Raw genomic sequence first — 69090 nt, 5'->3', positions numbered from 1 at the left:
AACTTTTTATTGACAGAACCCATGCCAGGGTAATTTTTTACAACATTATCCCTTGTACTCACTTCTGTTCCGATTTCTCCCCTTCCTCCCTCCACCCCCTCCCCCAGATGGCAAGCAGTCCTATACATGTTAAATAGGTTACAGTATATCCTAGATACAATATATGTGTGCAGAACTGAACAGTTTTCTTGTTGCACAGGGAGAATTGGATTCAGAAGGTATAAATAACCCAGGAAGAAAAACAAAAATGCAAGCAGTTTATATTCATTTCCCAGTGTTCTTTTTTTGGGTGTAGCTGCTTCTGTCCATCCTTGATCAATTGAAACTAAATTAGATCTCTTTATCGAAGAGATCCACTTCCATCAGAATACATCCTCATATAGTATCGTTATTGAGGTATATAATGATCTCCTGGTTCTGCTCATTTCACTCAGCATCAGTTCATGTAAGTCTCGCCAGTCCTCTCTGTATTCATCCTGCTAGTCATTTCTTACAGAACAATAACATTCCATAACATTCATATACCACAATTTACTCAGCCATTCTCCAATTGATGGACATCCATTCATTTTCCAGCTTCTAGCCACTACAAACAGGGCTGCCACAAACATTTTGGCACATACAGGTCCCTTTCCCTTCTTTAGTGTCTCTTTGGGGTTTTTTTTTAAGTTGCAGGCCCAATTCCTTGATCTTCTCTTTCTCTATTTTATTCAAGTAAGCCTCTAAGGATATAAAATTTCCCCTTATTACCGCTTTGGCTGCATCCCATAAATTTTGGTATGATATCTCACCATTGTCATTATCTTGAATGAAATTATTAATTGTGTCTATAATTTGCTGTTTCACCCAATCATTCTTTAAAATGAGATTATTTAGTTTCCAATTACTTTTTGGTCTATTTACACCTAACTTTTTGTTGAATGTAGTTTTTATTGCATTGTGATCTGAAAAGAAAGCATTTACTATTTCTGCCTTCCTGCATTTAATTCTGTGGTCTTTATGTCCTAATATATGGTCAATTTTTGTGTAGGTTCCCTGAATTGCTGAGAAGAAAGTATACTCCTTTCTGTCACCATTCAGTTTTCTCCAGAGATCTATCATACCTAATTTTTCTAATATTCTATTTATCTCTTTAATTTCTTTCATATTTGTTTTGTGATTTGATTTATCTAAATCTGAGAGTGCAAGATTGAGATCTGCCACTATTATAGTTTTGCTGTCTATTTCTTCTTGCAACTCTCTTAACTTCTCCTTTAGGATGTTAGATGCTATACCACTTGGTGCGTATATGTTTAATACTGATATTGCTTCATTGTCTATAGTACCCTTTAGCAAGATATAGTTTCCTTCCTTATCTCTTTTAATTAGATCAATTTTTGCTTTTGCTTGATCTGAGATAAGGATGGCTACCCCTGCTTTTTTGACTTCACCGAGAAGGATCTCTTAAAAATATGTGGCTCTGTTTCCTTTTCACTCATTCTTTTCTGTACTTTCTATAGTAGGGATATCAAACATGCTACAGACTATCCCAGTACTCTGTAGTGTTGCCCTAATAAAAAATATAATTATGAAACATTTAACAAATAAAAATACAATAAAACAAATATGTTAACACATGGTTTAATATGTATCTGCCTGGATCCTTATTTTGATCCTATTTGTGTTTAACACCACTACTATGTAGCATGATTTCTGATTTCATCATTCAAGTGAAATTGGTTTCGCCAGAGTTACAAATAGTCTCTTAATTGCCAAATCCAATGGCCTTTCCTCAATCCTCATCCACCAGCAAGTCCTTCTCATTAGCATTATGGAAGTCCAGAAGCTTGAAAATCATAAGAGCTTGAAAAGGAAGACAGTAAATGAGAACAAGACAAGAAAAGTAGTGTTTTTTCTCTCATGTGTCTTTTGATCATAACACTGGATATAGTTGGGGAGGAAGCAACCAATTTTCTATGCCACAATTATCAGAAATTCTTCTTAAAATTAAAAAAACATATACTTGTGGATCATTCTACTTTTACTACTACTACCTATAAAGATGAATGTTTCCATGTCCAAGGAACAGAAAAAGGGTTCTACGTGAAATTGCGAATCTTCATTACAAATAGCTTGTCCTTTGTGAGAAATATGTAATAAATTTAACATGTTGGCTTTAAGACTTCTTGACTATGTCTCCCTCTGAACCGATTTCTGTTTTCTCCTGAGTTTTTTCAAAGGCTTTCTTTTTTTTGATTTTTTTTTTTTTTTTTTTTTTTTGGAATGGTGGATGGTGGTGGTAATTATCACTGGTCCCCTTTCTTCACTCCCCCAACAAATCTCCCAAGCAGTTAAAAAAAAAAAAGATCCTCCCTTGTGACAAATAAGCATAGTCCAGCAAAACAAACCCATACATGGGCCATCTCTGCAAATATATGTTTCACCCTGCTAATTCTCTCTGAGTGTAACAGGAAACTGAGGATGTCTCAAAATAGTCACTTGATAATTCCAGCCCCAATTTCAAAGGTCTGTTAATCATTAAGGCTTTGAGAAGGAGAACAAAAGGCTTGCTCTTCTAGTAGAAATATCTGATCTCTTGGACCTTTATTTCATTGCTTAGAGAAGAATCTAACTATTTAATGACCTGGAGATATTCTAAGAGGTCTATAAAGCGGGTAATCTCTAATTTTTTAAAATAACTTTTTATTGATAGAATCCATGCCAGGGTAATTTTTTACATCATTATCCCTTGCATTCACTTCTGTTCCGATTTTTCCCCTCCCTCCACTCCCTCCCTCCACCTCCTCCCCCAGGTGGCAAGCAGTCCTTTACATGTTGAATAGGTTACAGTATATCCTAGATACAACATATGTGTGCAGAACTGAACAGTTTTCTTGTTGCACAGGGAGAATTGAATTCAGAAGGTATAAATAACCCGGGAAGAAAAACAAGAATGCAAGCAGTTTATATTCATTTCCCAGTGTTCTTTTTTTGGGTGTAGCTGCTTCTGTCCATCTTTGATCAAGGTAATCTCTATTTGTTGAGGAAGGCTGAGATAACAAGTCTCCTTGGTTATTCTAGCTAAATGGATTATTTTCTTCTAAACAAATCTCCTCTTTGTGGGGAATTATATGGTTTCTTATAAAATTATTAACTAAGTTAGATTGGATTTATAACTTAGATTCAGTTTATCTGGGGAATTTGGGAAATAGGGTGCTCATATTGACTAAAGTAAACAATTGTAAACAGCTGCAAAACTGACCACCATAAAACATATCTGCAAACAGTTGTAAAACTTGTGAAACTGACCATCATAAAATTCAGGTCAAAATTTAACAAGTTCATATTACTTCCATTAAGTGACATGAGAATTGACCAGATAAGGGGAAGGGAAGAGGAGGGTTGTCATGATTTCTTGTGATTTGTGACTATATAATTTCCTCTGACTTCTGAAGATATGACCTCTTCTTTACTGGGGAACCCCAGTTTATTAGATGCCAGTTTCTCATGAGATCCTAAATAAAGCTTCTATCCTTCACTTTGAGAGACCTCTGAGAAGTCATTTTGAGTTAGGATTTGCTGTGCCACACATCTCTCTGTTAAAAGAGGGTTAACATACTTCATCATTCCTTATGGTGATCTAAAATTCGTTTTTCTCTCTATAAATCATCTTCCTAAGCCCAGGATGAAAACAAGTTAAGGAGATAAGCAAGACAAGCAAAGGAACAGGTTATAGCCCTTGATTATTTTATATATTTTAGACTAATTTCAACAACTAGATTAAAAGTTTCCTAAGAGCAAGGAAAATGAATTCTGTATCTTCTCATCTCCATTATTCCTAGAGCTGCTTTAGGGTGAATAAAAGGAATTTTATCCAATCTAATTCAACTCAACAATTATTTATTTAAGCACTTGCTATATGTCAGGCATTGTTGGGATCTTGCTATTTTCCAGACATTTTTAGGATTTATTAACATATATGAGGCATTGTTACTGCCTGGGATTCAAAGACAAAAAAAAATAGGTATTTAATGCTTGGATGATTTGTTTCTACAGTATAAAATCTGTGTAATCTGTAGCTCTGACATTTAACATATCCTTTCCTCTGCTATGTGTTGTACAATTCTTGAAAGAATCTTATCCATCCTGTAGATCTTCTCCTAGGTAAGGATAGAAAATCTACTTTTTGGAGAATTTAGGGAAAGATGATCTGGAAGCAAGAGGATTGAAGTTTCTAGGACGAGGTAACATGTGGTAAGATTTAGGAGTAGGTCATAGCCTTGTATGGGGTTCCTGTGAGGCAAAGTCCTTCTTTGCTGTACCTCAGAACGACAGAAAAGCCACATCCTGTAGAGGTCCTGATTAAAGATGAGGAAAGAGAAGTAGGTAACTTTTTGAAAATGAGATGAAACAATACTGACAATAGAAAGGTAGGGGTAAGAACAAAATAGCTAGATGTTTAATCCTGTTTATTCCTTTGCCTCTGTCCCCATCCCATTTAAAAAATGCATTTGTTTCCTCATCAATCAGCCAATTAGCTAACTTTCATGTTTGTTGTTGTTCAGTTGTTTTCCCATTGTGTCTAACTCTTTGTGACCCTATTGGATTCTTTTTAAAATAATATTTTCCTTTCAATTACATATAAAAACAATTTTTAACATTTGTGTTGTTTTTTTTAAATTTTGAGTTCCAAATTTTCTCAATGCCTCCTCTACTCCTTCCCATTGGCCATAAGTAATCTGATATAGATTATGCATATTCAATAATATAAAACATTTCCATATTAGTAATTTTGTGGGAAAAAACAGAAGAGAGAGAGAGAGAGAGAGAGAGAGAGAGAGAGAGAGAGAGAGAGAGAGAGAATCCGACGGAAAGAGAGAAGGAAGGAAGGAAAGAAAACCATATTCTTTTGTCTGTATTATGATACCATCAGATCTTTAGAGGCAGATGACATTTTTCATTAGGAGTCCTTTGGGATTGTCTTGGATCATTGTATTGTCAAGTCATTCAAAGTTTTTCATTGTGCAATCTTTCTGTCACTGTGTACAATTTTTTTTTTTTTTTTACTGGTTCTGCCTACTTTACTCTGCATCAGTTTGCATCTTTCCAAGATTTTTTGTTTGTTTTTTTTCCTGAAATCATCTTGCTCATCATTTCTTATGGCACAATAACATTCTTCACAATCATATATCACAACTTGTTCACCCATTCCCCATATGATGGTTATTCCCTCAATTTCAATTCTTAGCTACCATAAAAAATTTGCTATAAATATTTTTTATACAAATAGGTCCTTTTGTCCAAATCATATAGTTCCAAATTACACTCCAGAATGGTTGAATAAGTTACAACTTCACTTATAATGCATTAATGTCCCTATTAATGTTCCTATATTATCTCCAATATTAATCATTTTCCTTTTCTGTAATATTAATCTGAAATGATAATTTAGAGTTATTTTCATTTTTATTTCCCTAATCAATAATGATTTAGAACATTTTTTTCATATATGACTATAGATGACTTTGTTTGAAAAGTTCCTGTTCAAGGGAAAGATAATGTGGAATGTTGGAGGGGATATGGAAAAATTGGGACACTGATACATTGTTGGTGGAATTGTGAATACATCCAGCCATTTTGGAAAGTGATTTGGAACTGTGCTCAAAAAGTTATCAAACTGTGCATACCCTTTGATCCAGCAGTGTTACTACTGGGCTTATATCCCAAAGAGATCTTAAAGAAGGGAAAGAGACTTGTATGTACAAGAAAGTTTGTGACAGCCCTCTTTGTAGTGGCCAGAAACTGGAAATAGCGTGGATACCCATCAATTGTAGAATGGCTGAATAAATTGTGGTATATGAATATTATGGAATATTATTGTTCTGTAAGAAATGACCAGCAGGATGATTTCAGAAAGGCCTGGAGAGACTTACATGAATTGATGCTGAGTGAAATGAGCAGGATCATTGTATACTTCAACAACAGTACTATATGATGATCAATTCTGACTGATGTGGCCCTCTTTGGCAATGAGATGAACCAAATCAGTTCCAATAGAGCAGTAATGAATTGAGCCAGTTACACCCAGTGAAAAAACTCTGGGAAATGAGTATGAACCATTACATAGAATTCCCAATCCCTCCATTTTTGTTTGCCTGCATTTTTTATTTCCTTCATAGGTTAATTGTACACTATTTCAAAGTCCAATTCTTTTTGTACAGCAAAATAACTGTATGGACATGTATACATATATTGTATTTAAGTTATGCTTTAACATGTTTAACATGTATTGCTCAATCTGCCATCTCGGGGAGAAAGTAGGGGGAAGGAAGGGAAAAATTGGAACAAAGAGTTTTACATTTGTCAATGCTGAAAAATTATCTATGCATATATCTTGTAAATAAAAAGCTATAATAAAAAAAAAAAAGAAAAGTTCCTGTTCATATCGTTTGAGCACTTATCAATTGGATTTGTGTTCTTATAAATTTGACTCAGTTCTCTATATATTTGGAAATGAGGCATTTGTCAGAAATATTTGCTGTAAAAAATTTCCTCCAGTTTTCTGCTTTTCTTCTAATTTTGGTTGCATTAGAACCTTTTAAATTTACTATAATCAAAATAATCCATTGTGTAATTTATAGTGTCCTCTATCTCTTGCTTGGCCCTAAATTCTTCCCTTTTCAATAAATCTCCCAGGTAAATTATCACTTGCTCTCCTAATTTGCTTATAATATCACCTTCATGTACCCATTTTGAATTTATATTGTTATATATCGTTAAATGTTGGTATATATTCATTCTCTGCCATACTGTTTTCCAGTTTTCCCAGCAGTTTTTGTCAAATAGTGCGTTTTTGTGTCCAAAACTTAGATCTTTGAGTTTATCAAATATTAAATTACTGTAGTCATTTACTACAATGTTGTGTACATAATTTAGTCCGCTGATCCATCGCTCTAAATTTATATTTTTGTCACAAATACTGGAGCAGTTTATTATTTCCTTCTCCAGTTCATTTTACAAATAAGGAAACTGAGGCAAAGTGGGTTTAAAAATGAGTCAATCACACAACTAATAAGTGTCTGAGGTCAGATTTGAAATCAGGAAGATGAGTCTTCCTGATTTCAGGAGTGGTACTCTTCACTGTGCCACTTAGCTGCCCCTAATGAACAGTCATTAAATGACTAATATTTATCAAGCATTGTGTTTGTGCTAGGGATCCAAATGCAAACTATGAAATAATGTCTTCTCTCAAAGAGTTTAATTTCTAATGTGGGGGAGAAGAGAAAAAAACCATTGGATAATTATCTACAGATTATTTAGAGACAATGAATACAAAGTAATTAAATACAAAGTGCTTTGATAGAGAGAGTAATACTAGGTGGGAGAATCAGGTATACTTAAATTTTTGTCTTGGAGAGAAAAGAAATTCTATGAGATGAAGGTAAGAAAGGAATGCATTCCAGACATAGGGGATAGCCAATGCCAAGGCCCAGAGATGAAAGGTCATATATGAGAAGGCCAGTGTAACTACATTGCCCAGTTATGGAGGGTGAATAATGTCTAATGAAGCTGGAAGGAAAGTCTGAGGCTAGGTTTTTTTTTTTTTTTTTTAGGGATTTAAAAACTAAACATAGTTTATATTTTATCCTAAAGATAATAGGAGTTTATTGCATGGGGCACTAACATGGTTAGAAGCTCTTCTTTTCCAGCCTGGAAAGACTTACATGAGCTGAATAAAGTGAGCAGAACATTGTACACAGTAACAGCAAGATTATGTAATAATGATCATCTGATGGTAGACTTAGCTCTTCTCAGCAATGCAGTGATCCAAGACAAATCCAATAGTTTTAGGATGGAAAATGCCATCTGTATTCAGAGAGAAAACTATGGAGATTGAATGAGGATGAAATTATATTATTTTCACTTTTTTTTGTTTGTTTTTTCATTCTTATGGTTTTTCCCTTTTGTTCTGATTTCTCTTTCACAACACGACAAATATGGAAACATGTTTTAAAAGGATCGTATGTGTGTAACTTATATCACATTGCTTGCTATCCAAGGGAGGTGGAAGGTAAAGAAGAGAGGGAGGAAAAATTTGGAACTCAAAATCTTACAAAAATGAATGTTGAGAACTGTATATGTAATTGAAAAAATAAAATACTATTGGGTGGAAAAAAAATCTGTGCTTTCTCTTCATAACCCATACACTCCCAAATCATAGGAGTCCACTACTTTCTAGGCAGCTTGTTTATCTTTTGAGCAGGTCTAATTATGAGTGTATCTGGGATGGACTGAAAATTTTCCTTGGTGCTGGAAATGCCCTTTGGATCCCTTGTGTGGATTATGTGGTCTGGTCCCTTGCTAAAGGACATGTGAAAATGGGAGATACTCTATTCTACCCCTTGCCATATTGGGAATTTTCTCTTATATACAATCTAATGTTCCTCTCTGTGCTTTCTATCTCCAATCTAATCACTGCAAACTTTCCTTTTAAGAAAATGAAGTGTTTAGTATCCCTAGCTCTATGAGGCTCAGCCTTACATTGCCTGAATATATCTCTAAAATTTAATACCCTAAAGTGTTTGTGTTCCTTGGCATGTAGCATGTGTCCCATGCTGCAGCAGAAAGCTTAACTACCCTGCCATCTGGTGAAGAGCAGGGTTGGTCACTGAGAAATAGGTTATCCTTTTCCCATACACACATATGTCCTGAAACTCCTCTTCTTCTCAAATCTCCCAACATGGCATGGAAGTTGCTTTTCATTTTTCTCTCTGCATGCCCGGGTAATGGGGACAATTCTCTAAAGGTAGCGGGAGATCTTATGAGAGGGTGGAAGATACTAAGTCTCCCAAGGCAAATAGGAATCAAGGAAAGGAAGGTCAAGGACCCCAAGAAGTCATAGATTGGCAAGAGCTGATACCTGGGCTCAGAAGGAAATGGGAGACACCAGATGATGTAAGGAATAGCAATGGGGGCTACCCTCCATGGAATAAGACATGGAAATAGGAACACCCTCCATGGTGTTCCTTTCCTTCACCTTCTCTCTTCTGAGTCTCCCAGACCTGGACCTTTTTTTTTTTTTTTTTTTTTTTTTTTTGCTATTTGCTGTTGCTATTCCCTTCCCCTTTTCCTTACCTTCTTTACCTTGTTATGAATTTCTTCACTTCCTGACTGGGTTTCTTGGGCATCTCCTGTTATTTCATGATACTTCTTTAAAGATGAGACACCAAAACATGGCCCATTTAAGTCTTATTCATAACTAGGAACTGTTTCCCCTTAAACAGAAGGAGGAGATTGGAAAATAATGGATATTAAAAACCCAATAAATTAAGTGGATACTCTTGTCGTTTAAAGAAAGAAATAGGTTATGGTGATTAGAATAGTAGCTTTCTTAATGAAGTTAATTTTAAATAAACGCATTGCTTTAGTAAGAAGCAGGATTCTGAAATGAATTGATATAATTAGTAATGTTCATTAATATTTAAATCACTTGTTTTAGTTATTAATATTTAATCACCAGAGTTAATGAATTAGTGCTATTCCTCAATCATATAAATTAAAATAGGTATTGTTCATTAAATTAAAAAATTAATGAGATTTGTTTACTATCAAGTATTGGGCCTTTGCTGAAAATATTAACCAAAATCAATTAATTAGGCTTGTTCACAAGAAGACTGAATGAATTGATTAGCTTGAATTTCGCTAAAAAATAACTACCCAGATAGTTTAACTGAAGGGGGAGGAAAACTGTTTGCTTTACTGAAGCTGTGTTCACTTTAAGATTATCATTCTGAAACTGCGTTCCCTTTTGACCTGTGATCCCTTTTGAAGTCTCATCCCCTCCTGGGGAAGGTATATCCCCCCCCAGAGAAGTTATCTTTTGGGGATGCCAGAGCCTTTGATTCAATTAGAAATCCTGGTCAAAAAAGCACCCCTTGGAAGTATTGTTAATTCCAATAGGAGATCTGGGCCAGATACTGATAAGCATCTAGGCTGGGAACCTTGACTTCCTGAAGCCTCAAAACTCCTTTTAAAGGCAGTTTCTAAATTTATTCTTTGTGAGGCCCAAGTAGCTTGCTAGGGCCCTGCCAGCTGAGAAGGCATTCTTTTCTCAGTGCCAGACTCCATTTCCCTAATAGGACTTTGTCACTATAGCAGTCAGTCTCTTAGCAAAGCTGACTTCTCATCTAAAAATAAACTTTCATTTTTGCCATTAATATTTTAGTATAAGTGAATTCTTTCACTTTGAACCTGCCCTCTCTCCCCTCCCCCCCACCAAAAGGGGATTTTAACAACTCTCTTATTGCTACTAATCTCATCACTACCAGGAATCAAGGGGATACAAACCCCATCATAACCAATGAAGAAAGCTAAAGAATAATGTGGTAAAGAGAAAGAATTAATTTTCTTATTCAAATAAACAGAACTAAGAAACTTTGGAAAAGAAAGGTGGGGCTCATCCAGGTGTAAATCATTAGCACGCAGCTGATGGAATAGTAACTGTGTCCCCCTGATCTTTTGGAGGGAGGGGGTTGAACCTGGGTTGGAAAAACTTAAATTCCAACCCTTCCTGACCTCTGGGAGTAACCCCACTCTCCTATTCCTAAGGGAAACTTTCATCATAATTTCCAATTGAAGATCTTGGCCTGGGGCATAATTACTACCCATTATTGATTAGTCCCTCAAATTCATTTGGAGATTGCTCCCTAGCTCCAGGTCATAGAAACCTTAATATAATCAAAGGCTGTACCCCAAACCTTTGCTAATTTCCTTTAGGATTTGGTCCACTGGGAGGTTGTCTCTCAGTGTAAATTCATCTTTGCCAAAAACCTACCTTTGCTAATTCCTTTCTGGAACTGGCCCTCTGGGAAGTTGTTTCTTAGTGTAATAAACCCCCCCCCCCTTTTTTTTAAACCAAAAACCTTGCTTGCAGATGGGGACTGGGAATTCTTTAGCAAAAACCTGTGACACCAACCTGGGGACTCCATTGCTATTAGGGTATTTCTCACCCCTTATTTCTCACACCTCAACACAGCTACTCATTATTGAGGAGAAAGATACCCCAACAAGATTAGGGTCCCCTGGTGGATTTGGTGAAAGAACCCCCACACTCAGTCTCCAAGTTAAAAGGCAAAGATTAATTATGCAGCTTGACAGCGGGCTAATTCCAGGAGAATCTAGTAAAGAGGCAGAATCAAGGAGGTAATTTTGTAGGAAAGAGAAACTAAGATTAAGTTGTTATGCTAATATTATGATTTAGAAATATAATTTTAGGGGCAGCTAGGTGGCGCAGTGGATAAAGCACCAGCCCTGAAGTCAGGAGTTCAAATGTGGTCTCAAGACATAGGCCTACAATCCAAGCATCATAATGTTTAAATGCCTCAGCTACAGCTTGGTTATTTGAGAAGTGAAGACTAGGCCAATGTCACTTTGTAAAGAGCTGGGCAGCCAAAGCAAGGCATGATCTCCTTTAGCAAAAAAAACTCTGAGCCTTTTCAGTCTTGCTAAAGGCTTTTACTCAATTAATAAAGATATCAACAAAAATCAAAAGTAGTTTGAAGCCTCTATAAGGGAATATAAGTGTAAAATCTAGTTGCCAGCCCTCTCCTGGGTATGTACCCTTTCTCTGCATAAGCTTCAGGATGGGGGAAGGTTAATAGCCCATTCAGGATTTTCACAAGGGATTGGAGGGCCTTTCCCCAATTCTAAAGCTCTGTTGAGAGCAATAAGTTTGGCTCTCTGAGCAGAGATTGGAGGGGGGAGTAGCGTAGCCTCTATTGAGGCACTATTGAGAATTATAGAATACCCTGTCTTCCTTTCCCCATTTTCAAGAAAACTGGACCCATCTGTAAACCATTTACCATCTGTGTTGTGAGAAGGAATGTCTCTCAAGTCAGGTTGACTGGTATAGACAGAATCTAAAGCTTCCTCACCGTTGTGAATGATGTACCTGACTGAGTATTGTTAGGGAACAGGGTGGCCGGGTTAAGAGTGTGGCACATTTTCACACTGAGCATATCTAACAGGAGAGCCTGATACCTGGGAAACTTCCCATTAGCAAGGCAAAATACTTGTTTCCAAAATGTTCTGAATGGGGAGATGTTCTAGTGGGGAGTTAAAACCTTCAGTGGATGGCTTCCTCAATTAGAAGGGCTGTGGCAGCCACTGCTTTAAGGCAGAAGGATCACCCCCAAAACACCAGGTTTATTTGAGAAGTGCACAAAATCCAGCCATGCCCAGGAAAGTTTGAGGTTGTTTCTTTGAGGCAGGTTCAGGAAGTAAGAAGATTGAATGCTTCTTTTCCATTGTGATGGAAAGGGAGATGGGAGTTAATTCATGGTCCAAATACTTAACAGATTGACTGGCTATGTTGGCCTTAGACAAAGGCAGGCCTGGGAGGCCAAGAAGTTAAGGATTTTTATGGTTGCAGCCAGAGAAACCTCTCGAGTTGGGCTGCAGATCAAGATATCATCTATCAACTTGTGTTGTGTTCGTGGTTTCTACTGACCACTTGCTCTGTTATAGAGATTTGCTATAAGAGGAAAAAGCAGGAATATGATATAATAACCTCAAAACAGGTCCTTCAGGCTTCAGCCTGAGGGCACACCCATGACAGAAGAAAAGTTATCTTTGACTCTGTCTGACAACCAATCATGCAGTAACAATTCCATCTCATATCCAGACCCATGAATAATCAGATGGGAAACAAAGAAACAGAAATGAAAACTGAATCAGATGGATCTGGCCTTGAGCAGAGGCTAAGTTTGTCCTCCCAACTCTTGCCCAGATAAGATATTCATCTGTGATAGTTAGGAAGGTATCCCTCTGAGTAATTTAAGGCATTTCTCTCAAATGGCAGATTACTAACTTAATGATCCATCAGGAAATCACCCAATTCAAAACTTAAAGAATATTAATTATAGTTCCAAGAGATTTTATCTTTAAAAGTAAATTATACTAATCACAGCTTAGGGTTAGATAAAAAAAAGTTTATCAGGATTCACACATATAGATTTTGTTTAACATGTTTTTCTTTTTTTTCCTGGAGTTTAAACTCATCCTGGTGCAAGGACCAATCATTAAGAAAGCTTATATCTCCACCACTGAGATACAAATAGGACTCTAGGGAGTGGAGCATGCTGAGTTGTCAGAGTTGTGGAGAGGGTCTCTTTCCCAAAGGAATAGAAGGGGATTCCAGACAAGCGTTAAAGAAGGGTTAGCAAAAATTAGTTTTTACTCAGTGGTTTTGATGTGGGAAAGATTAGTTTCTAGATTCCCATCCCCTCCTAGTGAATGTAATTACCCTTTGACTCACAAATTCTGGTCTCTTTGAATTCCAATAGATCTGACCTGTCCCAGCCCCACCCGGATCTGAGCCAACTTTGGGGCTACACCCAAAAGCCCCTTGAGCTAAATCTCCTATTATAAAAAGGCCATGCTGGGAACCCCTCTTTGCAGAGATTCCAAACATGCTAGCCATGTGAGGACCCTCTGTCCACTGGACCCTCCGTCCAGTGCCCTCCTTATCTCTATCTTCATCTATCTCCTTACTTCCAAACCCAATAATAAACCTCTTTTATCAATCTATCTCTCGGACCAATAAATGCTTTTATTGGGAAGTCACGCTGTTACTAGACTCCATTTACTGCCGTATCCTTGCGCCGAATCCAAAGGGGTTGCAGGGAAGCTTTGCTTGACTCCTTGTACCCCGAACCTGCCACTAGACCTCAACTAAACTCTAATTTCATTTAGGTACCCCAAATCTAGACCTCAACACAGTTTTTTCTTTCAAAATAGGATAAATTCCTGGAATTATCCCCAAATCTCAGAATTTTTTCTTGCAATTTTAAAATGACTAATTGCCAAACTCCTTAATCATTATTCTCAAAACTTTGAGAACCTGCTAAGATGTTATTTTAGCAGTTCTGTAATTTTCATTAACTAACTATTTCTGTAGCCCCCAGCTTGGCCAGAGCTGGGATCCATAGAAAAAAAGTCAGGTTTTTCCCTTTTTAGGGTGGGAGTCAAGATTGTTAAGAAATCTTTCCTAGCATAAAAGGTTTGTTTGTTTGTTTGTTATGTTTTGCCGCATTTCAAATCTTTTCGGGTAACAAAATCTAGCTCATAGGACAAATTATAATGCTGGAGAAACTGAGGCAAGATAGAGATTAGAGGGTTTTTAATATTTTAATAGTGGAGAGTTTGGACTGGCAGCCAAACAGGATCCATGTTGATCCCCAGCCAGCTGAATCCAACTCTTGTCTCAAAGCATTCAGCGACAAGCAAGGGATTCCAGAAACTTTTATAAGGGCTCCAGCAATCATGGAAACAAAGGGCGGGGGGCAGAGTACTGGATGTTTGTAAATTCCAGGAAAGGACCATAAATTCAGTTCTGACATGTTGGAGGTAAGGAAGGAAGGATCATATATTCTGATAAGTTGGAAGAGAAGAAGCTAAGAGCCAGGAAGTCTGAAGTAGAAGATGCCCAAGCATTGGAGATAAGCCATTTGAAGTTTTATGATTCTTTGGAATGCTAGAGTGGCCAGGGCTCCACAGCCCTAATTATCTCAGTCCTAATGGTCAGAAAGGGGGTTGCCACCAGGGAAACTGAGGCAGAACAATTAAAGTAAACTGAGGCATAGCAACATGACACATACATTCTGCACAGAAACGCAGACAGACAAAAAATGACATGGAAGAGGACTTTCCCATCTTTGCCAAAAGCCACATTATATCACCTGTCTCCTCTGGTGTCCCAGAGAAGGTGAAAAGGTGGCAAAGATTTCCTAGGAACTTTGCCAAAAATTACAAGAATTTCTGAGTCTGGACATCCCCAATGAAAGAAAATTTGCTAAGCATGAAGTTTAATATGACACAGAGAAGCCTTCTCCAATTGCTTGGGGTGTTCCAGCTATAGTATTGAGGGAGAAACGATGGAGGCTTGTCTTGACAAGGAGGAGATGAATAGAAGGAAAGCCAGACTCTCCTGGGGCAGGCCACCAAATGTTGTGATTCAAAAAGAGATCCCAAAAGGTCGGGGTTGCAGACCAGCATCACAAGGTATCTCAAAGGAATTTGTAAGCTTGAATCCATCTCCAAGTCAAGAGGCAAAGTTTATTATAATTGCAACTACAATTGAAACAGTCTAAGTTCCAAAAGGATTTAGCAGAGAACCAGGTCTCAGAGAGACAGAGCTTCATATTATTTATTTGCTCATTTTATGGTTTACAGGTAGGTTCCTGAGAGGTTATCTCAGGAACTTGGCTATCACTGACCAATAGATTATATATGTGACAGTCAGAAATACTATAGTATTGCTAAGGCCAGGAGACTTTGGAATCATTGATAGACATTTTTAGAACAATAACTCTCCTAAAGTCAGGGGGCCTCATGATTACTGCTATATTTTCCCTAAAATCTAAGGGAAGAAAGATATAGCCATATTATATTTTTAAGGTCAGGAGACTTCAGGATTACTGCTATATTTCCCCTAGAAGCTGCACCACATGCACTCCATCAGGACTATATTTCTATTCTTCAAATTCTTCAACCTTGTTAAAACCTTGTGAGTCAGGGTAAACAGAAAAATTGTTCTCCAGCCTTCTGAAGATATCTGGGTTCCTTATTCCTTTCCAAATCATAACCCCCTTTCCAAACAGAAAATTGAATCCCTGATCCTAGAAGGGAGAAGGGCTTCCCCTTGAGCCATCTTGAATCTGTAAATGCTTATTTTGAATTTAGATCTTGCAGTGCACTGGAAAACCTGAGACATTTAAATTGATAAGAACAAAACATTCTTTATTAGGTTTACTAAAAGTCTCTTCCCCTCATTGGGATCTTGGGGAAGGATAGGAAGATGGCAGGGTCATCACCAGATGGAAGTTTGGAGCTCCTCGTTGTCTTAGCATTTTTTGGTGGGCTTCATCACTATTTCTATAGCACACTGGTACAAACTTCTTGAATATGACTTCTTCAGTTGCAATTAGGTAGGGTTTGACATAAACATAATCCCCCTAAGATTATTTTGAGGAGGTTCCCCAGCTCCTTCCCTTAATCCAGGTGAAAGCTCCTGGAGAGATGCATAATGAAGCTGATACTCCAAAGAACAATCCTAAAGGCATGGAGAGTGTCAGGAGGCAGTTCTATGATGAATCCCCCATCATGCCACCAATTTCTTTCTTAGTTTATTCTTTCCACCTTATTCCCATTCTCCACATCTCTAGTTCCAAGCTTTTCCCATACCCCAACAGATGTATAGAATTCACCCTGTTCCTCTCCAGCCTCATTGCAAGGTTTTTTTTTTTTTTTTTTTTTTGGTAATAACTTTTTATTGATAGAACCCATGCCAGGGTAATTTTTTACATCATTATCCCTTGTACTCACTTCTGTTCCGATTTTTCCCCTCCCTCCCTCCACCCCCTCCCCCAGATGGCAAGCAGTCCTTTACATGTTGAATAGGTTACAGAATATCCTGGATACAATATACGTGTGCAAAACCGAACAGTTGTCTTGTTGCACAGGGAGAATTGGATTCAGAAGGTACAAATAACCTGGGAAGAAAAACAAAAATGCAAATAGTTCACATTCATTTCCCAGTGTTCTTTCTTTGGGTGTAGCTGCTTGATCCTTGATCAATTGAAACTGAATTAGCTCTCTTTATTGAAAAGATTCACTTCCATCAGAATACATCCTCAAACAGTATCGTTGTTGAGGTATATATTATCTCCTGGTTCTTCTCATTTCACTTAGCATCAGTTCCAGCTTCATTACTTGTAAAGAAAAAAAAGCTACAACTTGGAAAATCTTTTTTTTTTTAATGAATGAATAAAAATGAAAAAAATTAATAAGCATTTATTAAATGCTAAGCACTGTCCCAAGTGCTGTGGGAATACAAAAAGAAAATTGAACAAGTTTCTGTTCTCAGAAAGTTATCTTCTAGAACACAAAAACCCCTCACCTTCCTATATAGGAAAACTACATCCCAAGTGACTAACTGTAAATTGTCCTTCTTCCCCCATTTCCATCATCTGAAAGATTTTTTTCTAATTCTGTGCTACCCCTGATCTTAATAATTTCCTTCTTTTGAATCTTTAGAAAGAATTGTCTTGGGCGATGGGGAAGAAGGGGCAGTAGAAGGGCCTGTGGTGCTGGGGGAGGGCATTTGGAGAAAAATGGGTGGGTGTATGTATAGGAAGATGCTAAAATCATATTTTTGGGGGGACATGACTAGCATGGTTTTGCTTGACTATAAATATTAAGCATGTTACAAAAGATTTGTTTTTGTCTTCCTCCTTTTTCAATTTAGAGGGCTGGAGAAAATAGATTTTTGCTTATTAAAAAAATTTTTTTTTAAAGAGAGGGTTGCCCACCTTGTTTGTAGTGGCTAGAAACTGGAAATTGAATGGATACCCATCAATTGGAGAATGGCTGGGTAAATTGTGATATATGAATGTTATGGAATATTATTGTTCTGTAAGGCATGACCAGCAGGATGAATACAGAAAGGCTTGGAGAGACTTACATGAACTGATGCTAAGTGAAATGAGTAGAACCAGGAGATCATTATACACTTCGACAACAATATTGTATGAGGATGTATTCTGATGGAAGTGGATTTCTTTGACAAAGAGACCTAACTCAGTTTCAATCGATAAATGATGGACAGAAGCAGCTACATCCAAAGAAAGAACACTGGGAAATGAATGTGAACTATTTGCATTTTTGTTTTTCTTCCCAGGTTATTTTTATCTTCTGAATCCAGTTCTCCCTGTGCAACAAGACAACTGTTCGGTTCTGCAAACATATATTGTATCTAGGATATACTGCAACATATCTAACATATATAGGACTGCTTGCCATCTAGGGGAGGGGGTGGAAGGAGGGAGGGGAAAAATCGGAACAGAAGTTAGTGCAAGGGATAATGTTGTAAAAAAAAAATTACCCTGGCATGGATTCTGTCAATAAAAAGTTATTATAAAATTAAAAAAAAAAAAGAGAGAGAGAGAGAGAGAGAAAGAGGGTTGCCCTAAATGGCTTGTGAGAAAAATTAGACCCTAGAGAAAGATACAACTAAGGATAGAGGAGTGAGAAAATCAAATTGATTCTATTTTGTAATTGATTCTATCCTCTATCACTGCCTACATTTTGTATATTAAGTCACTTTACTTTGTTTCTGAATTAAATTCAGAAGTTCAGCTTTCTTCTCTTGAGTTAAAAATTAAGTTTAGAAATTTAGTTTAGAAGACTGTCAGGAAACTGTCAGTCACTTTTCTATTATGTTTATCTGTCATTCTTGAAGAAAGCAGGTAGATGCCAGGGAGTCTGGTCCGTTGTCAGCAACACTGGCAGTCCCCTTCAAAAAAGTATGATTTTGTTATTGCTGTAATATTATCTAGTCTTGCAGATGGACAATACCAATGAGCTTTCCTGAGTGACAAGATGAAAGGATTACCTACCCTACATTCCCAATTTCCAATAAATCATGTTGTTTACCCTTCTGTAATGCCTGTAAGCTTTATAACCAATCATATTGTTTCCCCAATCTATCTGTCTTGTATTCTCAAATGAGAATTTAAGATCTTTTGGCTCGATGGGGAGCTAAAGACACCTTTTATTGGTTATTTGCTCAGAACTTTGTGCTTCAGTTTACCTAATTTCAATCATTATAGGAGGGAGATTTACCTTTTTTTCGGAGTTGGTATACAGAGAGACAGAATGAGTATAAGCAGGAGCAGGAGGCCTCCACCCCTCCTATTGCCCCCAATATGTAGGTTTCTACAGGAGAGAAAACAATTTGACAGGTATTAGTATTCCATGTCTCCCTTATATCTAGATGATACACCCCCAACCTCAAATGAGAGAAAGTATCAACCTTCACTAGAAACATATCACAATACTTCTATTCCCTATAAAATAGTCTACCTTTCCAAGAGTTAGCTCATACTAGAGCTATCTCATTTCTTCTTTCCTCCTTTAGTGCGCTCTCGCTCTCTCTCTCTCTCTCTCTCTCTCTCTCTCTCTCTCTCTCTCTCTCTTCTCTTCTCTTCTCTTCTCTGTCTCTCCCTCTCCTTTCTTTTCTCCCATCCTCCCTCTCTACTCTTCCTACTCCAAAACCTTATTTTGTCTTCTAGCAAATTCAGGAGGTCATAGTTGGTTTGTAGAAAAGAAGGTTCTCATTCTAAAGGAAAAGACATCTGGAACAAGGGATGTGGGAGTTGGTGAATATAGGATATTGCTTCATCATATTTCTTGAAACAGGAAAAGCTCCTTCAGCTGTAATTCAAGAGGAGATTGTCCTCATACAGAAGCCAATTGACTAGCCTAGTGTTTGATAAGCTCAAAGTCCAAACAGCTGGAAAAACTGAAAAGAAATTTGGCATAAACTAGATATAGACCAACACTGCATAACAAGATAAATTCCAGTTGGATATGTGACTTAGACATAAGGGATGACATAAACAAATTAGAAGAGTAAGGAAGAAATTACCATTCTAATCTATGAATAGGAAGAGTTCATGACCAAAGGATAGACTCACAAAATAGAAACAATTTTGATTACAAAATATAATTTTTTTAAACAAACAAATCCATTGCTGCTAAAATTAGAAAAGAAACATCTTTGAATATTTCTGAATAAGGTCTCATTTCCAAAACATATAAGGAATTGGTTGAATTATAAGTCATTCTCTAATTGATAAATGGATATAAACAGGCAATTTTCTTTAAAAAAAAGTTTTCCTTGCACTTAATACTAATATAATATTATAATATATTAGGTAATATTTTATTTTTTCAACATTCACTTTTTTTTGTTATGAGGCAATTGGAGTTAAGTGACTTGTCCAAGGTCATACAGTTAAGTGTTAAGTGTGTGATGTGGGATTTGAACTCAAGTCCCCCTCATCCTAGGGCCAGTACTCTTCCATTGTGGCATTTAACAGTCCTTCAACATTCACTTTTATAAGATTTTGAGTTCCAATTTTTTTTTCCCTCCTTAACCTACTCCCCTCCCCTTGGCAAACAATCTGATATAGGTTATATATATATAATCAATCATATTAAACATATTTCCATATTAGTCACGTTGTGAAAGAAGATTCAGAACAAAAGGGAAAAACTATTAGAAAGAAAAAACAAACAAAAAGGGGAAAGGACCCACATGTGCAAAAATGTTTGTAGCAGCCATTTTTGTAGTGTCAAGGAACTAGAAACTGAGTGGATGCCCATCAATTGGAGAATAGCTCAACAAATTATGGTATGGTATTATGTAATGGAATATTATTGTTCTATAAGAAACAATTAGCAGGCTGATTTCAAAAAGGCCTAGAAAAACATACTAAGTGAAATTAGTAGAACCAAGAGAATATTGTACACAGCAACAAGAAGATTATGCAATGATCAAATATGATGGACTTGGCTCTTTTCAACAATGAAATGATTTAGGGGAGTTCCAATAAATTTATGATGGAGAGAATCATCTTCATCCAAAGAGAGGACTATGGAGACTGAATGCGGATCACAACATAGTATTTTCACTTTTTTGTTGTTGTTTGCTTGCTTGTTTTTTTCTTTCTCATTTTCCCCCTTTTGATCCGATTTTTCTTGTACAGCATGAAATATATTTAGAAAAATTGCACATTTAACTTATATTGGATTATTTGGGATTGAGGCGGTAAAGAGGGAGGGAGAAAAATTTGGAACAAAAGGTTTTGCAAGGGTGAATGTTGAAAACTATCTTTGCTTATATTTTGAAAAATAAAAAATTATTATTATTTTAAAAATATATAATTTAAAGCAATTCTAAGATTCCACCTCACATTCATGGGTGTGGCAAAGTTGATTTAAAAAAAAAAAAAGGAAAATGACAAATATTGGAGGGGCTAGGGAAAAACAGGCACATTAATTTGGTGAAATTATGAATATATAGCCATTTAAAAATCTATTTAGAACTATTTGCAAAAAAAGTTATTAAACTGAGTATACCTTTTGATTCAGCAATATCACTACTAAGCCTATACTCCAAAGGGATCAGATAAAGAGGAAAAGGAGTCATATGTACAAAAATATTTATAAAGGCTCTTTTTATAGTAAAGACCTGAAAACTAAGGGGTACCCATCAATTATGAAATAGGTGAACAAATTATAAAATTATAAAAAGAACAATTTTGTGGAAATTTGTTTTGTTTGATTATGTATATTTTAAGAGAATTTTTTTTGGTCTTTTTCTTTTACAATTAGAAGAGTTAGAAAATGTTCTGTTCTTTGAAAAAAAAACAATTAAAAAAAGTGGGGGTTGCCCTACATGGCTGATAGGAAAAGCTGGTCCCCAGAGACAGACAGAGCTGAGGGTAGAGAGGGGAGGGAGAGAGGGTTGCCTGTAACTGGCCCCAAGACTTCTACCCTTGTATTTCCTGTCCTTCAACCACTGGTTTCTGTTTTAGAGGAGAATGGGGCCCTTGACTCCACCCCAGGGTCAGATATAACTGACCAAAATTTGGGAACTGGGAAAATGCTTACTGTCCCATAGAGGAGGACAAAGAGTAAGGAAAAAAGACAATGATTTTTAAAAATATGAGAGGACTCAAGAAGAAATTCCTCTTTTTCCTTTACCCCCACTTCTCATTCCAGTTTCTTTTCCTTCAAGGGACCCAGATGTACAGAGTCCCAGATACAAAATCTCCCTCCCTGAGCTGGCCCTTCAGTCTTAGTACTCTTGAGAAGTTAGCCATTTTACCCTCTTTCCAGGTCCTACCTCCCTTAAAGATCAAGTTTTGAAACTAGTAAAGTCTCTGGTCTAGAAAATGTAGAGTCTAAAATGATCTGTTTCCTGGGGCAAAATAAATTATTGTTCCTCTAGATCTTTTCACCTAATCCCCCACTGTAGATCATCCTAAAGTACTTAGAGAGAGTGATGAGGAAAGTATATCTTGTATTTGCTCTTTCTTCCTGAGTGACCAACACAGGGCACTATTCAGAGGAGTATTTGACTAATCAAATGTCCAGGTCTCCATCCTTTCCCCTTCCTGAAATTCCTTCTCTTTTCCCACCAAACAGTTAACCATAAATCAAGTAATTGTCCCCCAAAACTGACTCTTATGTGGCTGATGTAGCACCAGATGTTATTTAGGTACCACATGATGTGCTTTAGGAAAAACACCAAAAGTTGGGGTCCAGTCATGTGAAGAATTCACAATATCCATTCTCTTTGGCAAAAGGCAGATTTATTTAGGGAAGATTTTACAGATAAGGAGCTTAGCATACAAGATTAAATGACTTGCCTAGGATCACACAGCTATTCAGTATCTAAGGCCAGATTTGAACTGAGGAAAATGAGTCTTCCTGATTCCAGGCCTGGCACTCTATTCAATATGGGGTTCTAGTCGCCCCAAATCAAAAAGTGTATGGAATATATTATTTGTTCAACTGATAGTAATCTTTTCAATCTAAGTGGTCTCATCAGAGTTGCTCTACTCCCTACTTCTACCTCCTCCTCCTCTTCTTTTGTCTCTCTCACACACATGTATACACACACACACACACACACACACACACACACACACACACACACACATATACTCCATCACCACCATTTAATGAATTTTATATATGAGCTTGTTATAAAACATTTTCAGGATTGTTAAAACTGGAAAATCTCTAATTTACTATGCCCTACTTTGTATCTAAGATTTTTCTTCTTTCAGCCAAATAACTCTCTAGGTTTATAAAGTCCAGTCAATCAACTTTCTGCAGCCATACAGCTTATTTAACTTAGTGAAGTTGCAAGGGAAAAAGTTTCAGTGCTCTCACATGGGTTAGATATGTCATATAAAGAACTTCCTTTCAAACCCAAAGATTCATGGACAAGGAATAATAACAGTACTGAAACAGAGTACAGGGCCCAGATCTAGGTCTGGGTCTAAATACTAAAAATACTAAAGAATTTTGGAGTAGTGATAAGAGATAGGTCAGCCTTCTGATCTTCTTACTAGTGCAAAGGTTTCATAATGCCTTGTTTGCTGTCTCTGCACAATGGTCCTTTACTAGCTGCTCTGTGGAATTTGAATTCTCCTCCCCCATAGTCCTGATGCATCAGAAGCATCAGTAGTGGCAGAATAGCCCTCTAGAAACTTTAAGTCTATAAGCCAAAAAGCAAAAGCAGATATGTCCATGCTTAGCCCCAAATCTTGCCATCTTGAATCTCCTTTTCTCTTCTTTCCTTCTGGCGTGATCAATGGAAAATGAAGGAAGAAAAGAGGATGGCCATTTTCAGAGACTCTATTTTTCCTCATTCTGTTCCTTAAACTACATGATCCTGGGGAAAATATTAATTAGGAGATGAGAAGATAGAATGACCATAATGCCTTTCACTTTCATTCTCATCCTATATCCAGTCAATTCCACTTATTCAGTATCTCTCACATTCCTCCTTTTCGCTTTATTTATGCAACTTCTCTGATTCAAACTTTCATTATATTTTTCCAAACCTTCATCTGGATTACTGTAATAGTCTCTTAATTAGTATCTTTACTATCAGTCTCTTATCTAAATCATCTTCTGCACGGTGCTAAGCCAATATTCTTTTTTTTTTATTGTTATAGCTTTTTATTTACAAAACATATGCATGGGTAATTTTGCAACACTAACTCTTGCAAAACTTTCTGTTCCACCTTTCCCCCCCTTTCCTCCCACCCCCTCCCCTAGATGGCAGGTTGTCCAATACATGTTAAATATGTTAAATGTTAAATGCATATGTTAAATCCAATATATGTATATGTATTTATACAGTTAGTGATCTTGCTGCACAAGAAAAATTGGATCCAGAAAAAAGGAAAAAACCCAAGAAGGAAAACAAAAATGAAAGCAAACAATAACAGAAAGAGTCGAAATGCTATGTCCACACTCATTTCCCATAGTTCTCTCTCCGTGTAACTGACTCTCTTCATTTCTAAACAATTAGAACTAGTTTGAATCATCTTATTGTTGAAGAGAGCCACATCCATCAGAATTGATCATTGTATAATTTTGTTGTTGCCATGTATAATGATTTAAGCCAATATTCTTGAGGTTCATTCTTTTGCTTAAGAAGCTTCAGGGTTTGCCCAATAGTTTGAGAGTAAAACCCAAATTCCTTTAGCCTTTTATAGTTTTTCATAATCTGATTCCAGTCCATTTTTCTAAGTTAATTACCTATTAGTCACAATCACAAATTCTATACTCCAGTCAAACAGGCTGACTTGGTGTTCTTCATGCCATTTTCTAGTTCTAGGCCTTTGTACAGATTGTCCTCCATGTCTGAAATGCCCTCCTTTCTCACCTCTGCCTCCTGTAACCTCTGCTTCCCCTTAAGGACCAGTTTTTTCAAGCTTCCTCTTTCAATCATTCTTTCTTGATTCCCCCAGATGTCAGTTTTACCCTTTCTCATCTCTCATGATTGTGTATACTATGTGGCACAATGGATAGAGCACTGGAATCAGTATGAAGTAAAGTGGAGATCAGGAATACCTGAATTCAAATCTAGCCTTAGACACTGACTAGCTTTTAAAGTAAGTTACTTAAATTCTGTTTGCTTTAGTTTCATAAACTATGAAATGGAGACAATGATAGATAGCACCTATCTTCAAGGATTATTATGAGGATTAAAGAAGATAATATTTGTAAAGCACTGGTACATAGTAGGTGCTATATATTCCTTCCTCGTGTATCCATCTGTAAACATATTAATTAATATTAATAGAATGTAAGTTCCTTCAATTCTGAGGTAACACACAAACTACTCAAACTAGCTAAGATGACAGGAAAAAGGTAATGATAAATATTGGAGGAGATGTGGAAAAATTGGGACACTAATACATTGTTGATGAAATTGGGAACTGATCCAACCATTCTGGAGAGCAGTTTGGAACTAAGGCCATCAAACTGTGCGTATCCTGTTGATCCAGCAGTGTTTCTACTGGGTCTGTATCACAACAAGATCATAAAAAAGGGAAAAGGACCCACATGTGCAAAAGTGTGTGTAGTAGTCCTTTTTCTAGGGGCAATAAACTGGAAACTGAGTGGATACCCTTCAGTTGGGGAATGACTGAATAAGTTATGGTATATGAATGTTATGGAATATTATTGTTCTATAAGAAATGATCAGTTATATGAACTTAAGCTGAGCCAAACAATCAGAATCAGGAATACGTTGTACACAATAAAATAAGAATGTGCAATGATCAACTATGAGCAACTTGATTCTTCTCAGTGGTCAGTGATCCAAAGCAATACCAATAGATTTTGAACAGAAAATGCCATCTGTATCCAGAAAATGAACTAAGAAGAACAAATTTTGTAAATCAATACATGCTCTGTTTACTTCCTTTTTTTTTCTGTTTTTTTTTTTATTTCTCCCTTTTGTTCTGAGCTTTTTCTCTCAACATGATTAATAAAGTAATGTGTATTAAAAATTAAAAAAAATGTTAAAAAAGAAAGAAATAATCAGCAGGATGATTTCAGAAAAGCCTGGAGAGACTTACATGAACTGATGCTAAGTGAAGTGAATAGAACCAAGAGAACATTGTACACAACAACAAAATTATGTGTGATCCATTCTGATGGACATGGCTCTTTTCAGCATTGAGGTGATTTAGACCAATTCCAATAAACTTGTGATGGAGAGAGCTAGCTATCTGTATTCAGAAAGAGAACTGTGGGGACTGAATGTGCCTCGCAACATAGTATTTTCACCTTTTTTATTGTTTGCTTGATTTTTGTTTTCTTTCTTATTTTTCCCTTTTTGATCTGATTTTTCCATGAAATTCCATGAAAAATGTGAAAATATGTATAGAAGAATTGTGCAGGTTTAATATATATTGGATTATTTACTGTTTAGGGGGAGAAGTAGGGGAACAGAGGGAGAAAAATTTGAAAAACAAGATTTTGGAAGGGTGAATGTTGAAAACTATCTTTGCACATATTTTGAAAATAAAAAGCTACAAAAAAGGAAAAGGATCCACAAATGCAAAAATGTTTGTAGTAGCTCTTTTTGTAGTGGCAAGGAGCTGGAAACTCGGTAGATGCCCATCAGCTGTAGAATGGCTGAATAAGTTATGATATATGACTCTTATGGAAAATTATTGTTCTATAAGAAACGTTCAGCAGGATGATTGCAGGAGAATCTGGAGAGACTTATGTGAAATGAGTAGAACCAGGAGAAATTGTACACAGCAACAAGATTATGTGATGATCAATTCTGTTGGACATGGCTCTTTTCACACTGGTGATTCAGGCCAATTCCAATAGACTTGTGATGGAGAAAGCCATCTACATTCAGAGAGAGGTCTATGAGGACTGAATGTGGATCACTACACAGTATTCTCACCTTTTTTGTTATTGTTTTCTTGCATTTTTTTCTTTCTCATTTTTTCCTTTTTGATCTGATTTTTCTTATGTAGCATGATAAATGTGGAAATATATTTAGAAGAATTGCACATGTTTAACCTATACTGGATTACTTGCTGTCTAAGAAAGGGAGGGGAGGAGGGAGGGAGAAAAGTTGGAACACAAGGTTTTGCAAGGGTGGATGTTGAAAACTATCTTTGCATGTATTTTGAAAACAAAAAGCTATTATTAAAAAATTTTTTAAATGTAAATTCCTTGAGAGTAGGAACAATCTAATTTTTGCATTTTTATCACTAGTACTTAATATGGTACATGGCACATAGTAAAATAAATACTTATTAACCAATTGATTGAAGAAGAAAGTATAAATCTTATCCTAATTTCACAGATGAGGAAACTGAGATTCAGAAAAAAGTGAAATAATTTGCTCAAGGTTATAGTGAGTAAGTGGAAGATCAAAGATTCCAACTCAGGTCTTCTGACTTCATGGTCAGTACCATAGAGGAAACCTCTTTAAGGAGCATTGAAAATGGAATGAAGAGACCTGGGTTCAAGTTCTGAACCACATGCTTGCTGTATGACACAGGGGAAGTCCCTTAAGGTCACAAAACCTATTTATCTGTAAAATGATGATAAAATTATTATCTACCTCACAGAATGATTGTGGGGAAAGGGCTTTGTGAGGATAGAAACTGTGTATTCTATTTGTACTTTCACATGCCCATAATATCTAGTATAAAGCAGATGTTCAGTAAGTATTTATTGGCTGATTATCTCCTTATATATACACCTCAATAGCTCTTCATCTGCTTCAGCTACATTTTATTGCAACATTACCAAGTCAGGTTTGGGGTATTGACAAAAAGATATAAAGGGTCTGCCTATATCCTACCTCTTAGACTATGATGTTTCCCCTCAGAATATAAATGTAGGGCCACACAAACTTTATCTCTTTTCTTTTCCCCTCCCCCAGCCCTCAATCCCCTAAGGGACCCAGGCATCAAGCCATGTATACCCTACCTCCTTCCCGAGTTCGGAGAATCTAGGCGTCTAGTTGCCCGGCCCTATCTCTGGGTAAACAGGAAACCTGGTTGGGGCTTGGTGGGGAGGAACCATGATGAGAAGAGGGGTATTTGGAAAGTCCCAGACAGATGTGTACATGGTATGTGTGTGGGGGGAGGTGGTAACCCCACCCCTGAGATATGAAAGACCCTCTTCTCTGGTTCAGGCCCTAGCTCAGTGCATCAATGGGGACTTCAGGACTGGAGGCCCGAGTTGATGGACCTAATAGGAAGGGTTGCCTTTTGCTGGCTTCAGTAGGAGCTACTGTGTTGGGGACTCTGCTGCTATCTGTACCCCTCACTGTCTTGGCTGTGTTGGCCCTGATGCCCCAAGAACAGGGGGGAAAGGTGAACATTGGGTGTTTGCATCTCTTTCTCTAATCCTACTTTTCTTGTAGAGAACCTCTTTCTTTCTCTAGGTCCTGGTTTCTTTCTCGATTTCTGTATCTTTTTCTCTCCACCTCTGTGAAATACCTGGCATCCCTATGTCCTTCTATGTGAGTATCAATAACACCCTCCCCCAATTTTCTTCATTCATGGTCTTGTGCTTTTTTCCTGTGGCCTATGCCTTGGACTTCTCTGTCTCTCTTTGAGCTATCAAAATTTGACGCCTTCCTTTCTCTTTTCACATTGACTCCAGTGATTCTCAGGCCCTGGAAAATGAGGGGTGGGGGAGGAAAAGGGGTCGGCTGGGGGAAGAGAACCTAAAGCTGAAAAATCTAATTCTTGGATCCAAGTGGAAGAGGAAGTAATGATGCCACGTTTGAACTTACTTAAGTCATTGTCTCTTCACCCAGGTAGCTGATCCTTCTGGTCCAGGAGGACAATTGCTGCAACAATTAGGTAAGGGTAATTTCTAGTGTCTAGATGTGGTCCCTAGGTCCTTTTCCCTTTCCCTGTTCATCTCATGAACCCAAATATCTAGCTCATGATTTTCCCGAATCTCGATTCCCTCAAAGACTATTCCAACCCTTCAATTCCGCCCCCCACCCCCACCCCAATCTCTGTCTTTCTCTCTAGGATTTCATAAATTGCCAGTGGAGTCCAGATCAGATTTCAGTTCCATTCCTCCAGCTGCTCATCTCATAGGTAAGAGTTTGGATTTACCAGAAGATGTGGAGATAGGTTTGAACTTGGGAAGATTTGAAATAAACAGGGCTTTTTGTCTCTCCTTTCCTTTCCCTATTAGCAACCTTTTTCATTTGCCATTATCTTGTGTCCACACTCCCTAGTTGGTTCCCCAAACTTTTCCTATTCTCTTCCCCACCCCACCCCATTCCTATTCCATATAGACATCCTTCCTATTTACACTTTCAATTTTCCATTCATTTTTGTCTTACTGTCCCAGGCTTATGCTAGCCTCTCACTGGTTCACTCTCATTCCTTTAGCATCCTGAATCTTGGGCTCCTGAGAACAACTCATCTAAACCTGGAAAGGTTCCCTCTTCCATAAACCCAGATCTGAATTTTTATACCAAGACCTATCTGTGATACACAAAATTCAGCCTTGAGTCCCTTGGGCTGTTTAGAAACCTTCCCTTTCTCACCTCTCCCAACCCTCCCTGAATTTTCCAACCTTTTTCCCATTCTTTGAGCTTGTTCCTATTCTTGGTCTGATCAGCCACGGCTGGGCACACTGTAACTTAATTCTTAACATAGTGATGTCATTTTGGTCCTCTTCCAGACTGAAGAACAACAATAAACTGAGATTTCAATGCAACTTGCTTGATCCGGACAGAATCACTTAGCTCAGAAGCTGGTTCTTAAAGAGACAGTGTTCACCATTTCACTCTTATTTTTCTACAGGTGTCTCAAAATCAGGTCATGGGCTGCACTGGGTGTCAGGACACGAGGAAGCATTTCTGAAGAGTGGAATACAATTCTTGGGGGATGAAGGGCTACTGGCCCTTCCTCAAGATGGAATTTATTTCCTTTATTGTCATATTGGGTACAGGGGCCGAGCTCCCTCTGGTGGAGAACAGCCTCGCTCTCATAATCAGTTTGGGGACCCTGGAGTTCCTGTCATCCTCAGCAGTTGGTTATATAGGGCTGGGGGAGCCTATGGATCAGGGGAGCCAGAACTGCTGCTTCAGGGAGCAGAGACTGTGACCTCTTCTGTGCGACAAACCAGGGGGGCTGAGCAGGGTACTTTGTGGTATGCCAGTGTAGGATTTGGAGGATTGGTTCAGCTTCGAGGGGGTGAGAGGATCTATGTTAATGTCAGTCACCTTGACATGGTGGATTTCAGGAGGGGGAAAACATTCTTTGGAGCTGTAATGGTGGGATGAGGGACACATAAATACCTTGGGAAATGTCCATTGGTGGGAGTGGCAGTGACTTGGTTGACTGGAATTGGGGGCTGTTCAGGTAAAGAGTCCCTAGGGAAAATGAAGGCTAAATGGTCAGATGAGTAGGTCCTAGAGGTAATAGAAGGAGGGAGATATGGGAAGAGAGATAAATTGTAATTGTATTCGTTTCTTAAATAAGGTATCAAGAGTATCTTGTAAGTTTTTCCCCTGACAATAAACATGGTGGTTGTCTTCTCTACCCTCTGTTTTGCTGTTTCCTTTGCTCGACACCTCAGCATTACCCCATGTTGTATAATACCACCTTCCTTTACTCAGCCTCAGATTTAAAGTAATTTCCAATCCCTTTATGGAGGGAATTGAGGTACAGGGAAGGTAAGTGAGTTACCCAATGTCATACTAAGTGGGAAAGACAAGATGAAATCATAGATTTTCTGACTCTAACTTAAATGTTCTTTCCTCTATACCATATGCCATCTCAGACTGAGGATAAAGAGAACAAACCCCCATTAAATTTGAAAACATTCTCACAACATTTCATAAAGCTACTCCCATTCCAGCTTGGAACACCCCCCCCCCTTTTTTTTTGTCAAGAAGTCTGACCTGTTGTCTGTAATCTTCCTAGGCATAGATTGAGAAATTCAAAGGAAAGGAGAACAATTTCTTAGGAGACCTAAGCACTCCAGCTACATTCATCAATCTCTGCCTCATCTCCAGTCTCTTTAAAATATCCTCAAATAAGCTTTTTTTCCCCCTCCAGGATCAATCAAAATTTCTTTAGCTTGGGAAGATTAAAGGCTAAAGAGAAAGAGAGGAGTAGGAACTTTATTTTAGAAAAATTCTAACAAGGGAAAAATTTTGGTGTAATTGGTAGTTAGCTCTACCATCCAAAATTACCTAGCTTAGAATGCAATATAGGGATTATGTCTGACCCTTAGTCAATGATCTCTTCCTGACTTAGGCCAATGGAGTTATGATGCTTCTTTCCCCCAAAGTGTTCTGAGACAAGGACTGCCATGATAGAGGAAGAGAGAGGAAGAGACATATGGGGATTGGAAGAGATATGGAAGAAAGAATATTATTTGAAAAGAAAGTTTCTGTATGGCAGAGAGGAAAGACTATCCTATCTTAGAAGAAAAAAATAGTGGTAGATGATTAAGAGAAGAAAAAAAAATTTCAGAGGAGAACATTTTCAAATCCTAGGTAGAATGGAAAGTTCTACTCCCCAGTTCACACCTTGGGTCCCCAGTTCCAAGAAGAGTTAGGGGAATTGGGGTGAGTAACAACAAGAGCATCCGCCCCAACATCATTGACCCATTTAGAGCCCCAGTGTGGAGGAGGCAGATGGAGAACCCAGCACTCTTATCTAGGTCAGTCTTATCTTATGGGACCGTGGCTCCTTTCATTCCTCCCAGAATTATTTGTCATGAGAAACATAACATATTTGTTCATCTATATAGCAAAACTGGGGGTGGAAATGGGAGTATGTGAGAAGAAAACTCTTTCCATCTATAGTTTTGTCTCTGTCTTACTACATATCTCCTTTTCCCCATTGTATTCTAATTCAGAGAGACCAGACTGAGTAGCAAGTTCTATTTCAGAATAGTCTTTGTTGTTCTGTTTCTGATTTTTTCAAATCTCTTTAATAACATTTCTTGGAGAACAGGAAAGGGAAGGAGAAAGCTGAGAGTATAAGAAACCTTGATCCCTGAAAGGAGTCTGTGAAGGAGGGAAATTGGGATACCCAACACCTGACTTCCTGCAAGTTCTATGACTCAGGTCATAGGGAATATTGTCCTTCCCCTGATCTCTCAGGTCCCTAAATCTGGAAAGTGTACCTGAATTGTGTGGAATTTCTCAGATAACAATTGGAATTCCCAGAATTGAAAATTCTTAATTCTCTGGGTATGATTTCCCTAAGAAACTGGGGAGAACACTGATACATTGTTGGTGGAATTGTGAACACATCCAGCCATTCTGGAAAGCAATTTGGAACTATGCTCAAAAAGTTATCAAGCTGTGCATATCCTTTGATCCAGCAGTGTTTCTACTGGGCTTATACCCCAAAGAGAAGGGAAAGGGACCTGTATGTGCCAAAATGTTTGTGGCAGTCCTGTTTGTAGTGGCTAGAAGCTGGAAAATGAAAGGATGTCCATCAATTGGAGAATGGTTGAGTAAATTGTGGTATATGAACGTTATGGAATATTATTGTTCTGTAAGGAACGACCAGCAGGATGAATACAGAGAGGACTGGCGAGACTTACATGAACTGATGCTGAGTGAAATGAGCAGAACCAGGAGATCATTATATACCTCAACAATGATACTATTTGAGGATGTATTCTGATGGAAGTGGACCTCTTTGATAAAGAGAGCCTTAATTGATCAAAGATGGACAGAAGCAGCTACACCCAGAGAAAGAACACTGGAAATGAATATAAACTGCTTGCATTTATGTTTTTCCTCCCGGGTTATTTATACCTTCTGAATTCAATTCTCCCTGTGCAACAAGAAAACTATTCGGTTCTGCACACATATATTGTATCTAGGATATACTGCAACCCATTCAACATGTAAAGGACTGCTTGCCATCTCGGGGAAGGGGTGGAGGGAGGGAGGGGAAAAATCGGAACAGAAGTGAATGCAAGGGATAATGCTGTAAAAATTACCCTGGCATGGGTTCTATCAATAAAAAATTATTAAAAAAAAAAAAGAAAGAAAGAAACTGGGGAGAAAAAGGGACTTGGAGTCATGGTAGGGGGATAGATGATAGCTCTTTTCAAGCAATTGAAAGGCTGTTCTATAGAGAATGTATAGGATTTGTTCTGATAGGTTCCTGTGGGCAGAACTAGGAGCAGCACAGGTTGGGATAATTGTAAAGAGGCCATTATTTTGGTGTGATTTTTGTGATTTTGGAAGAACTTCCTTTTTTTAAAAAATTTTTTTTAAAATAACTTTTTATTGATAAAATGCATGCCAGGGTAATTTTTTACAGCATTATCCCTTGTACTCACTTCTGTTCCAATTTTTCCCCTTCCTCCCTCCACCCCTTCCCCCAGATGGCAAACAGTCCTTTACATGTTGAATGGGTTACAGTATATCTTAGATACAATATATGTTTGCAGAACCGAACAGTTTTCTTATTGCACAGGGAGAATTGAATTCAGAAGGTATAAATAACCCGGGAAGAAAAACAAAAATGCAAGCAGTTTATATTCATTTCCCAATGTTCTTTCTCTGGGTGTAGCTGCTTCTGTCCATCTTTGATCAATTAAGGCTCTCTTTATCGAAGAGATCCATTGGAAGAACTTCCTAACAAAGAGAGCTGTACAAAGGTGAAACGGACTACCTGGAGAGAGGTGGGGCACTCCCTCTTCTTTTCAAGGAAAAATTAGATGATGATCCCTTGTCAGATATATTGTAGTGGTGATTTCTATAATGGTGAGTTGAACAATAACAATTGTTAGGTGATCTAGTTTAACTCCCATTGTATAGATTAAGGATCTTACAGAGACATTAATAATTTGTGTAAGCACATAATATTTATCAGAGATGGGTGTTTCACTCTGTTTAATGTTTTCTCCAAGATAACACACTTCCTCTCTTTGTTGGTAACATTTGAAAAATTCATGAGAAAGGAGGATGTTCCATTTACATTTTGTTGGATGACAACAATTAACTCCCAATCACATCAAAATCTCTTCCTTTCAGTCTCTATTTGATATGAGATTTTCCCCAATACATACAGAATCATACTTCTCCTCTTTCCATAACATGAGACTCTTTTCTTTTCCATAGACTCCTGCCTTCCCAGGCTAAATAAATTTTGGTTATTGATACTGAAGAAGAAAAGTTGATTTCAGAGGAAAGGACAGAAGCTAGTTGCATGAAATCTAGGAAAGTATGGGTGACAGAAACGAAGATGGAGAATAAATGAAATTTTCAAGAAGTTGACAGTGAAATGGAGAGCAGATGTGTCTACAGTCAATAGTCAAGGGAAGGTTTTTATATGACTAGAAAAGACCTGAACATGTTTGTAGATGTTGGGAAGGAGTCAAGCAGATGGGTACTGGAGGTAGGAGAGGATGAGATCTAGGAATATGAACTTGTGGAGGAAAAGGAATGCTTCTTCCTCTATGACAGGAGTAAAGAAAGAAAGGATAAGTAATGATAATTGGAATTTTTCCAAGAGTAGTGTTGAGGAAGCTCTTATAGGATGGTCTCAATTGGCTTGTTAAAATAAGAAGGGATCTTTTTCTCTAAGTATCAAGGTATAATACTTTTCTAGTCTTTATCTCTGTGAGATCTCTTGGATTCTATGATCTTAGAATTTAGGGACTAGAGATGAGGAAAGGATTATAGAGAAGGCTCTTACATCTTAGAAAGAAGGAATTGGGAGGCAGGAATGAAAATTTTCCTACTTTGAAATGAGGCAGATAGAGGAAATGAAGCAACTGAATAATTCAAATGTATTGTAATGTCCCAAACATTTTCATCACTTAATAACAAATCTCATTAAATTCCAAGTCTTTTTAAAGCAAAGTTTATTTCTCGCCACTGACAAATAGGGCGCTTACAGACATGGCTCCCCTGGGGAGCAGAGGTTCAGAGATACAGCGACATACAGCCACTAAATCAACAATGTGATAATATCAGATAAATTTTTTTTAAATAGGCAGATGAGAGGGTAGATGAGGGGCCAGAATAGGAGCACCCCTTGGTTCAGTTCTATTTTCACAGAAAATACTCCTAAGCTGGGGAAACCTCAATATCTGGGTCCCCCATGAATCCTAACATCCTAAATAAATATCTTCAAGAATAAATAAATAAATAAATAAATAAATAAACAAATAAACAAACAACAAACAAACACATTATCTAGTCATAAATAACAAAGGCCACCCCAGGTTTGGTCCCAGGGGGGAAAAAAGGCAAGACTCCTGAATTACAGCCAATAGAATAGGAATGATCTGAATTTTGATTCATTTCAGTGTTTAGATCAGCTATATATATCTCAGAGAGTATTCTAGAATAAAGAGAATCCTTTCCCTCAGGTCAGGCTTCAAGGGGTGGCCTGGTTCTGTGAGCTGGGCATTCTGGTTCCCAGTTTCGATCTAGATTCTTAATTTGTTTCAGCACGGATTTCTTGATAGAGTTTTATATTACTCTGGACCTTTTATTTCTATGGTCTGTCATATATAATAAATAATAAATAATAAAAACTGCTAATAGCAGTTTCTTGATGCCCTTTAACTAAACTCTAGTTGTCAGTCTTTAAACCACTTCTCAATCCCCCCAAAGGAAGGCAGATTTCCTCCATGTCAAGGAACACAGAGGAAGATTGATAAAGGTAATTGTGGGATAAGGAGTGGGGCAAGTATGATTTCCTTTCTTCTCTCAAAGAGCAATGATCCCAAAATAGACCTGGCCAGACTCAGCTAAGTCAAGATATTTTGGATAGTTGGTGTCAGAACTGAGCTTATCACCTTTTTCAAGCTGGAAGACACCCCCCAGGTAGATTGGTTCATACCAGGGATTAGCTTCCCTAGCTCCTTGTGTTGCCTTCTGGCACGGACTCTTGATGGCAGCAAGAAGGCTGACTTTGTGTTGGTAGGACAATGAAACCCGGGAGATGGTATGAGTGAGGAACAGGGGTTCGCTGGCACAATCTTCTCCCTTGAAAAGGAGCTGGGAGTAGACCAGGTAGAGCCCAGTGGCAGGCACCACCAGCTGGTTGTCTTTCAGTTCCATGCCATTATTCAGGAGAGCATTGGCACTCCTATTCAACCACTGGAGCTGCCCCTCTGCCTTGGGATTAGCTGTAGGGAAAGAGGAAGAAAAAGTTAAATCCACATGCTTCTTTTGAATTCCATCTTCCACATTTTGTTCCCCATAACTTATTTCTAAAATTCAAGACATTCTTTGTGTCATATCCCTCAGGTTCTTTCCATCCCCATAGAATCTTATCCCTTGAATTCTTTCTTTCCTCTTCATCCTTTTCTTCCAGTTCTAGCCATCCAGTTCATTTCCACCCTCTCCCCCTTCCTTCCTTTCTAATATTTCTTCTCCTATAGGTTCTGTTTTATCCCCAAAGTTCCATATTGACTTAGCCCATTCTCTGATTCCAGGCCCCATTTGGCCCCATTTCCAAAATTTCAGATAATTACCTACAACATGAGCTACAGGCTTGTCACTTTCACTGAGACAAGATCCTAAAATGGGAGAGAAAAGAGAAGGAAGAAATGAAAGTTAAAAACTGAACTTAAGCTCTCTTTCATTCCTCTCTGCCATTCCCCACCAAAATTCAGAGATGCTTCCTGTCCCCTAATATCTGTTCCCTCATCCTATTACCAGCCTCAAACCAGGTATATCCCACTTGAAAATGAGGGTTTAAGAGATTGGGATAGTAAACAAGGGACACTTACTGACTCTCTGAGTCAAAGGTTTCATGTCACGAAAGGCATCTTGCTCCTAGAGAAGAACGAAAAAAGAAGAGATCAATGATGAATTATGGACAAAAAGTTAAAAAGACAGAGGTTAGAATGTATATTTAGAAGAACCTACATATGCCTCTCATAATTCTCATCTTGTCTCTTTTCTCTCATATCTTTCTTCCCTATTCCATCTTTCTCTTTCTATCTCCCCATTTATATTTCTCTTTAGTTCTCCCCCTCTTTCTTCCTTTCCATTATTCTTTTTCTTTTCTATTTTCATTACTGTAATTTCCCCATCACTCTATTATTATTTTTCTCTCTCTTTTTCTTTACATCCTTATCTCTCTTTCCCCATCTATCCTGCCTTTCCCAATTCCTTTCTGTTCCTGTTTTTATGGCCAAATATTGTGAGGCATCTCACCTCTTCCTTCTGAGGTCCTATCACACCGAAGTGCAGCAGGCAGAAGAGAATAGTAGCCCCAGCAAGAAAAAGGAAGGAGATAAGTGTGAGGCAGAGGCAGCGTCCAGGGCCTTGGGGCCCCCTTGCCTTCCTTTGGAGTGCCTCTTCTGCTAGTTCCACGTCTCGGATCATGCTCTCTGTGCTCATGATTCCCGTTTGGTGGAGCTGCTCAGTTTTCCAAGGATGCTGTGTCGAAGAGGCTGAAGTCCAAATTTGTAGTTCCTTGTTGCAAAGAGTCAAATGACTCTGGACAAAGTGCTTGCGTGCGTCTGTGTGTGTGTGTGTGTGTGTGTGTGTGAGAGAGAGAGAGAGAGAGAGAGAGAGAGAGAGAGAGAGAGAGAGAGAGAGAGAGCTCAGTGGTTTGAGTTTTTAAAAGGGGTAAAAATGTCAGAAAGCCTGGAGTAGTCTTTCTCTCTCTCTGATTAGTTCCTTGATGTTCTCTGGGAGCTTCTGTCTACTGATGAGTGAGCAGCTGCCTTTATATGCCTCAAGGGCAGGGTGTGTGTGGAGAAGTTCTCACTCTGAGGGCGGAAAACTTCCCTAGTGGAGAAACCCATGAGCTCATCTGGAGGAAGCTGCTGTGGGGGCCCTGTGGACCTTCCCCAAGCTCCTCTCAGTTTCCTCCTCCTAATGGAGGCGGGTATTGGAAAGTTGGACTTAAAGGAATCCAAGAGTCCAGAGATATCACTCCCCTTAAGGGTTAACCCCAATGATGATTTCAGGAGGGAAGATGTCCTGAACTGATTCCCCATGCCTCTGGCCCTTAAATCTTGAGACACTCTTCAAGTAAGGCTAGGGCTTAAGTGGGATTTTCAGATTCAGATGTCTAGAACCCTGAAAGAAGAATACACTGAGGTCTGGGGGATTGGAGCTCTGTTGAGAGGAAAGGGAGGAAAAGAAAGAAAGTTGGCATTTAAAATCTGAATTTTGGAAAGGAGTAGAGACATCCCAACAAAGATGAAATCAGTCCTAGGAATATCCTTCTACTTTCATTCTGACTTCTGGATTTCTTCAGTTTCATTCTTGGTCTACAGGAATATTTTCTTGATATAGGACCCCCATATCATCTATGATTATCTCAGAGCATCCTTATGTCAGGGTATATATTCCTGGAAGCCCCCTATATTCTTTGATATCACTCCCCCCATATCTTTATCATTCATCTTCTAAGTCTCCCATATTACTTTCATTTTCCCTTAGTTTTAAGTATTTTTCTCCCCCATATTTCCTCATGTATCCTTCCCTTCTCATATGGCCACTATTATCTTCTTTTTTGTCTTCCCTTTCACAAAAATCCCTGTGTTACCCCAATCCTTTAAATAGACCAGACAGACAGGAATCTCAGAGGAAAAATATTTATTGAAACTTTGCTGAGGGCATAAGTCCAGGCAGGGTCCCTAGCACTCTGCTGTCACCATTTTTACAAGCCCTTCTCTTTCTCACCCAAACCACCTCCTTCCCTCTCTCTTGTTCCTTTTCTACTTTTTCTCTATTTTACCTCTGTATCTACCTGATAAGTCTTCCCTTGATAGTTTTCTGTCTTTTCTAGCTCCCTCTTCTCATTCTGTTTCTCTATAAATAAATAATATTCAACATTCATAAATAATTTTCTGTATTCCTTCTCCCAACCAATCCCTGATTCCTATCCTCCATACCCTGTTTCTCTTCCCCTTCCACAACCAAGCTTAAATCTCACTCTGATTACTAACCAGCCAAACAAATTATTTTTGTATGGGCATTATTTTTGTATGGGAAATTCTAAATCCAAAATTTGACAGTGATTTAGGGGTGAGGGTGTGTATGGTTGTCCTCACCTCAACCCCCATTCTAGAATGCCTTCAAACCACCCAGAATTCCATCTTTGGAGGTTGTACAGAAGGGAAGTACTTGAAAGAAATGAAGCAATGTTGGAAGCAGAGATTGGTGATGTGGACCTTTGAAACTGTAGAAATAGAAGAAGGGACATGGAGATGGGCCTTGAAGCCATTTTTCTCTTTATTTTTCTATTTCTTTATAGTGCAAAGGCCCCCAAAAAGACACTACTAGGGGACGGAAGCAGGTGAGAGATACCATCTGTATGAGTGGATAGCTGATCTCCCTGAGTGAGCAGGAACACAGCTCCCTGGTAGATTGATTTCATCCAGGATCCTCGAATCCCTGGGCACACAGACTTTTGAGCACTCAGAAGGGGTACATGAACTTGGTATTTGGTGGAGAAGAGGAGAACCTCATGGCTCAAATAGAGCGGGGTGGGAGTAACCTGAGAACAACTGGCTCCTGAGAAGACAACTTGGGAGTAAATGAAGTAGAGGCCGCTTGTGGGGACCAAGAGGGAGTTGTTCCTTAGAGAAAAGCCATGTCGGAGGAAAGCGTGATCTGTGCTTGCTCTCCAACGTATAGAGTCCTTGGCGCTGAAGTCTCCTAGGGGAGAGACACAGAAGTCAGGGAATGTTACGGGACCGGGGAGAATACATATACAGGCCACTAAGGGAGGAGAAATCTGGGAGCTGGTTGCTTGGGTCTATGAGGGGAGTGAAGAAGGTAGAACATCTAGATTCTTACCAACAAGATGGGCAGCTGGTTTGAGAATGTCTCTTATGAGGCTCTTCTGGCTGAACTGTTGAGTTGTCTGGGGTAGGGCTGGGCTAGATGAGTGGGAGTTATCAAGATTGGGAGCCCCCTATGAAAGAACATGATTAAGAAGGTACCAGAGGGCCAAGATTTCTTTCTTGCCCCTTTAAGCTCTCAATCCCCAAATTATCCCCCAGTCCTGTTGCTTCTCACCTGAGCCTCTGGTGGCTGCAGCCAAAGCGCATGGAGGCTCAGTGCCCCCAGAAGGCATAGGACTCCAGATGAGGTCATGGGGAGAATCTGAGGAGAGAGAAAGAGAAAGTAGAGAAGGGACCAGGGAAGAGATAAGGATGGAAAGACTTAGGGATGGGGAGAAAGAGAGAAAGGAAATAGGAAATGAGTATAGAAACAGAAACAGGAAGATATGGAAAACACACTGATATAAAGAAGCTTATATATATCAAGACAGAGACATAGACACTTGTGGACAGAAAAAGAGGAGAGACAGAGAGAGACAGACAGACAGAGAAAGAGAAAGAGAGACAGAGACAAAGAGATTGAGATTGACAGAACTGAGAAACAGAAACAGCCAGAGAGGAACAGAAACAGAAGCAAATAGAGACTAATTGAAAGAAAGTCAGAGACTCAGAAAGGATGAGGTGGAGACCAAGCCCAAAGCAGACCTAGAGAGGAGCAGGTAGAAATAATAGACACAGGAAGTTATGGTGAAATAATTGGAATCAGGTTTTTTTTTTTTTTTTTTGTTTTTTTTTTAAAGGGCCAGGGAGAAATGGTTCAGAGTTCAGTAGTATCTCAGCCAGGGGCCCCTACCTGCTATGAGCTGGGCTTCCTGGGCCTCGCCTCAGTCCCTTTATAGAGGAAGCAGCATAGCGCGGGAGGGTTCAGGGCTCTAGCCTGGCCCGGGGAAGCCCCCAGGGCTTACAAGGAGTTGGTGTTTTTGCTGAAGGCAGGAAAGGTTGGGGCCAGGAGGTTAAGGCTGGGGGCCAGGAGATTAGGGTTCTGGGAAAAGGGAGTAGAGTTAGAAGGATTCAGGGGGAAGATGACATGAAAATGAAGGGGGAAGGGTACTGAATTGGGAAAGCTTCCAGAAATCTTTCAGATCTTTATTTCCTTCATGACCCCTGCACTCTCCCCCCCCCCCACTATGCAACTCCTATTTCCCTCATTTCCCACTATTTATATCTATCCTATTTGCCATTTACATATTCCTTAGCCCATCTAAAAATCTGCCTGTCTCTAGCATGTGTTGCTTAAGTTTTAAAAAAGAATAAATCATGTAGCCACATGTAATAAAGATTCCTTCTTCCAGATTGAGTCTGTAGAGAATTGTCTTCTTCTAATCTCATATAGTTTTGCTCACAGGTGGCATAGTTATCTTTTCTATATTCGATATAAGTTTCTTAATCATAATTTATGTGATAAATCATGCCAGTCAAATTATGGTTCATGTGAGCAGTAGTCAACTGACAAGAGTTCCCATGCACATAGCTGTCCTTCCATCTTCTGAGCTACCCATATGATATAAGATGTATTGGCCATAATGTACTTCAATTTACTCTCTCCACTCTGACAAAACAAACACACACACTTGCATGGTGATTCATTCTTGTCTCTCAAATCTTTCTATCCCTCACCCCCAAGTTTGTCTCTAACCCCTTTGCCATTTGTCATTTCCTACTTCTCCTTCCTTCCCTTATCTATTTCCCATTCCTTTTCTTTGTATCTAAGCTTGACTGCCTCTTTTTCTCACTATCTCTCTATTATCTCTGTTTCTTCAATCTTTTCTTGTATTGTTTCTTTCTGTTTTTGTTTTTGTTTTTTTCTGACACAGTTTTATAGTCATTTGGTAGTGTGGGCAGATAAAAGACAGGGAGTTCTTGAGAAAATGGAATCAAATAAAGATGAAGCATACCCAATCCAAATATCAGTAAGACAGAAAGATGAGAAGTTTGAAAAGCAAAAACAGAGTGGAGGGGAAGATTGAGGTACAGAGAGAAATAGAAGAAAATGAAGAGAATGAAAGACAGGTCTGGAAAGTTTGAGGGACCTAGCTGGATGGGGAGTGTCAAGAAATGAAAGAATCAGGGAGAGACTGAGGGACACAGAAAGACAGAGACAAAGACTGAAGGACCAAGAGAGGAAAATCCAGGGAGACTGAGAGACTGAAGAATTGAGAGTGAAAAACTGAGAGAGAGAGAAATGGGAATGAGAAAAGGATTATAAACTCATTTTGATACTGGAATAGTCCAAGGCTGCAGTAGGTGCCTGATATAAAAGACATTATGATATTCTACTAGGATCATGTCAGAAAGGGCAGATCTCAGTTTCAATCTCAGTTTCAGATATTGAGCAGGATTTAGTTTCTGTGAAGAGGAAGGTGGTTGGTTGGGGGATTTTCCTGGGTATGAAGAGTGATAATGTGTAGAATTGACTCTCGTCTAACTTTATAGTGACATAGAGAAAGAAGGCTTTTCCAAAGAAATTAATGAAATTATTGGAGACTCCACATAGAAAGAGAAATCAAATAAAACTAACCCAGTTCCAGCCTGGAACTTAATATTGCTCTAACTCAAATTTGACTCCATCTTTAATCACAATGCTAACTCAATTCCAACACTGATCTTAACCTCAAGTCAACCACACACACAAGGATGTCAAAATTCACCCTCCAAATTCATTTGGCATTTTATCCTCAATATTAATACAACCTTTGTTCCAACCTTAATTTTAATCTGTACGTCTAATCTAAACTTCCAATATATCAATTCAACTTCTATCGTCAAATTCTTGACTTTGATCCTAGAGTTCATGACATAGTTCATGCCTCTCTATCACATAGCTGTTAAGAACCTGAGTCACTAATCAGGGGGATCCCTAACCCCCCCCCCAGCTGCCTGGGGGCACAGGATGCCTGGGTGCCTGGCCCCAGCGGGTGGGAGGAAGCTAAGGGTCCCCAGGGAACCAATATTTTTATCGGCATCAGAACAAGAGACATAGAACCGGAAACTATGTGGTGAGAGAAAGTGAACTTCATCCTCATCTTTGGGGAACCCCCTCAGGGCTGGGGGGGTCAGACACTTTGAAAGTAGGATTTTAGAAGAGTTGAGAAATTAGAGATAGTACCTGGGAAATGGGAGATACCTGGATATATATTATCTTACACAACTGTAAGGGAAGAAGCGATGTGCTTAGAAACAAAGAAAAAAGTTCTTCTGGGTAGAAGGGAGAGGGTTGCCCAGGTACCAGTATTTCCTGTCCCCTCTCTTCCCTATACCCTCTTTCCCAGGGCATAAACTTTCCCATTCTTAACTCTGGTGCTCGTTGCATTCTGATTCTGAAGTTTCTGGGCACTTTTAAAGAATTGGATGCTAGATTGTTCATAGCTCAAGCATAGTCCTTTCTAAACTATGCCAGTTCCCTCTGAAAAACTTCAATTTCCCAGAGAACAACGTACTGTCCCTTCAAAAGGCTTATGTCCCATACTTCAATCTTGTCTGTCTCAGAAAATCTCATCCATATTCACATATCCACATTTCCAAATTAAAATACAAAAATGTTCAAAAATGTTTGTAGCAGCTTTTTTGTAGTGGCAAGGAACTGTAAATTGAGTGGATGCTCATCAGTTGGGGAAAGGCTGAATAAGTTATGATATATGTATGTTATGGAATATTAATGTTCTATAAGAAATGATCAGCAGGATGATTTTAGACAGGCCTAGAGAGACTTAAATGATAAGTGAAATGAACAGAACCAGGAAAACATTGTACACAAGATTATATAATAATCAACTCTGATGGATATGGCTCTTTTCAACAATGAGGTGATTCAGACCAATTCCAATAGACTTGTGATGGAAAGAGCCATCTGCATCCAGAGAGAGAACTATGGAGATTGAATGTGGATCAAACACAGTATTTTCACTGTTTTTGTCATTGTTTGCTTGATTTTTTTCTATTTTTTTTTCCTTTTTGAGCCGAGTTTTCTTGTGTAGCACATGATAAATGTGGAGCTATGAATAGAAAATTTACACATGTTTAACATATATTGGATTACTTGCTGAATGGGGGGGAGGGAAGGAGAAAAATTTGGAACACAAAATTTTGCAAAAGTGAATGTCGAAAACTATATTTGTATGCATTTTGAAAATAAAAAGCTAAATGTATCTTGGGGATCCTGAGGGGAAAAAACCCTCCAATTTTTATTTTGGGGCTTATATTCTACTAGAGTGAGAATGGAGGAAGGAGGAAAGAGGAACAATATGTACAAAACTAAGAGAACATAAATTGTATATAAAATAAATACAAAATCTTTTGAGAGGAGGGACTTTAATAGTTAGAAGGATCAGAAAAGATCAATTGCCAGAGATTGCACTTTATCTGAGTGTTGGAGGGAATCAGGGTTTCAGAAGATAGAGATGAGGAGGGCGAGAATTCTAGATATGGAACATATATGACCTATGGTTAAGATCCCAAAACAGAGAACTGAGAGTTGCTTTGGGGGAAGCAAAGTAGTACCATTAATTTTGAAGTTGTAACTGAGGAAGAAATGTGTGATGCCTGGAAAGATAGGTTGGAGCCATATTGTGGAAGGGTTTTAAATACTGAGCATAGTGTATTCTACAGTCTGTTTATCCTATGATTTCTTAAGACTTGTGCTTTAGAAATATAAAATTAGCAGTTACATTTTAGAGGAAAGAGACTCCATAATGGGAAACCAATTAGGCAACTATAGAAAGAAGCCAGGGCAATAGTACAGGTGAAAAGGGCCTGAACTATGGTGGACTGGAGAGAACAAAGATGTGACAGCAACTAATTAGACATCAAATAGGGTGAATGAACGAATATTAAAGGTGATTGGAAACTTTGTTGTTCAAGACTATGTGTCCCACTTCCATTTTCTATTCACTTATCTTCCCAAAAGTACCCTACACTTAAATGCCCTTTACTTGGCTCCGTCTCTCTGGGGCTCCCTCATGCTGTGAGCCCTGTTATGTAAAAATTTCGTTTCTAACGTAATACATAGATGAGCATGTACCCATAGGCATGAAAAGGTAGTGAGACACTATTATCTTCTTCCCTTGCTTCTAGCTCTTTCTCATAAAACTAAAGAAGAATGATAAATATGGAAATATGTTTAGAAGAATTACACATGTTTAATCTATATTGAATTATTTTGCTATCTAGGGGAGGCGGTAGGAGAGAAGGGAGGGAGAAAAATTTGGAACACAAAGTTTTGCAAGGGTGAATATTGAAAACTCTTTGCATGTATTTTGAAAATAAAAATCTACCATTAAAAAAACAAAACTAAAGCAGAATGTTTGAATTGGGTAGGAGTGGGCTGGAAGGGAAGTAGACCCTGCTTTCCACTCCTACTCCTGTTTCCTGGAAGCTAGGGTGGGAGGTTTGGGGAAGCCAGAGGAGAGAGTAAGGAGCGCTCTCCATGGGAATCCCCACCTGATTTCTAAGCCCCCTTCACTGCACAGAACTTCAACCACTGTTTCCGGGAAGAGAAGATAATGATCTATATAGACTGGGCCAATATTACCACTTAGATTATAGAACAGAAGTTCCTGGGTCCTTGAGGGAAGTAGAAACTGAGATGGAAAATCAGTCTTGAACTGGGGGGTAGGGAAGAAGGATAAGGCAGGGAAGAATGGAGGTGAGGTTAAGAATTGGGACAAGTCACTGGATTCTGAAAAGCAGAAGGGCTGGAAGGTAGATTAGTGGTATTTCCAAGATATTGATGTCTGAATTCCTTGAGAAGTCTGATCCGCGTGCTTTAGTTTCCAGTTGGGAAACAAGACGCCCAGTTTTGGGGCGTGGACCTCAAGTTACCCAAGAATAGACAATCCAGGTTACACAATTTGGCCTTTCCTCCTCCTTCCCTGATGTTATTTTTAGCAGTTGAAATTCCACTCCCCCACAGAGGGGCTGCTTCCCTCTCTGTTCTTGGTTTCTCTTAACTCTGTCCTCCTTACAATCCTCTTGAAGGGTCTCCTAGTCTCAACTACCCTCCACCTCAAATCCTAGTGACTCAGCAAAGGGAAAGCCCTGGGGGAGGGGGTGGAAGTAAGGGGGTGGAGGATGTGGTTCTGGTAGAGGTTAGGGGGTGGGAAGGAGAAGAGAAAAGACTAGTTTTGTTCCCTTTTTTGACTTGACAGTAAGCCTCTTTCTCCAGCCACAAACAACTGGGTTGAGGTGATTTAGGCACTTGGTCTAAAAGTTGTGGGGGGATGGGGGTGAGAGGGGGAGTTTGGGGGAAAAGGGAGGGGATGAGAGCTTTGGTGAGGCAAGCTGAAGCCTCTGGGCCTTGATCTTGGGAGGATGGAGTGGCCAGGATGAGCTGATGTCATAGGTTAAGAGTACATCACATGCACATGTAGGTCTCTGGCATATGGAACTATATAGGCTTAGAATTCTGGAAGGAAGGAGATGTCATAGGTGATAGAAACCACATAGATGGAAAAAGGCAGAGTAGCACTCAAGAGTAAGATGGGGAACTATATTTTATTAGGAAATGAGTAGGAAGAAAAGGGACTTTAGTGGTAGTAACTCCCACCACTGCTCCAGCTCAGTTTTTATCTCTAACCCACAATTTGTCCTCATTCAGGTATCAACTTTTCCTACAGTTCCATACTCAATTTTTTCCTTATTCCAGGTTCCATATTTTGTCCTTATTCTCTGTCCTTATCTTGTGGTTTTCATTATTTATATTAAATGTACTCATTCTCTTTTTCTTCCAGATCATTTTAGGCCTTCTGCATATTGACTGAGGACTTGAGACAGAGCTGTCACAATTTCTATTACTTTTTCCCTTTCTTTGGCCTCAATTTGGCCCCCAAATCTCTGTAGGCATCGGTCAGGATGCCACTGAACCTGCTGGACCCTCAAATATTTCCTTAAGATTCTCCAATCTGTGGGTGGGGTCCCCAGCTACTAGGATGCTGCCATTGCCTCAGGGACCTTCCTTCCAAGGCAGTGCCAGGGTATAGCTCCCAAACACCAAAATCTGTTCCCTCTCTTGGTGAGGTTTCTCTTGGGCTTTGTCCTGTTACAGTCTCCTCTACAATGCCCCCTGGCTTCCTGGCCATTCTTAGTTCGCTTTCCCTCATCTCTTCCTTGGCTGGGCTTGCTCTTGGCATAGCTGACATTCATTTTCTTGTTGCCAGCATGGTAGGAGGCTGACATACATTTTTTTTTGGATGCTGGACTCTCTCTGTTGCTTGTTGAGGTCGTTATTTCTGGGCAGGTTCTTGGACCAGACATTCAGTCCATACAGAATAGGACTCAGACTCTGGGATATCTAAGGCAGCATCCTCATCACCTAAGGAACAATGGGTATATAAATGGCAAGGCTTAAGGAGGGAGAAGGAAGAGAAACAATAAGGTCAGACAGAAGATAGTCAGGAGACAGATGCGAGTCAAAAGATATGGAGACAAAAAAAATTAAAGGGATGGGAATTAATGTGGAATAGCTAAACAATAAGACATGGAAAGTGGGGGAGATGAGGAACCACTGAAATACCTATAGGGCATTAGTTGGGATTTTCTTACCTTCAAACCTCCCCAGCATCTCCTGCCACTAATCCTCTAGTTCCTCCTGAAGCTTTTGTCTCCATTTTCTCTCTTTATAAGATTCTTCCTCATTTCTACAAATACTCTCTGGAGAGGTTTTCCAGCCCAGAAGTTCCCCTCAGGTCTCTCCTTGTTTATCCTTCATTTTCATGGAAGTGGGACATTTTGTCATCGGAGGCAAGAAGTCCTTGTAGGCTGTTGGCAAGGGTTAAAATTGTCAAAGGGCAAAATTGTTTGCTGTGGCTTTCATCTCATAAGAATACTGATAGTTACTACCTGGGTTTTGTTATTGTTGTTCAATCACTTTAAAGAGACTGCCATTTCCTTCTCCAGCTCATTTAAATAGAAAGCTGAAGGAAACAAAATTAAGTGACTTGCCCAGAGTCACACTAATAAGTGTCTGAGGCCATATTTGAATTCAGGAAGATTGGTTTTCCTGACTCCAGACCCAGAACTCTATGTGTTGTACCACATACCTGTCTTATCTGGGCACTAGAGAAATTACATAATGGGGGGGGGGGGGAGGAGGGAGGATAGGCACTCTGGAGAGTAAGAAAAATTACACATTTGGGTACCAACTTTTAGCCAGAAGACCATTATCATGGGCAAAATAGTGGGAACTGGGGAAAAAAATAGATCTGGACAGGAAAGGCAGATTAGAAAAATGACTGCTATCTTGAAAGCAAGCAAGAGTAGGAGCTAAATGAATGGATGTAAAAATCTTATTTGAGTGCCATCTTGGATCCATATTATAAGTATATATGTGTGAATATATATATATGCATATATATGTGTATATATATATAGTCATAAATATATATAAACCCATCATGGATAGAAATCTTTATATGTGTATTTATATACATATATATTATATATAAACACAGCTACATACATATTATTTGTTCATGTTTACAACTGTTATAGGTTATCCATTTTGACCTTCACAACAAATCCTATAGATAGGGTAACTATCATTATTATTCCCATTTGCCAAAGAAATTCATTCATAACCAGGCAACTCAAGGGTTTTGCTTTCATCTTAGATTCATTTTAGATTACTGTCTGACACTTTCAAAGCTATCCTTATAAGGGGTGGACTCACCACTAGGACCTTGAAGAACAGCAGCATGCACAACAATATTCCCATGGCAGTCCTGGTAAGTGGGATCAGCACCAAAGTAAAGTAGTAGTTGAAGGGTAGAGATATCATGGCAAGCACAGGCTTGATGGGAGTGGTGGTGGTTCTCCAGCATCTAATATCCAGCCTTGGGTGGTGTTGAAAGAGGGATTGAGCCTTGCTCAGATGTCTTGTAGAAAGATATCTTCTGAAACATGGCTCATGTCTATGTTGTTAAGAGGAAGAACCCATGATGGGTATTGGAGAAGAGAAAAAAATAAAACAATTAAAATCAGAAGAGAATATAAGCTCCATGCTCTCTTTCCCATCTATTCTCCCTATTTCCACTTTTATACACTTCTACCTTTCATGTTGTTTTAAAATAAAAACTGTCTTCTCAAAACTTAAGTATAGTCCTATAGGATACTATGCTAAGTAGCTATATAATTTTGGAATGGGGATAAAATTATTTGGGGGTCTTTACGTAAAAAAGTACAATCTTTTTTCCTATTACATAGTTTTGTCATTTTATTTTCCATTCCAAATTCTCTCCCTCTCTTCAGTTCCACCTTAATCCATTGAAAAGGCAAGAAATTCGATACCCATTTATATATGGAGTCATGCAAAACATATTTCCGCATTAGTCACGTTCAGAAAGTACAATAAAGAAGACTGATTATCTTTTTAGTAGAGGAACATTGGGCTAGTGGTAAAACTTCAGAATATGGATTTTGTGATCACCTAATTTGATAATAATCTGTTTATATTTTGATATTTATATTTTATGAGTGGGCAGGGCCCAAGTCCTCCTTCAGGGCTCCTCAGGTTGGAGGCAGGAGAGACCCCCTAGGGCTGTCCCAATTGACCAGGGAATATTACCTTGCAAAGCCCTAATAGTGAGTAGGGCCCTTAAATGTCTGCTTTCTGGAGTCGGGGAAAATGAAATCTATTTTCACTAACATCGAACTGAAATTTAGTCTTTTCTTTAATAATTTTTAAATGTTATTCCGAGATAGCCGAATAGATCCACCCCACTCCAGAAGTTAAGGACTCCAGATCTAGCCCAATCCCAATCACATGACGGATAAGGAATATGATTGTCAGGTGAAAAGACTTGGTCTCCAGGAGAGTTGGGAATTCTAGGCCCTCGATCGTTTTGCAGAAATCATCGCAACACCAGGCCTAAAAGAGCGGTAAACTCTTTGTCTGAAGCTCGGTGGAGAGAAGATAAGACCTCTTAAACACAGCTAAACTGTGCCGGAGTCCCGCCTCAGGCCGGGCTGCCAGAAGGGAAAAGGGCGGAAACGAATCGGAAAGGAGCTAGGGGAGAACAAGGCGGACAGCAACAACGACCTAGTTGTTTCATTGTCAGTTCCGGACAAACAACGCGGAGCTCGAGACAAAGGTTCCGCTGGCCTGGGAGGAGTAGGGAAAGAGGAGGGGCTTTCCTCTTTGGCTGGGGCGTGAAATGGAGAAGCTTGAATGATGAACAGTTTTGCTGTGATTTCACCACCGACGGCCTTCGCTGGTTGGGCTGGGGTCTGGCCTTTTAAATTTTAATTAATTAAATAAATAAAGAGGAAAATGGAGGCTGGGGAGGGGAGAAAAATCTGGAGAGAAAGGAACCCGGGAAGAAGACACAAAGGACTGGCAGAAGGTGGATGTGGGGAGAAATGAGACAGAATTACAAACTGAACAAAGGACTGGAAATGAGGAAGAGACAGAAGAGAGGGAGGAGGAGCTCAGGGAGTCGATAAAGTTCTAGAGTTCAAACCTGGCCTCAGACTTGTAATCGTTAATCATACTGAAGAGGGGACCCCTGAACTCAGAAAATCCTTGAAGGAGGAACTCTTCAATTCTGCCTCAATAAAAAACTCTGCCCCAATTTTTTTTTTTTCTCTCTTTAAGTTTTAACTGCTTGAGGGGGGAATGAAGTGGGTTGTGGTCCCTTTAAGAATTAGTTTATTTCTGATTCCTAACCCCTCCTAGCTGATGCATTATCAATCCAGGAAGCTAGGATGTTTGATTCACAAATCCTGGTCAAAAGCATCCCTTTGAATTCCAATAGAAGATCCGGGCCTATGCTGTCCCAGCCCCCATTCTAATGATCTGCTCAGGTTTCCCAACCCCCACCAAGCAAACTCAAGCCCCCACTGAAATCCAGAGAGGAGCCAACTTGGGACTCCACCCACAGGCCCCTTTAGCTAAATCTCTCCTTATAAGAGTCAAGCTGGAGCCTTCTATCTGGCACGCTAGGGATCTCTGTCTACTGGAACCCTATTTCCGGTGCCCTCCTCTCTCTACCTTCATCGATTTCCTTAACTAGACTTTAACCTTACTTCCAAACCCCATAATAAACCTCTTTTATCAATCGAGCTTTTCAGCCCAGTAAATTCCTTTACAAGGGATTCTCCTACCCTTACTAGACCTCATTTAATTCCATATCCTTGCGCGGAATCTAATGGGATTGCAGGGGAGCTCTATTTGACTCCCTGTACCCCAAACCTGCACTAGACCTCAATTAAACCCTAATTTCATTTAGGTACCCCATATCTAGACCTCATCAATACGAATTTACTTTGCTTTTTAAGGTTTGCAAAACACTTTACAAATATTTCATTTTTTGTTATTGATGTGGGAAAGATTCCTTTCTAGATTCCCACCCTCTCCTAGTTAATAATGTAAATTACCTTTTAACTCACAAATCCTGGTCCCTTTGAATTCCAATAGAAGATCTGACCTGTCCCAGCCCCACCCAGATCTGAGCCAACTTTGGAGCTACACCAAAAGCCCCTCAAGCTAAATTTCCCATTATAAAAAGGAGCTGCTGGGACTCCCTCTTTGCAGAGATTCCAAACATGCTAGCCATGTGAGGACCCTCTGTCCACTGGACCCTCTGTCCGGTGCCCTCCTTATCTCTACCTTCACCTATACTTTAACCTTGCTTACCCAATAATAAACCTCTTTGATCAATCTAGCTCTCGGGCCAATAAATGCTTTTATTGGGAACTCATGCCGCTACTAGACCTCATTTACCGCCGAATCCAAGGGAGTTGCAGGGGAGCTTTGCTTGACTCCCTGTACCCCAAATCTGCCACTAGACCTCAACTAAACCCCAATTTCATTTAGGTACCCCAAATCTAGACCTCAACATTATCACAACAACTCTTGTAAGTAGATGCTATTATCTTCAGTTTACAAATGAAGAAACAAGTAGACAGAAATAGAAATATCTCAAATGGAAAGAATTTGTGACCAAAGAAGATCTAGAGGTCATTACTGATCACAAAATAGAAAATTTCGATTATATAAAGTTAAAAAGCTTTTGTACAAATAAATCTAATGTGGATAGGATTAGAAGGGAAGCAATAAACTGGGAAAACATTTCTACAGCTAAAGGTTTTTATAAAGATCTCATCTCTAAAATATATAGAGAACTGACTCTAATTTATAAGAAATCAAGCCATTCTCCAATTGACAAATGGTCAAAGGATATGAACAATTTTCAGATGATGAAATTGAAACTTTCTACCCATAGGAAAAGGTGTTCCAAATCATTGTTGATCAGAGAAATGCAAATTAAGACAACTCTAAGATACCACTACACACCTGTCAGATTGACTAAGGGGACAGGAAAAAATAATGACAAATGTTGGAGGGGATGTGGGAAAATTGGGACACTGATGCATTGTTGGTGGAGTTGTGAATGGAGCCACCCATTCCGGAGAGCAGTTTGGAAGTATACTCAAAAAGTTATAAAACTGTGCATCTCCTTTGATCCAACAGTGTTACTACTGGGCTTATAACCCAAAGAGATATTAAAGAAGGGAAAGGGACCCGTATGTGCAAAAATGTTTGTGGCAGCCCTTTTCATAGTGGCTAGAAACTAGAAATTGAGTAGATGCCCATCAATCAGAGAATGGCTGAATAAATTGTGGTATATGAATATTATGGAATATTATTGTTCTGTAAGAAATGACCAGCAGGATGAATACAGAGAGACTTGGAGAGACTTACATGAACGTTGCTAAGTGAAATGAGCAGAACCAGGAGATCATTATACACTTCAACAATATTACATGATGATCAATTCTGATGAATTAGCTCTCTTAAGCAATGAAAGGATCCAAATCACTTCCAATTGATCTGTAATGAACAGAACCAGCTACACCCAGAGAAAGAACTTAGGAAATGAGTATGGACCACAACATAACATTTCCACTCTTTCTGTTATTGTTTGCTTGCATTTTTGTTTTTTCTTCTCAGGTTATTTTTAACTTCTTTCTAAATCTGATCTTTCTTGTGCAACAAGATAATTGTATAAATATGTATACATAGATTATATTTAACATATACTTTAACATATTTAACATGTATGGGATTACCTGCCATTTAGGGGAGAGGATGGAGGGAAGGAGGGGAAAAGTTGAAATAGAAGTTTTTGCAAGGATCAATGTTGAAAAATTACCCATGCATATGTTTTGTATATAAAAAGCTATAATAATAATAATAATAAAAGAACATATATAATTGTGAGCCTGGGCAAGTCATTATGTCTGCCTCAGATTCCTCATTTATAAAATGAAGATTACATCATGTACCTCCCAGGGTTGTGAGGATCAAAAAAGGTGACATTAGTAACATGAGGCATGTTATTGAAGTGAGGACATATTTTTTCCCTTAAGTAACTTGCCCAAGGTTACATTAATATCTTAGGTTAGGTATTTCCAGGTTCAAATGTGCTCTGTTCACACATACTAGCTGTGTGACCCGGGGCAAGTCATTTAATTTCTGTTTCCTCACTTGTACAATGGGGATAACAATAGCAGGTACGTTCTGGGGTTGTTTTATGGATAAAATGAGACCAAATTGTAAAGCATTTTGCAAGCCTTAAGAGCATTAAACAAATGCTAGTTATTGTGGAATGGAATTGCTGAGATTTAGAGAAAAACCAGAATGGTTCATCATCTGTATTCCCACTCTGTGATGATCTCTTCCTCACAGACTTTATTGTCCTTCATGTTCATAGCCCTCAATTTCCATTATGATCTCTTTTACCTTTCACAGAAACCCTATTCACCAAAACCGAGAATGAGGTAGAACTCATGCTGTCAAAAAATAGAGGCTAGAAAACTTCTTTCTCTCCCTACCCCTCCTCCACCCCAACAGGCAATAATCTGGTCTCTGTTGCCCTCAGATGGTACTACTGCAAGAGCAAGGGAATGAGGTGGAATAATTAGCCAGAATTGGGAATAAGAGGAAACTTCGAGAGCAGGGGGACACTAAGACCCAACGGAGTGAAGAAGGATAGCTGCATGTGGTGGGGTGTGGGGGTGGAGGTAGTGGCAGTAAACTGGTACCTTTGGTAGCATCACCACTTACAAATAGAGATGGCCAGTCAATCTCAGGGCATCCAGCAACTGCTGCAGGCTGAGAAAAGAGCAGCTGAGAAGGTGGCAGATGCTCGAAAGAGTGAGAGCCTTGATGGGGAACTAATAGGGTTTTAGATGGATTGGCCAATTTAATTACAAGAGGAATGGGGGGGAGGGGGACAGAGAAGTAGGATGTGAGGTAGCCTAAGATGCCAGCGTTTCTTTAAAGACATATAAGCATTTCTTTAGAGATATATAAAGAATTGAACTACCATGGTGATCATGAAGGACTCTTTTGGTTGAAAGTGCCCTTTAAACTATCTTTCTAAAGGTGGTTCTTCCCTTCTTTCACTCCAGGGAAGGCTCGGCGTCTGAAACAGGCCAAGGAAGAAGCTCAGATGGAGGTAGAGCAATACCGTAGGGAACAGGAGCAGGAGTTCCAGAGCAAGCAACAAGCGGTAAGATTTGGCATGTATTGCATATTGGAAAACGTTATCAGGGTAATTTCTCTAATGGAATGGGGACCTTTATGAGGTACATTAGCATTTTCAAATATTTTTGTGGAGGGAAGTCTCTCAGGAAAGCACAGAATTTATGAGGTAGTGTTTGTGCTTTTTTATATCCATTGTGGAAAATAGCAGTGGGCTAGGGTGGAAAATATAAAATCTTCCTGGGTCAGGTGATAATGTTAAAGTGGATGGGGAATTCAGTTTTTGGAATTTGGGTCTTAATGTACATATATCTCTCTGTGGCCTCGATGGCTTTTGTATAATTTGCATAGTCTGTACATAAAATATTCAGGGGAAGGAGTAATATTCATATTTGGGTCTTTTTTTTTCTCTTGCTTTCTCTTGTGGCAACCTCACACTCTTGGGACTTTTTGTTTCCTATTTCTCTTTTCCCAATGCCTTCACCCACCTTACCCCCTCCTCTCCAAAACAGGCCATGGGTTCCCAGGGGAACTTGTCAGCTGAGGTGGAGCAGGCAACTCGGCGCCAGATACAGAGCATGCAGAGTTCTCAGCAGAACAGTCGTGAGTGTGTCCTGGCTCAACTTCTTGGCATGGTCTGTGACATCAGACCCCAGATACATCCCAACTATCGGATTGCTGCCTAGGGACTCTGTACTAATCATCTCCTCTCTTCCCAAAACTTTATACCTTGTCCTCCAGCCATATCCCTTTTCTCCCATCAGTCCTCCAGAAATGCAAGAAGTTACCCTGTAATTCTCCCATGTAGAATCCTAAATCTTTAGCTCCATAACTCCTACCAGGACCTTTTAAATTCTCAGAGAATGATGTTTCTTTCACATAGAATCTAAATCTACCTTAAAATCTTGACTTTGATAACTGCTCTCTAGTCATGGTAATAGTTGTGTGTCTGAACAAGTTACTTAATTTTTTCATATGTAAAATGGAGACAATTGCATGTAATTACAATGTTCTAGTGAAGATTAAATGAGATGACTTTTGTAAAATGTTTTGCAAACCTTAAAGTATTAAAGGCTATGCATCATTATTATTAAGATTTCTCCCAGGTAGATCAAAATCTCTCCCCAGTTGATATCAATTAAGTAATCCTAGTAGCCTTCTGATTTAAAGGACCATCCTTCAAAGTGTATGGATTTCCCTGCATGGCGTTCCTTTGACCAGTGATGAAACTAGCTGACCTCTAAAATTTTATTAATCTTGTGACTCTTAAGAGTTTCTTTTTCTTCTGCTCTTTCCTTTTTATAATCTTTACATCATTCCTGTTACTTCTCCTTTTTTTTTCTGTTTCTCACAATTTCTTGAAGAGACTTGTTTTACTTTCTTTATTCCAAGTGGTGTTCTTATGTGAGTGTCCTCTATCCTTCTCTATTTTCCTTTTCCCACACTTTAATTTCCTATTGTTCTATTCAATTGTAAAATGAAACAAATGTGAATGTCAATAAAATAAATTATGAAAACTTGTAAGAATTCTTTTTTTTGGAAGAATCTCTCATAATATTTCATTTTTCATTCCCTTTCACTTTCATTACTTATTAAACTTAGGATAAAACATTTTTTGAAACTTGAAATATTTAAGTTTAGGACAAACCAATTCCCTTACTTTCCACATTGTCTTACGTGTTCTAATTCCTAGAAGGGGAAAACTAGTTTTTGAAAGCAGCACAATTTTAAATAAGAGGCAAACCTGGAATTTGTACCCAAATCTTCCACTCTAAATCCATTGTTTTTCCCCTCCATTATTTCACACTACAGTTTATATTTATATGATATTCCAACAAGTGATAAAGGTATGAGATATCCCTCATCCCAAGAAAGCATTTGAATTTCACCCTGGCTCTAGGCAGAAGGGGCAAGTTTTTGTGAATGTAGATCCCAAAAATGGAAGCAACAGCAAGAGGAATGGAAAATGAAGCCTTGTGCCTGAATTTAGGCTTTTCATCCCTATCTTTGGGTCCTTAAAACTGCTGCCTTCCTGGGGCACCCAGTAACTTTACCCAGCTATGTCCTGTGACAGTGGCAAGTCAGTGGTCATATATCCTTTATAAATTTGTTATGACACGTTAGCATTGTTCCAAAATCCGTAAGTGGGCCCATCTGCCTGGAAGACAGTGCGGGGGAGGGGGGGGAGGGATTCTCTGGTCAGCTGTGCAGACATCTTCCTCTTCCCCTCCACCCCAGCTACAGGGAAGACTTTGCTCAAATCTCAATACAAGATGCCTCCTTCCCACAGGTCCCCTCTCACCCCCCCCCCCCCAATCCCCAGTGCTTTTCTCTGAGACTACATTCCCTTTGTTCTCTATCTTGTATGTACACATCTCCATTAGAGTATTAGTTCTTGGAGGCCTGGACTGTAGGGTTTTTTTTTGGGTTTTTTGCTTTTTGTTTTTTCTTGCATCATCAGTAGACACTTGATAAATGCTTGTTGACTGGCAGGATTGCACCAGGAGGTCGCTAAGGTTCCTTGTCTGAATGGCGGCATGCCCATTAACCTTCTTCCTGCAGGGTCATAGGATAAAAATAAGACGAGGGCGCTCAGTTACTTCCCCTTTCAGAACTCCTAAATCTACTTCCCTTTCCTTCCATCCCACGTCCTCAGCAGTCATACCCATCACAGAGGCCCGGTAAAGCCTAGCCTACGTCTAGGTCACCTTGGCAACTGCGGCAGTCGTAGGACGCCGGGAGAACGTTCCGCCACTTCCGCGACCCATTCATTGCGTTCCAAGTGAAAAGCAGTGCTTTAAGCAAGCCTGACTGAAAAGCAAAATAGTAGAAGAGAGTCCGGGGTAGTGGTATGGGGAGGGTTTACAAAAAAGAGAAAGTGAATTTCCCCTCACAACTTTGATTAGAGAGGTGACGGAAGAACTGAAAAGAAATTCATAGTTTACATCTAATCAGGCGATCCAGAGGGCATCTCTTTAATGCGCGGGACGGTTGATTCGTAGGAGGTCCTCGAGCCTTGCTTCCTGTTCCTCGCGTCTGCGCACTGGTATCCTGGAAAGAGTGGGGTGGAAAGGGGAGAGGGAACGCGGGGACCGGAAGTGGAGGCCGCTTTCGTCGGTCGCCGCCGCTGCCGCCACCAGACGCATTTCTTCCCCGCTCAGGTAAGCGGCGGCCACGGCCTTTATCCACATCCATCCATCCTTCTCTAAGCCCATTCGATAGCAAGAGACCCCCAATATCCCTGCCAAGAGCGATGCTTTAGCCTCCTGGCCCCTGCGGGGCCGTTATTTCCGCCTCTTTTCCCGCCCCGCCCGCGAGGGAAGAACCCCCCCCCAGGGGGGAGGGGATGGCCGGGAGCGAAAGGGGAGGACCCAAGATGGCGGCCGTGGCGCCATTGTGTGCCAGCCGCCGAGTCCCCTCTGGTAATCTCACGCGCTTTGTCTCCATCCTCCTCTTCCCCGCCAGCGGCCCTACTCCAGCTGGAGAAGGTCGGGAGGGACACAGTCTCCTCTTTAGCCAGTATGTTTGTGGGGAGTATAATATACGGACAATGCAGTCTTATCTAAAGCAACACTGCCCATGGAGTCTTTTCTCCTGATTCTTTTTATAAGAGGGACAGGTTTCTGGGTCCCATGTCTGTAAATTACCAACAGTTTTCTTCCCCTTGATCCTCCCCATTTGATTCAAGCCATTAAAATGTTGGAAGGGAAATGTGATACTCTTAGTGAAGAACTCTTTTGTCTCCCCATCCTACTTCCCATTGATGAAGAACGTTTGCCTTTTGACTTTAAGGTTCTCCACCTCTGGTAGGTCCCTGTTCAAGAGGGACTTGGACAGACTGGGGCTTGAGTAACAACCAGCAACGTAATGTGTTCGTCATGAGACTAGAACTCTGCGAGCTATGAATATCATACCTTTGGTTGCTGCAGGTTTGGGGGTGGGAAGAAGTTATTTCTTCTATAAGTCGTTAGATATTAACGCTGCTGCAGTCTTTGCTCCAGCTCCAGACCCTCCCTTCTTTGTAAATAAAAAAAATTTTTTCCCCTTAACTCTTTGTATTTCTAAATTTTCCACTGAACTTTTGCTTTGTAGTTGCTTCATACTATCATCATTTTCTTATCTTTTTCTATTACTCTGGTTCCTACATCTGTTACAACTCAAATTTTGCCCCTCCCCCCAAAATAATAAATCCACTTCTCTCTGTCCTCAAACCTCATTTTTGTATTCTAGCTTGTCTGTTTTTCTCTATCCAGAAGAAATAGCTCAAAATTTTTAAAAAGAGGAAGGTATATGGAAAAAACTGGAGGTTGGTGGGAATTTTTTTTCTTTTTATCACCAGCTTGTTTTTCCCAATCCTATCTTCCTTAGCTCTCACTTCTGAATCCAGTGTCTCCATCTTCCCTTGCTGCTTCCTGAACCTCTACCACTTAAGCTTCCCTGGACCGAGTTTTCCCAGAGTCTATCTAGATCTCTTGTCCCTGACCCAACTATGGCAGAAAATGATGTGGACAATGAACTCCTGGATTATGAAGATGATGAAGTGGAGACAGCAGCTGGGGGAGATGGAGCTGAGGCCCCTGCAAAGAAAGATGTGAAAGGCTCCTATGTCTCCATCCACAGTTCTGGCTTCCGTGACTTTCTACTTAAGCCAGAGCTGCTCCGAGCCATTGTAGATTGTGGCTTTGAGCATCCATCTGAAGGTAAACATCTTTCTTTTTTGCACCATGAGTTTAGGAACCAAAGAGAAGGGAAATTCAGGGACAAGGGGCTTTGAGGTAATAGAAAATAAACTTTGGAGGATGATAAAAACTGGGGAATTGATGGCAGCAGTAGGTTAAAGGTTTCTAGAGTGAGGTCAGAGAAGGATAAAGCAGTGCCAAGATGTCTATTGAACTAGAAAGATGGATAGAGCGAGAGGTAATGTTGGTTGAATTAACAGGAGATGATTGAGGTAAGGTGTGGGTAGACTGGTAAAAATGGGGTGAGCAGATTATGATGGAATTTGGAAGAGGTAAGCATTTTTCTGAGAGTCAACACTTAGAGAATTAGGATGGAATAAAAAGGTAAAAGAGTAATAGAAAGATTTTTTTTCCTGAAGACTGAATCCATAATCCCATTTTTTAGGGTTATTATTGCCTAAAATTACAGCAACCAGATTTTTTATTCAAAATCACATTTTTTTCTTCCTTTCTCCATTTTTTACACTCCAAGAAATTATCTTGGAGTGTAAAAAGGGTGAGGAATAAACATTAAGTGCTTACTGTGTGCCTGATACTATTAGATGCTTTATAAAAATGTCTCATTTGGTCCTTACAATTCTGGGAGGTTAGTGCTATTATTAACCCATTTTATAGATGTAGAAACTGAGGTAGACACGTTAAGTGACTTATCCAGGGTCACACAACTAATAAATGTTTGAGACTGGATTTGAACTCTGGTCTATCCACTGAATCATTTAGCTGCTTCTATCAAATATTGACGCTGGTTCCTATAGTCTGAAAAAGATTTTAGGAGTTTTAGATTTGTGAGTCTGGGAGGGGAAATCTACTTTTAATCTATCGTTTTTTCTTTTTCTTTCCTCAGTCCAGCATGAGTGTATACCTCAGGCCATCTTGGGAATGGATGTCTTGTGCCAGGCCAAGTCAGGCATGGGAAAGACAGCTGTGTTTGTATTGGCTACGCTGCAGCAGCTGGAACCAGTCACTGGTCAGGTATAGACTATGTGGGAGAAAATGAGGAATGAATTTTGAAGTGAAAAAAGTATTCCTATCTAAGCCACATGATGTGTTTTCAGAGACATGAGCACTCAGTGCTGAGATGACCTCTATCTATCACCCTTGACTGATGGCAGATAGGTCCTGGGCAGGGTGAAAGAGGTTGGGAGTGGGAGGTGAGGACCTTCTGACTTCAAAACCTAACATTAAAATGTATAGACCTATTTTCAAGACCATACTCAATTTAAAGGTTTTGGAGTTAATTTAAGACTTTAAAAAAATTCTCCCTAGTATTTAAGAGTTGTATGAGGCAAGACTGGGGAAATAATGGAAAAGTTTCCTTCAAGGAATTCATTTTCTAGTTGTGAAGGCCAAAAATACATGAAAGTGCTTTACAAATTATTCTTGAGTGCCTGTATTTCACAAGGCACTTTTGGTTTTAAATGCATGAGAGGTACTTAAACTATTAGGTCCCAGGATTGGAATTGTTGGTTGTAGTTTCTTGTTATGGTTGGTTTTTTCTTAAATAAAGGGCAATTTGCTGAACACCTGTCTATATCTGTCTAAGGTTTCTGTGCTGGTGATGTGTCACACCCGGGAGCTGGCTTTTCAGATCAGCAAAGAATATGAGCGTTTCTCCAAATACATGCCTAATGTCAAGGTAATTGATGGGGAGAAGACTAGATTAAGAGTAGAAAATAAGGGTGGAGGAAGAGAGCAGTAATTAAGAAGTTTTTTGGGAATGTAGTAGAAAATCAGGCCATCTAATTCTAAAATGAATTTAGCCATTTCCAGAATAAATATTGTCTTCAAGTGTGTTTTGTTTTATGCAGTAGGCAGGTTCTTGGAAAGTTGAATGTGGGTGAAATTTTCAGTAGATTTCATTAATCTCCCTCAAAACCCTTTATCTCATTATTGGTGAATTTTCAGTGGCCAGAGGCTCTTAAATACTTTATTTTTGCTAATTCTTCCCCAGTCTCCTTTGTTAAGTGGTGTGTAAACTGGGGTATGTAGTTGATTCTATTATCCTGACCCTTTGCTTCTCAGTTTCTTTGCCTTTAAGTTACTTTTCTTGCTCTTTGTGCCTCATTTTTATATTTAGGTCTTTTTTCTTCCTGATAACTATTTGGGATACTCTAGAAAGTGATAGTATGGATAAAAGCTTAGGGTGTGTGGTGTGGGAAGGTTTTAAGCTCTCTATCCCTAATGGTATATGTGGATTCGGAAGGTATATGATGTCTTCATTCTTTAGGATAGCAGAAAATTGAGGCCTGGCTATCTGGACCACTGGATGGATGGATGGCCTAAGAGGTTCCCATTATACTTTTCTCACTTAACTGTATTGGAGTAGAAAGCATGCTGTCTGCTTAGGTACAGATGAGTTTGCTTGATTTTACTTCTTCCCAGTCAGAACTGGGCTGTCTTGGTTGGGGTAAATTGTGTCCAATTTAACTTTGCAACAAACCAAAATCTCTGCCTTTCAATGTTCTCAGTTCCCTCAATACATTCATCCTAATCCCAGAGCAAAGCAAGACTTCAGAATTATGAGCAAAAGGGTATGGAAGGAACACTAGCTAAAGTCAGAAGATTTGAGTTCTAGCCCTGATTCTGCCACTGCCTAACTGAAATAGGGAGGGAGTCAACCTTTGAATTTACTTTTCCTTATGTATAGAATGAGAGCATTAGATTTCTGAAATTTTTATATGACACTAAGAGAAGGTTTTAGCCAAACAGGGAAGAAATCAAGACTGGGAAATGGTGGCTGTTTAGGAAATAGGAAGATAATTAGTCTGTAAGGTGACCTTCTCAATTCTGGATGGCAGGTGGCGGTGTTTTTTGGTGGTCTGTCAATAAAAAAGGATGAAGAGGTGCTGAAGAAGAACTGTCCACACATTGTCGTGGGGACTCCAGGCCGTATCTTAGCCCTGGCCCGAAATAAGAGCCTCAATCTCAAGCATATTAAACATTTTATCTTGGATGAGTGTGACAAAATGCTCGAACAACTCGGTGAGTGGAAGACCTGAAAAATAGAGGAATTCCAGAACTAGGGTTATATATAGCTCATGGAAATTGAAGGTCAGTGTATTTGACCCTTGGAGCCACATGATGTATCCATGTTAAAATGGAGCATCTAAGTGCCAGGACGACTCAATCTATCACCCATGACTAATGGTTCTGGGTTTCAGAAGCTGGGATTCTTTGAATATCTGTGAATGCATTCATTGGTTCATGATGAAAGGGTATCAGGGGAGTTCAAGCAAGTCAGCATGGCACTTTGGGTAGCTTTAGTGATGGGAATAATAACGTTTTACTTTTTGTTTATTGTTGTATAGTGCCTTCACACTATAGAAGAACTTCCTTAACCTGAGAATACTTTAACAATTATTCAGCTTTATGTTTGCAGAGTCTATTCCTGGCAATTTTGAGAACTACTGGGGGTGGGGAGAGGAAGAGAAAGGGGGAGCTCAGCTTTTAGGGTAGGAAGAGAGAGCATAACCAGGACATTGAAATAAGAACTGAACTAGTAGATAGGCTAAATTTTAGTTACTGTAACTAGGAAACATACTGAAATCTTCAGCGAGAAGACTGAGTCTGTTTAATTAGTAAGAAAATTTTGGAAGGGGAATTTTGAGCAATATTTGGAAAAAGTTGAAGATATCTTGGCAGAATTAATGAGGTAGGTATTGTCAGCATATTAAAACCCAAAGTAGTATACTGATTTAGTTTAGATTTACAATAAGTGTGAGTAGAAGACACGGAGGCATATAGTGAACTCTTGTTTTCTTCGGTTATTGTAAAGTACTCATTTTTGTGTTGCTCTATGCTTAGCTTCCTCATCACTCCTCTTTTATAGACATGCGTCGGGATGTCCAGGAAATTTTCCGCATGACCCCCCATGAGAAGCAGGTCATGATGTTCAGTGCCACCCTGAGCAAAGAGATCCGCCCTGTCTGCCGCAAGTTCATGCAAGACGTAAATACCCTTCTACCTTCTCTCCCTCCATCCCCTGCCCGCAGCCTTCTCCTACTCCCTCTCCTCGACCTTCTCCAGTCTACCCTCTCCCTTGTCCTCCCAGCGCTGAGATGGAGTCATGTGACACCCCCCCAGGGCTGAATCCTCCCTGGAAAGACAGTGATAGAGACAGCCAGTGATAAGGTCTGCGCGGGTGCCAGGGAAACTCCGGAAGACTTGGTCGGGATAAACACGAGAGCGGGTAGAAATCAAATAAACCCCAACAAAATAAGAAACCCAAACAACAAAATTCTTTTTCCCTTTGGCAGGGTGGGACAGAATGTCCTACCCCACCATCCACTATTTCCCTTGTCCCACATGAGCATACACCCTCAAGGTGGCATCGAGCACAATTGGGGCCTTTTGGCCCCCCTAAAAACTCATCTCCCCAAAACCCACATTTCCTGATGACAGGAGAGCAAGAGAGGGACAGACATATTGCAGGGCATGGCCAAGAGAAGAGCAAAAATCACAAATGAGTCTGCCCCCTCCCCACCTTCAGGGGTGGGGGCCTTTGGCACCTCAACCCCCGACCCTTCTACTCCTTCCCTTCCCTTTCCTCATCCTCCCCCATCTGGACCCTGTGGAGATGTGAGCCAGCAGCAGAGACTCAGCGCGGCGGGGGATTGCGGATGGCATCCATCATCGGAAGGCGGCAGCGGAGGCCGCAGGAGAACCGTGTCCAGGAAGCAGAGGACCAAACCAGCCTTTTTTTCCGTTCCCGGTTTTTTTTTCCTGAACCTTACGTGTACCGCGTTCCCTTCGCCCATGCGAGTTGCGGGGGTGCTCCTGAGTGGGTGGTGGATTTTTTTGGGTTTTTTGTTTCCTTTTTTTCCGGGAGGGGGAAAGGGCAAGGTAACAAGTGAAGATCTTTACTTTGCTGTAACTAGGTGGGAATCTGGGGGTTTTCAGAGTGGGGAAAAGAATAGTGGGATACAAGGCTTGGGCATGGGGTTTATTTATTTCTCCTTAATGTGGGATGCCTCTCTTGTACGGTTACCCCCTGTGGGTAATAGAGTTGAATTTCAAGGAGGCTTTTAAACTCCTGCTCCTAAGTGAATTGAACCATCACTTTCTTTACAGAATTTAGGGCTAGCTAGAGAGATTAGAAAAGCAAATGGGGATTAAGGTTGAATCTTTTTATTACCTTTGCAGTGGTTTTATCCTTCCCTTCAAGGGGATCGGGAGCTATAAAGGAGAATTCTTATATAATAATGAATTCATTTCTTTGCCTGAATGCCCTTACTACTGGAATTTATTTAACCTTAGGTTCTAGAGAAAGCCAGTCCTGTAAAGGGTCTCCCATCTTAGATGGTTCTGGCTGAAAGGTGAAAGCAACATAAGTCTTTCACTTTAAGAAATGTCCATTTCCTTTCAATTAGCTTTAACATGGCATTCTGATCTTTAAGAGATTTAATTATCTCTCTCTAAGTCATCCTGTCATAACTTTTTACCATTTCAGATTTATGTGATTATTGATATCATATCCCTCTTTTGATCACATTCACTTTTGCCCCTTTCTCTCAGGCAAACTAAGGTGATCTTTTCTAATCCATCTGAGTAGCCTCTTGCCATTGGATGGTTTTACTTAAGGCCATCAGTTCGGTCCTTTGTCCTTCTGGCCCTCTAATATTTTCCATGGGTTTTTAATGACATCCTAACATGGCTTATGTAAAATCTTGTTTTATAGAAAAGAGACCATGTTGAGTTTGGGAGGCTATGGGGTTGGAGATGGGAAGGGTACTTGACATCTTAACTCTATTCTCCCGATCCCATTCATGGGGTGTATTGGGAGTCACCTATCCCCACCCTCCCCACCCCCCTCAGGTTTAACACCCCCACTCTGCCCTCCCTCCTCCGTCCCCTTCCTTCCTCCCCCCCCAGCCAATGGAGATCTTCGTGGATGATGAGACGAAGCTGACGCTGCACGGGCTGCAGCAGTACTACGTGAAGCTGAAGGACAATGAGAAGAACCGAAAGCTCTTCGATCTCCTGGATGTTCTGGAGTTCAACCAGGTCAGCTGAGCCTAAAGGTGGGAGGGAGGGACCAGACAAAGGAAGAAAACTGGAGAAAAATCCCTTGAAGGAATGTTCTCTAGTGGGGGTTCGTTAGATCTAATACTAAGGAAATCATTTCTGTGTGCTCGATCTTCATGATTTTATAAATGCAAGCATCATCTTGTCAGTTTTTACTTTTCCATAAAATCCTTATTTTATTATTTTTTTTGGTAACCTCCCATAACTTCCCTCTGGTTTTATCTTATTCTCAAGATAAAATTTTCAGAATCAAGTGAAGCAGACAAACAGTGAATATAGCCTTTTTTAAAGGCTGTCAGAATAGCAGGAGTATGTGGGTTGGAGGTGAAAGAAAGGATTGAATTGGGTTGGGTATTCTGAGATAAGATGGTTACTGAATCTTCTTTCTCACCCCACTGCTCACAGGTGGTGATCTTCGTGAAATCTGTGCAGCGCTGCATTGCCCTGGCCCAGCTCCTAGTGGAACAGAATTTCCCAGCTATTGCCATTCATCGTGGGATGCCCCAAGAGGAGAGGTGAGCAGAGGATTTGGGTTGGGGAACCAGAGGAGTACTAAGGGCGACTTCATATCCTTCTCTGTTCTCTTCTCCCTGTTCCCACCTTTAGGTTGTCCCGGTATCAACAATTCAAGGATTTCCAGCGTCGAATCCTTGTGGCCACTAACCTGTTTGGCCGAGGCATGGATATTGAGCGAGTAAACATTGCCTTCAACTATGACATGCCAGAGGATTCAGATACCTACTTACATAGGGTAAAGCCCCACAGTTGGGTGGTACTTTTTAATGCCTTCTCTCTTGGTCTTCCAGCCCCTTCCTCATTTTTTGGCCCTTTACCGTCTTTTCTATACCCTGTCTTTTCCTCGGATATTTCTTGACTTTATCACCGCCTTGTTCCTAGGTGGCTAGGGCAGGCCGGTTTGGTACAAAAGGTTTGGCCATCACGTTTGTATCAGATGAAAATGATGCCAAAATCCTCAATGATGTCCAGGATCGCTTTGAGGTTAACATCAGTGAACTGCCTGATGAAATAGACATTTCTTCCTACAGTGAGTATTGGACATTCCCTCATCACATGATCTCACTTCATTGGGCCTTTTTTTTCTTTTAAGTCTTAGAATGTCTTATTCTTTCATTCTTATCACCTTTCCCTCTTCTTCCTCCTCAATCTATCTATAATTCTTTTTCTGTATCACTTGCCTTTCTATCACTATTCCCACCCTATTTTAATTTCTTTCTTTCTTTCTTTTTTTTTTTTTTTTTCCAGTTGAGCAGACTCGGTAGAGGCCTTGGCCTGTCCCTGGAGTATGATACACTCTCTCTCCCCAGGAGCCGAACACTCGGGCGCGGGGGTGAAGGAGACACTACTGCCACCTACCCCCAGCCTCCCTACCCCCAATGGCCCTGTTCATGTCATCCCCCCAAACACCCTTATTGATTTGTCCTGTCGGATTTTTTTTTTTTTAACAAAACTAAAAATGAAACAAAAAAGTATCGAGTGTCTGAGGGTTTTGTTCCTTTATTTGAGGGATGGCAGTGGATGGTGTTTTTTTCTTCTCTTCAGCCTTGAGCAAAGAATGGAAGTCATCTTAGGGGACTGGAAATAGGATCATTGTGAGGGGATTCAATTATTAATTAGGATGAGGAAGGACTGGCTTCCCTTGAGTACCCCTTCCCATTTCTTGACCCTACTTAGAAGGAGAGCGTTCCTATTTCCCCTCATTGGATGCTCTCCAGAAAAGGAGGGAACAAGATAGGATCCTGGGGCAAAAGGGTTCTTAGAAGTGTTTGGATTCAGCCAGTGAATGAAGGTAAGGATGGGTCCCCTCAAGCATCACCTCTCAGGCTGTCTCGGTGCCGCCTCATCTGCTCCTTGAGCTTCTGGATCTTGAGTACAAGGGCTTGAGCTTCCCATGCCCCTTCTTGCCCTTCCAGCAGGGCTTGATATAGCTCTAGTTGTTGTTCCAGCAGTTCTTCTGCCTGGGCCAGTTCAGCTCTTCTGTGGCCTGGACCCTGGAGGGAAGATGCCGAGGATTCAGAGGAACTTAACTAGGCTGTGATGCAGAGTTTACTGGAGAGAAAAACTGCTTCTTCTGTTACCCCTTCTTTTGAAATCAAGGCCTGGCCTCCTGCTATATTAGGACAGTAGAAGAGATTAGGTACTAGGGGCAGATATTGGTCTCATGTCTGGATGAAAGGGACAGTATGGCCTTGCTGAAAAAAAAAAAAAAAAAAAAGGAAACTGCCCCTCCCCTCTGACAAATAATTAACTCCTAAACCAGGGACCTGTTCAAGGACTTTATGGACTCTGCTATATGAAGGAATTGGGGGAGGAGTGGAAGGGAAAGGACTCTAGTATGGATTAGAGAATTGGATGTTTCTATCCCAAGGGGACTGTGGGTGTGGGTGTTGGTGGATTGGATTGGACTAATTCTTTTCCCCCAGTCTAAAGTAATGCAAGTCCCCATTCTCACCCTTCTTACCCTGTTTGGGAATAGAGTCTTCCTGGTCTCTTCGGTAGCTAATTCTTCTGTAGGTGGCCCAGCATTCTGGGAGCAGACCCTACGAGAGATGTGGCGGGCCATGATCCGGGACAGCAGGAACCGGTAGCAGTAATGAGAGAGCCAGGGCAGAGGGAGACCCATGGCAGTCGGGCTGGGGAGGGAGTTATGTCCAAACTGCCTTGCAGTTGCCAGGAACTGACTTCTTCCAGGGCCCTGCCCAGTCCCCCGCCCCTGCCCGCTTCACTGCTCTTGTTCCCTCCTCAGACTGGCCAACCCCAGAGTTCATGAACTCCTGTTCCTGGGCTGCATATAATATTTTAATCCACCAGGCACCACTGTCCTTTGGATCTTAAGTGCTAAGGTAGTTCCAGTTTAGGTTCTTTGTGAACCTAAATCAGGTTCACAGGGTTTTTTTCCCTGTGTTTCCTACTCATTCTTTTTATTTTTTATCCCTACCATTGCTTTCACCCTTGCCTGCTCTTGTTTCCCCAGAGCAGGATCACTACCCCCTCCTACCTTACTCCCCAGGCCTATCCTTTCTGGCTTCTTGATAAATAGTCCTACTTTGATAGGAAAGTGTGTTGTGCTTAATATTTGAATTTTCATTTGAAAAGAACTGACCTCTCATTTTCCTATAAATTGTTCCTCCTCCTCACAGTCTAGCTTCTCCCTCTTTTTCTTTTGTAACTCCTCACTTTTACTATTTACTCACAGAAAATCATTCCCAGAGCTAGAAGGAACCTCAAGGATCATCTTGTCAGTCCAGTTCGGGACACATCTATTAGTAATCCTGAGAAGTGGTCAGTTCTTTAACTGAGGACCTTAGGGGATGGGGTGGGATGGGGTGGGGTGTAGGGGATAGGAATCTTCTTAAACTACTTATTCCACTTTTTGATTGTTTCCTTTTCATCAATTCCTTTTACCTGTGTACCTTTACAATGTTCACTCAATGCTTATTTCTGTGCTTTGGGGCCAAGCCAAATATCTTTTCGAATTCTGGAAATACAACTGATTAAGTGCCTACTAAGTGTCCCTTCAGCTAGGTGTTGAAGTAGATTGATAGTGGGACACAAGATCTAATAAGTTCAAACCCAGTCTCTGATGCATAGCTAGCTGGCTGACTCTGGGCACAAGTCATTCAACCTCTGCCTCAATTTTCTTAATCTGTTAAATGGCATAATGCTACATAAATACTAGGTTATTCTCCATGTTGAATTTCCTGGCCTTTCATCTGATTCTTGTAGATACTCCAGTCTGTTGATACCTTTTCTAAAATGTTTCCCCCAACCCCTTCCCCAAATTAAACACACTACTATACATTTGACCTCAATTTCTTATATTCGGTTCTGTTTTTTATTAGTACTGCTTTCACCCTTCCTCGCTTCTATACCTTTCCTTTCTTTCTGTTGAGAACTAAGCACAAGTCCTAAAAAGCCATCAGCCTTTTCTCACTATTATATTACACCTAAGAGCCACACAATTTAGTACTTAGATGTTATCTAATTGTTTTGTATATATTAAGTTTTGTCTCTGAAGCTGGACTGTCTTATGGACAAGAATCATTATTCTTTGTACTCTTCCTATTGCTGGACATAAAGGTTCTGACTTGATAAATATTTGTTATATAGTAAAGTCAGTCTTTTGTAAGTGAATAGAAATACTGAGGGACCAAACTCTGGAATCCAGGTCTACAGCAGCCTGAGAGGGCTAGTGTGAAGGAATCAACCAGCCTTTCCTATTTTGAACTTAATCCATTAGGGTTCCATCATTTACTAATGTGTCTAAATTTCTATTGAACCTGTTTATATTTATTTCATCTTGTCCCGAGACTTAGTGTAACAATTTCCCCTTTTCCCTAGTTTGAATTAAGAATTCTTTAATACTCAGAAGATCCCCTAGCTCAAGGTTGTTATTTTTGGTGAATAAATTAATGTAAACTAAATTCCCAGACTCTTAACCAAGGCTGCTGATGAAGAGGGAGAAAAATCCTCCAGTAATAGGGAAAAAATATTTTATATTTCTCACTTGAGAAGGTGTCTGTGTTATTGTCTCCATGCCTCTGAGGAATGGTCTCTTCCTTGGTCTATGAGAGAGAAACAATGGTAGAAGCACATCTAATT

General features: G+C 39.7%; 7 protein-coding genes and 2 non-coding genes across 11 annotated transcripts; 5 read left to right on the top strand and 4 right to left on the bottom strand.

Annotated features, from left to right (window-relative positions):
• Positions 1-27457: 27457 nt before the first annotated feature.
• Positions 27458-29966, top strand: LTB (lymphotoxin beta). Of its 2 annotated transcripts, none has more exons than XM_051996212.1 (4): positions 27458-27520; positions 28217-28262; positions 28440-28508; positions 29226-29966. In XM_051996212.1, exons 1-4 carry the CDS (start codon positions 27473-27475, stop codon positions 29705-29707), a joined length of 645 nt encoding a protein of 214 aa, XP_051852172.1. In that variant the 5' UTR covers positions 27458-27472; the 3' UTR covers positions 29708-29966. The 2 variants fall into 2 exon arrangements, with proteins under 2 accessions (XP_051852172.1, XP_051852171.1); XM_051996211.1 differs by lacking the exon at positions 27458-27520 and adding an exon at positions 27581-27767.
• A 4286-nt stretch (positions 29967-34252) lies between these two features.
• Positions 34253-36907, bottom strand: TNF (tumor necrosis factor). The gene is made up of 4 exons (XM_051992840.1): positions 36581-36907; positions 36151-36196; positions 35893-35937; positions 34253-35544 (listed from the first exon to the last, which is right to left on the bottom strand). The coding sequence occupies exons 1-4, from the start codon at positions 36764-36766 to the stop codon at positions 35123-35125; spliced, it is 699 nt and encodes a 232-aa protein (XP_051848800.1). The 5' UTR covers positions 36767-36907; the 3' UTR covers positions 34253-35122.
• Positions 36908-37958: 1051 nt separating this feature from the next.
• On the bottom strand, positions 37959-41494 carry LTA (lymphotoxin alpha). 2 transcript variants are annotated; one of them, XM_051996199.1, is made up of 4 exons: positions 40022-41494; positions 39404-39490; positions 39182-39299; positions 37959-39040 (listed from the first exon to the last, which is right to left on the bottom strand). In XM_051996199.1, the coding sequence occupies exons 2-4, from the start codon at positions 39479-39481 to the stop codon at positions 38631-38633; spliced, it is 606 nt and encodes a 201-aa protein (XP_051852159.1). In that variant the 5' UTR covers positions 39482-39490; positions 40022-41494; the 3' UTR covers positions 37959-38630. The 2 variants fall into 2 exon arrangements, with proteins under 2 accessions (XP_051852159.1, XP_051852158.1); XM_051996198.1 differs by having other exon boundaries at positions 39404-41493.
• A 4204-nt stretch (positions 41495-45698) lies between these two features.
• NFKBIL1 (NFKB inhibitor like 1) lies at positions 45699-48778 on the bottom strand. The gene is given in 5 exon segments (XM_051996674.1): positions 45699-46475; positions 46765-46980; positions 47891-48017; positions 48019-48042; positions 48044-48778. Coding segments are annotated over 5 exon segments (1065 nt in total). The 5' UTR covers positions 48221-48778; the 3' UTR covers positions 45699-45954.
• A 4444-nt stretch (positions 48779-53222) lies between these two features.
• Positions 53223-55224, top strand: ATP6V1G2 (ATPase H+ transporting V1 subunit G2). The gene is made up of 3 exons (XM_051996196.1): positions 53223-53377; positions 53635-53735; positions 54220-55224. The coding sequence occupies exons 1-3, from the start codon at positions 53296-53298 to the stop codon at positions 54391-54393; spliced, it is 357 nt and encodes a 118-aa protein (XP_051852156.1). The 5' UTR covers positions 53223-53295; the 3' UTR covers positions 54394-55224.
• A 1552-nt stretch (positions 55225-56776) lies between these two features.
• Positions 56777-65960, top strand: DDX39B (DExD-box helicase 39B). The gene is made up of 11 exons (XM_051996195.1): positions 56777-56868; positions 58076-58407; positions 59291-59418; positions 59990-60082; positions 61245-61428; positions 62276-62394; positions 64318-64449; positions 64876-64985; positions 65077-65221; positions 65368-65515; positions 65734-65960. Exons 2-11 carry the CDS (start codon positions 58197-58199, stop codon positions 65748-65750), a joined length of 1287 nt encoding a protein of 428 aa, XP_051852155.1. The 5' UTR covers positions 56777-56868; positions 58076-58196; the 3' UTR covers positions 65751-65960.
• On the top strand, positions 59482-59557 carry LOC127563599 (small nucleolar RNA SNORD83). The gene has a single exon (XR_007954041.1). It is a non-coding gene; the product is annotated as a small nucleolar RNA SNORD83 (small nucleolar RNA).
• LOC127563600 (small nucleolar RNA SNORD83) lies at positions 61520-61596 on the top strand. The gene has a single exon (XR_007954042.1). It is a non-coding gene; the product is annotated as a small nucleolar RNA SNORD83 (small nucleolar RNA).
• On the bottom strand, positions 65961-67664 carry MCCD1 (mitochondrial coiled-coil domain 1). The gene is made up of 2 exons (XM_051996197.1): positions 66950-67664; positions 65961-66479 (listed from the first exon to the last, which is right to left on the bottom strand). The coding sequence occupies exons 1-2, from the start codon at positions 67109-67111 to the stop codon at positions 66294-66296; spliced, it is 348 nt and encodes a 115-aa protein (XP_051852157.1). The 5' UTR covers positions 67112-67664; the 3' UTR covers positions 65961-66293.
• Positions 67665-69090: the final 1426 nt, after the last annotated feature.

The sequence above is a fragment of the Antechinus flavipes genome, chromosome 4 (genome assembly GCF_016432865.1).
Source record: "Antechinus flavipes isolate AdamAnt ecotype Samford, QLD, Australia chromosome 4, AdamAnt_v2, whole genome shotgun sequence".
Taxonomy (NCBI): domain Eukaryota; kingdom Metazoa; phylum Chordata; class Mammalia; order Dasyuromorphia; family Dasyuridae; genus Antechinus; species Antechinus flavipes.
The sequence above is the reverse complement of the archived record's forward strand: the minus strand, read 5'-3'. Positions and strand labels throughout refer to the sequence as shown.

Excerpts from the sequence above, each read along its gene's own strand:
- LTB (XM_051996211.1), top strand. The coding sequence starts at position 27,606 with ATGGGGACTTCAGGACTGGAGGCCCGAGTTGATGGACCTAATAGGAAG. Across the intron at positions 27,768-28,216 it reads CCCAAGAACAGGGGGGAAAG|GTAGCTGATCCTTCTGGTCC; the intron begins GTGAACATTGGG and ends CTCTTCACCCAG. Across the intron at positions 28,263-28,439 it reads ACAATTGCTGCAACAATTAG|GATTTCATAAATTGCCAGTG; the intron begins GTAAGGGTAATT and ends CTTTCTCTCTAG.
- TNF (XM_051992840.1), bottom strand. The coding sequence starts at position 36,766 with ATGAGCACAGAGAGCATGATCCGAGACGTGGAACTAGCAGAAGAGGCA. Across the intron at positions 36,197-36,580 it reads TAGGACCTCAGAAGGAAGAG|GAGCAAGATGCCTTTCGTGA; the intron begins GTGAGATGCCTC and ends GTTCTTCTCTAG. Across the intron at positions 35,545-35,892 it reads GCCTGTAGCTCATGTTGTAG|CTAATCCCAAGGCAGAGGGG; the intron begins GTAATTATCTGA and ends CTTTCCCTACAG.
- LTA (XM_051996199.1), bottom strand. The coding sequence starts at position 39,481 with ATGACCTCATCTGGAGTCCTATGCCTTCTGGGGGCACTGAGCCTCCAT. Across the intron at positions 39,300-39,403 it reads TGCAGCCACCAGAGGCTCAG|GGGGCTCCCAATCTTGATAA; the intron begins GTGAGAAGCAAC and ends GTTCTTTCATAG. Across the intron at positions 39,041-39,181 it reads ACCAGCTGCCCATCTTGTTG|GAGACTTCAGCGCCAAGGAC; the intron begins GTAAGAATCTAG and ends TCTCTCCCCTAG.
- ATP6V1G2 (XM_051996196.1), top strand. The coding sequence starts at position 53,296 with ATGGCCAGTCAATCTCAGGGCATCCAGCAACTGCTGCAGGCTGAGAAA. Across the intron at positions 53,378-53,634 it reads GGTGGCAGATGCTCGAAAGA|GGAAGGCTCGGCGTCTGAAA; the intron begins GTGAGAGCCTTG and ends CTTTCACTCCAG. Across the intron at positions 53,736-54,219 it reads TCCAGAGCAAGCAACAAGCG|GCCATGGGTTCCCAGGGGAA; the intron begins GTAAGATTTGGC and ends TCTCCAAAACAG.
- DDX39B (XM_051996195.1), top strand. The coding sequence starts at position 58,197 with ATGGCAGAAAATGATGTGGACAATGAACTCCTGGATTATGAAGATGAT. Across the intron at positions 58,408-59,290 it reads CTTTGAGCATCCATCTGAAG|TCCAGCATGAGTGTATACCT; the intron begins GTAAACATCTTT and ends TTCTTTCCTCAG. Across the intron at positions 65,222-65,367 it reads CAGATACCTACTTACATAGG|GTGGCTAGGGCAGGCCGGTT; the intron begins GTAAAGCCCCAC and ends CCTTGTTCCTAG.
- MCCD1 (XM_051996197.1), bottom strand. The coding sequence starts at position 67,111 with ATGGGTCTCCCTCTGCCCTGGCTCTCTCATTACTGCTACCGGTTCCTG. Across the intron at positions 66,480-66,949 it reads AGACTCTATTCCCAAACAGG|GGTCCAGGCCACAGAAGAGC; the intron begins GTAAGAAGGGTG and ends TCTTCCCTCCAG.